Below are 72,089 nucleotides of genomic sequence, written 5' to 3'. Positions count from 1 at the left end.
GAAAACTTAAATGGTGAGTTGAAAGTTTTGTGCATGACATTTACTGAGTGATGAGTTCATACAATGACATGTTGGCTCTTGAGTCCCTTTGTCACTTCTGCCAATTCATATATATATATACATATTGTGTGTTTGTGTGTGTGTGTATATATATATATATATATATGTGTGTGTGTATGTGTATATATATATGTATGTGTATGTGTATATATATATATGTATGTGTATATATATATGTGTGTGTGTGTATATACACATGTATGTATATACATGTATATGTGTGTGTATATTAATATACACATGTATACACCCATAATCATGCACACAATTTCTTTTTTAGGAAGATATTTTGTGTTTTTATTTTTACTGCAATATTTGGATTCTTTTTTTTTTTTTTTCATAGAATTTAGTTTAGTTAAAAGGTAAAATAAAGAATTAGCTACTTCACAGACAATCAATATTAATTTATAATCCTTGCTAGTTTCATGATTTTTACAAAATATACATTGAAGCATTTTTAATACACCACTTCTAGTTCTCATGTTTTACATTGGTTTTAAAGTCAGCCACCATAAGTTAATAATTTAGCTTTTATGAAAACAGTCTTCAGACCTTTGACTATTAAGAAAAAAAAATATCTTGTGTAATATTTTCCTAAGTTTCTATTTCTTTTTCTAATGCTTGTTTGAAATACACTAAAAAGGCTGTGTTTGAATCGGTCATTTCAGTACGTACTGATGCTAGTTTTAGTTAACTTACTTCAGATTTCTACTGTTATCACATACCTATCAACTAGCTCTTTGCTGTTTGTATAATTTCTCGAGAAACTATTTTCTGGGTTCTTTAACAACAACAGTGGTTTACTGTTTACACGTTTCCACTGATTTCACAGCTCTCTGCTAAAACTCAGTAAGTATAATTAACTCTTCTAATAATAGACAAGTGTTTATTTTTGGAATGTTCTAATGATATTCCCAGCCAAGGCACTATCTACTATAAGACTTTTATTATCTACAATTACACATTATTGTGACTGTCAGAGTGCAACTTGTTATACGGATGCAGCATACGAGAAGGCTGTTGTCTGACGTCTTACTCTTACCATCATGGACAAAGATACTTGCTATGGAGTGGACTTGAGGAGGAGACAGGCAAGAATAGATATTCCAGCCGGGAGGAACACTTTGTTCATAGCACACTTGTTCTTTTCACTCCAAATCAAAAACACAACAGTGTTAGTCTTTGTATGAATTATTTATCATCACAGATGTACTTTTGTCAGACAAATACTTCTTTTATTATTTAGAAGAAACATCCACTGAATGTTAGTATTATCTAAAAACAAACTCTAGTTAAAGTATTTTCACAAATTCTTATACTTATCTAAATATTGTAATTGATTTCAGTTTTTTTCTTTTTTTTTTTTTTCTTTTTTGCTATGTGTCTATTCATTTTGTGGGGGAAGATTAGTCATAAGCAGTTTTTTTTTATTACTGAAAAACAAAATTTTTTCCATATTAAATTTTTATAACTTATTAACTTTGTCACCCAACATTAGTGTCACAATAGTTTCCCCTTTATCTTACATATTTCTCCAACTGTGTTGAGGTCTTGCAAGCAGTACCTATACATGCATTTATAAAGGCAGTGTAACAGCAAACATGCCATACTTCAGCAGTTAAAACCTTAATATTTGAAATCCCAGTGGCATGAACACTGTAGTGCAAAAGGAAATCTGGTGAACCTGAGTCTGTCTGCAAGCCAAGTCTGTGATACTGATTCCTGGCTAAAGCCATTTCATTTCACATAGTCTGGTAATGCTTTTGAGAAAGGCATCAAATTCACACACTCTCATTGCTCTCTCTTTCTCTGAATTTTTTGTCTTTTGTGCCTAATTAAGAAATCTCTACATTTGAACTTCCATATACAAGTTGTATTTAAACACATCTTTACTTCATACACACACACACACATATGACACGATCAGTGTTTGACAACTAACTATATTGTCCTATTCTTTGCTCTGACTAGTGATTATTTAACTAATTAACTACTAATTATGGAGGGACAACGATTTGTAATATTCTTATCAAAAGTAAATACACTAAGACCTTTTTATCTTTTTTTATTTTTTTATTATTTTTTTTTAATAAACTATTTCACAGTGGGAAATTGCTTCGGATGCAATATCTCTTCTCTTCCCCACCCCCACCCTCATTTATTTTTAATTTTTTAAATTTCCTTTTTTTTTTTTTTTTTTCTATCTCTTACTAACAATGGGAAATGTACTTCTGGTAAAGAGATTCCTAACTTTTGCATCTCCATTGGTTTGTATGGAACTAGACAGCTAGTTTATTGAATTTTTTGTTTTAATTATCTATTATGTTTTGCTCGGTCTTGTTTCATCAAATCTATACAAGATCAACTAATTAATCGCCAGAAGACTTGAGGGTATTGTATAGTTTTTTGTTGTTTTTCTTTAACAATTGAAATGCTTGTTATTATGTGCTGATTTCTTTTGTTTATTTTTATTTAAAAAGATTGGGATGATTGAAAAAAAAAACTGTAAAATCAAAAAGAACTTTGTTAAACTTAAAAAAAAAAATAAAAGAAAGATTCCTCTGTAGTTGTTTGATAAAATGTTTGACTAAACGGTTTTGTCAGACATTTTTCATTGCTCAACCTTTTTGCTTCTACACTTCTCTTTTTTTTTTTTTTTCCAAAAGACGTTTGTTGTTTTATCTAATTAAAAAAGAAATCTATTTTATATGAATTTTTATTTATTTATATATGTCTTTTCTCTTAAAACTGTGTGAACGACTTCTATTTATTCTTACCTTGTATTTTGAGAGTTCACCTAGACACCACCACATCACATTTTGATCTCTTTCCAGCTTCATCTTGGTCACTCCTATCCTCTCTTTTAAATTGTAAATAACCATGTAGCTTCCCTACAGCAAGAGAACCTGTTATCTTTGAGCTCCTTCTATCATACAGCAACCCTTCATCTCTTAGCACGAAGCCAACTTCTCAGGTTTCATAGTCTTCCATGGCAACCTCACTAGTGTTGGAGGCATGATAAAAAGCACTCGCAATATACAGTAAAATGGTTGGCATTAGGAAGGGTATCCAGTCATAGAAACCATGCTGAAACAGACAGTGGAGTGAGCAACTGATGCTGGACTGGTTGGTGACAGGTTGTATGATTGCTGGTGAGGTGAATTTCCAATGTTTGGTTGAGTAGGAGTGTGACACATGAAGCAAGGAAGCCACAAGCATGAGTACAGGTGAAGCCAACTGCCTATGCCCATCTCAGAGGTAGCAGCATATATTCTTTTCTATGCTAGGCACAAGACCCAAAATTAAGGTGGGGGGGGGGGGAGCAGTCGATTAGATCGACCTCAGTAAGCAACTGGTACTTAATTTATCAATCCCAAAAGGATGAAAGGTAAAGTCGACCTCAGCGGAATTTGAACTCAGAACGTAAAGGCAAACGAAATACTGCTAACCATTTTGGTCTGGCGTGCTAATGTTTCTTATTTCTTTATTGCCCACAAGGGGCTAAACATAGAGGGGACAAACAAGTACAGACAAAGGGATTAAGTTGATTACATCGACCCCAGTGCGTAACTGCTACTTGATTTATCAACCCCGAAAGGATGAAAGGCAAAATCGACCTCGGCGGAATTTGAACTCAGAATGTAACAGCAGACAAATACCACTAAGCATTTCACCTGGCGTGCTAATGTTTCTGCCAGCTCACCACCTTAGGTAGCAGCATATATTGAACAGACCTTGGAGACCTGCAGTCCTTGAGGCTATCGCATCCTGTCAAACTATCCGACCTATGCCAGCATAGAATGTGGACATTAAATGATGATGAAACTTTACTATATACTTCCTTTCTATCATGAATGGCAATCTATAGGGTCTATTTCTAGGATGGCATGGAAGAAGCCAAGTTATTCAATTATCAGTTTGTAATATATATATATATATATATATAATGTCTGGCAAAGAGATACTGATACAATAAGTAAGTACTGGGGTTGATTTGTTTGTGTAAACTTTTCGAGGTGGTGCTCCAGCATGGCTGCAATCCATTGACTGAAACAAGTAAAAAATAAAAGTTAACTCTATATCATCATTGTCATTGTTTAACATCTACGTTCTATGCTAGCATGAGTTGGATGGTTTGATTACGGACTGGCAAACCAGGAGACTGCATCAGGTTCCAGTGTGATCTGGCAAGGTTTCTACAGCTGGATGCACTTCCTAACCACTCTGAGAGTGTAGTGGGTGCTTTTTATGTGCCACTGGCATGGGGACCAGTCAGGCGACACTTGCATCGACCATGCTCAAATGGTGCTTTTTACATGCCACTGGCACAGGAGCCAATCAGGCAGTACTGGCATCGACCACACTCAACTGGTACTCTTTACGTGCTGCTAGCACGGAGGCCAGTCAGGTAGCACTGAGCTCAGTATTTAGCAAGTTGTCTAGAATAAGTTCCAGATCATCTTGGAATCTTACCTGTGAAAGATAAGGCTGGTCTACTCTACTAGGAACCATTTATCCCTCATTCACTTAATGACATGAAACTGGAGCTAACTGGCATTTGCCCTTTGGAACTTTGGACATGTTTCTAATTCTTCTAATATGGTATTCTTTAATTTGAAAATTCTGCTTCCAAATTAAAATGTTCAAGCATCTGCTTGTTATTGTTACCTTAGTCGTCATTTTTAACATCTACTTTTCCATGGTCCTATAAGTTGAACTGAATTTGTTAAGGTGGATTTTTCTGCAGCAGGTTGATACTCTTCTTGTTGCCAACCCTCACCTGTTTCCAATTAAGGTAACATTTCTCCATGACCTGGCATGTTTTCACTGAAGATTGGAAGCCACAGACACCACCTACATAATGGTGATATTTATTTTACAAATATTATGCAAAGTCAAGGCAAGGAGACAGTAACACATACACACACAATGGGCTTCTTGGCTTCTTTCAGTTTCTGTCTACCAAATCCAATCACAATGCTTTGGTTGGCCTTGGGCTGTAGTATAAATTTATCCCCAGGGTGCCATGTGGTGAAACTGAACTCAAGACCATGTAGTTTGAAAGCAAACTTCTTATCACAGACATGCTTGTGCCTATTGTCATTGTATTTACATAAAATCGAGGCCCAGGACTCTGCTAGATCTCCCAAGTAATTTAGCTACTTATAATTTAGATGAAGAGATTATAACCAACTTCATTATATGTTTGTTTTTAATCTATACCAGTGGTTCCCAGCCTGGGGTCTGTGGACCCCTTCGGGTCTGTGAAGCATATTAAAAGGGATCCGTGGGAAAACTAATTTAAATAAAAGGGTTAGGAACCACTGATCTATACCAATGATACTTGATACCATTTTTTGCTTGTGGACCCCCTTTGATCCTTATTTTACTTGGATGGACCCTCGTAGCCATTGAATGCTTCAAAAAATCCTATAATGATATTTTTATAATTAAATATTATTAGGAATTGTATAAAAAAGTAAAATATTTTGTGTATTTTAATTATAACCAATTTATTGCACATAAATTTTAACGATATTTGATATAGACACTGTTTGAGAACCACTGAAGTATACCATTCAAAACTATACCAACAAGGGAGCTCAACATACTAGAAGTAGCAGCTAAATCTCCCTCAAGCCCTGCTGCTTCAAAAATATAAAAAGGAGACATTGTATAATGTGGTATTAGATGTGATGTGTCTGATAATTTTAAAAATAAAAATGGTGTGATGGTCATTGCTAGAATGCCTTTTGCTTGATTAGAGCTAAACTATGACTGAATAATAACTATCACAATGTCTTCCAGTTTATACCGGTTATTTTATCAAAGAACTCCAACATGGTAAGTTTATTGTTGTTGGCACTCCGTCGCTTACGACACCGAGGGTTCCAGTTGATCCGATCAACGGAACAGCCTGCTCGTGAAATTAACGTGCAAGTGGCTGAGCACTCCACAGACACGTGTACCCTTAACGTAGTTCTCGGGGATATTCAGCGTGATACAGAGTGACAAAGTTGGCCCTTTGAATTACAGGCACAACAGAAACAGGAAGTAAGAGTGAGAGAAAGTTGTGGTGGAAGAGTACAGCAGGGGTCACCACCATCCCCTGCCGGAGCCTCGTGGAGCTTTTAGGTGTTTTCTCTCAATAAACATTCACAATGCCCGATCTGGGAATCGAAACTGCGATCATATGACTGCAAGCCGCTGCCCTAACCACTGGGCCGTTGTGCCTCCATGGTAAGTTTATAAACAAAAATATTTGTGAATTTATTCTACCACTAACATTTTAATATTGATCTCCATCGTCAGTATCAGTGTTATTGCTGATTTCACTTCCACTTTTCCATGCTTGAATGGGTCAAATGGAATTCATTGAATGAAATTTCCCATGGTCAGATGGTCTTCCTGTCATCAACCCTCATTTCTTTCCAAGCAACCTAATAACCTCTAATCTATACAACAATGAAACGATTTCGACATATGTATTAGTCAAGCATACAACATTGCTTGTATAAGATAGCAAAGCTGTTGCTTTGTTTACAATCACTGAACAAATTGAGCTGAAAAGAAATCAATTATGCAAATATGTATGTGCACAAAAACACGCATGTTTTAACATGTGTGAGTGTAAGTATATGGACAGGCCTCTTCAGTTTCTGGCAAAGGTGAGCACTGTTCATTGAAAAGTCAACTTTGATAACTGTTATTTATTTCCAAATATAAAGGAAATTATTGATAAACCGTTAACATTCATTTTTATGGCAAAAAACAAAAATCAGTTTTTGCTCTAAAAACACTTTTAAAATGTGCCAAAACTATAAAATCTATTAACTTCAATTCAATTGAAGTTAACTCAGGTTGACTTGAGTTAATGGAAGTTAATTAGTTTGATAATGATTTCCAAAGTTAACTTAACAGAAATGTTAACTTTGTTAATTAACGGTTTGGTGCCCAGGTTTGATTTCTGTCTACCAACTTCACTCAATAATTTGTTGGTTACGACAATGCGTGTTCCAGTTGATCTGATCAACAGAACAGCCTTTGGGGTGGAAATCCTTGAATCATATACAGTGCGTAATCTTGGGATTGATGAGAAGCGATGCCTCGTTTCACATGCATGTCACCAAGATGGTGGCAGCATGCAGCCAGATAGATTACTCTTTTACTTGTTTCAGTCATTAGACTGTGGCCATGCTGGAGCACCGCCTTTAGTCGAGCAAATCGACCCAAGGACTTATTCTTTGTAAGCCTAGTACTTATTCTATCGGTCTCTTTTGCTGAACCGCTAAGTTACGGGGACGTAAACACACCACCATCGGTTGTCAAGTGATGTTGGTGGGGGGGGACAAACATACACACACATACATATATATATGTATATATATAGATATATATACATATATACGATGGGCTTCTTTCAGTTTCTGTCTACCAAATCCACTCACAAGGCTTTGGTCAGCCCGAGGCTATAGTAGAAGACACTTGCCCAAGGTGCCATGCAGTGGGACTGAACCCAGAACCATGTGGTTTGTAAGCAAGCTACTTACCACACAGCCACTCCCACGCCTATGAGAACTTTCAGAACAAGGGACCAGGAAACTATGCTGGTCCTATGGAGGACATATGTTCTCAGCTGTCTGGGCTACTGCTCTCAACTATGGTCGTGCTACACTGTAGGATTAATAGCAGAACTTGAGGTAGTTCAGTGATACTATATGAGGAAGATTGCATCAATGGAACAGTTGAGCTACTGGGAGTGACTGAAAGAGCTATGACTCTACTCCCCAGAGTGAAGATAGGAGAGGTATGCAGGGATATATGTGTGGAAGATGCTGGAGGGGCTGGCACCAAACTCTGGAGTTGAGAGTTATACCAGACCTTGAAATGAATGTCACTGCACTGTTCCAAAAGTCCCAGCTGTATCATCTAGAGTGAGGACCATGTACTGCAATAGCTTGGCATTCAAGGGTCCACAGCTATTTAACTCCTTGCCAAAGCATCTGAGGGATCTCTATGGAGCGGGAGTAGATGTTTTTGAGAAACAACTTGAACTCTTACTATCCAAGATCCCAGGTGAACCAATATCAGGGCAGCAATGTCAAACTCTCTCCTTCACCAAAAGCCAAAGCCATATATATGTATGTATGTATATATATATAAATGTATATGTATATATATATGTGTGTGTATAATTATATATTTATGTATATATGTGTATATATATTATATATGTATGTGTATACATATATGTGTGTGTGTGTATATATATATATATATATATATATATATATATGTATGTATGTATGTATGTATATGTGCTTGAGGAAAGATGTGCTTTTTCACTCTCCTGAAACAACCAAGAGGGATTCCCAAAATCGATGAAAAAGTCTGCTAAAACTGATAAAAAACGTAGTACTTGTTATTTCATAATGGTCTACTATAATATATCAGTAAAAAAGTAATATATTACACTAAAAGTTTAATATAGTATATTAAAATCAGCGACGCAAGCTCCCTCTGTCTCGCTATCACTCCACCCCCTTTCTCTTTTTTCATATCACCCTCTTTCTTTCCTTGTCCCCCACCACCTCTGTGTTTCGTCTCTACCTCCCTCTATCTCTCACTTCCTCTCCTCCCCTCTGGTAAAAAAAAAAAAACACATGGTGATAAGTCGTACTTTCATTTGCAGCCACATGTAAGAAGAAAAAATTGTTTTTGAAAGTAAACTTCTTCGTACAAGAACAAGGACTGGAATTTTAGCTCTTGCAAATAGGTATCCTACTCATTTTGTTTATTTTCTTTTATCTTTGGTAATACCAGATGAAAATTTGAGTTAAGACTTATCGTTTATTTACGTCCTGAGAATTTATGGTGAAACTTTTTCTCTCTTACTATAATTTTTCATTCAACTTTTCTTAAAGTGATCTCTTCGTTCTACACTCTGTTTGAAATATAGAACTCGTAATGAAACCCCTTTCTTTTCACTATCGTTTTATTTTTCACTTTATCTCTTTCACAGTACCTACCTAGATTTATGAATTTTGTTTTCGCTTTCCTACATATCTTTGTTACCTGCTCCCCCTCTCTCTTTCATACATACCTCTTCCTCTCTCCTCTCCCCTTCCCTCACATTCCTCCCTTTCCTGCTTCTCTCTCCTTCCCTTTACCTCTCTTTACACCTACCTCCCTCCCTATCTCTTCCATATCTTCCTCTTTTTCTCATCTCTCTCCTTCCCTTCTTTTGTCTCTTTCAACATCTACCTCTCCTCCTGCCTCCTCACCCTCTCCCTCATATACTTCTCATTTTTCCCCCCTCTTCTCACTCCTTCTCTCCCTTTCCCTCACATCCTTCATTCTTTCCTGTCCTTCCCTCACTCTGTCTCCCTTTCTCTTCCCTTCCTCTCCCTCACTCTGTCTATTTCTTTCCCCCTCTTCTACCTCCCTCTGTCTCGCTATCATCTCACACCCCTTTCTCTTTTTTCATATCACCCCCTCTCTTCCCCTGTCCTCCCCCCCGTGTTTATTCTCTACTTCCCTCTATCTCTCGTTTCCTCTCCTCCCCTCTGGTAAAAAAAAAACGAAGATGGAACCAAAGTGGGAGAGCAAAGAATTGAATCTTCTGTTGTGAGCATGGGTAATTGCTAGTGGTGATCCACCAAACAACATCATTGCTGCACTAAAAAACAATGGCTTCTGTAGAACCATTGATCAGATAGAGCGGAAGAAAGATGAATTCATCTGACCCTATATGTTTATCAGATCACACATTGACACTCTTGCAGTTATAATGGAAAACTATTGTGGCAAGGCTGATAAGAATTGAGAAAAGGAAACAAAACCGAGAAGTCTCTTTGATCCAGTGGTTCCTCAAAAGAATAGAACCCCCACTCCTGTGAACAACCAGGCTGAAAAGGATAGGGGAGCCAAGGGAGCAGCAAGCAGAAGCCCCTCTGTGCCAGTGGTCCGACAAAGGAATGGAGCCCTCACCTCATTGGACAACCAGAGGAATGAAATTCTACATTCCTCTCTCCTTTGACACTCTTGCAACCTTACCTACTCACCTTATTCAATCTTCTGTACCACTTGTATTCACCTCCCTGTAATTTGAGGCTATACCTTGACACATATTCACCACTCTCTTCTCCAACTGAGCCATTTATCTCCCCTATGCAAAACATCTGCTCTTATCCCTCTATCATACTTGAACCACCTCCTTTAATACTACAGCCCTCAGTTGAGGAGTCTTGTCTTGCATGTTACTTAGGTACCTCACTAGCACTGTTGCCACATAAAAAGTGCCCAGTTCACTCTGTGATTGGTTTTAGGAAAGGTATCCAGTCATAGAAACCATGCCAAAGCAGACTTTGGAACTTCATGCAACCCTCTGGTTCACCAGCTCCTGTTGAACCACCCAATCCATACAAGCATAGAGAACAGATGTTAATTGATGAGAATGTCTAACATGTCCATCGAGAAGATAAGCCTTATTCTAAAGCACCTTTATATGCCTTCTTACAAAACTGTTAAAAGATTTCTGCAGTATTTTTTAGGTCTAATTTGTCAGCACAGACTCACTGCTTCATGGTAATTTTGTTGGTCTTTGTCCTTAGTTGTTTGTTAAACTGGATATTTCTTATCAAGGTGTCTCAGTGATAATTGATCTGTGTCTATAGTATGACTGCTAATTGATCTGTGTCTCATACTGCTAATTGATCTGTGTCTATAGTATGACTGAGTAAAGACATTGTCAGCTATGTCACTTTGTCTCTTAAACCTTCACTTTGCAGGAACCCAAAACAGTAGGTTCCAAGCTTGTGAACTGAGTTAACTCAGTTTTGATACAGGGTTATTTTCTGGAATTTTCCACATTTCATATGATACAGGATGTATGTTTTATTTCTACTGGCTAATTCAGTATCTACACATTAGTATGCAAAAAATTTAACCAGCACAGTGACTGTTTAACTGGACATTTTAGAGTGATTTATAATTCGGGCGTGTCATGCAAGCTGCCGTGTGATTTGATGTCACATTGTATAGTCATGCACTAACTAGTTGCATGGTTTTCTACCTGATAAGTAGGATAATTGATTTACTAGCATACGTGTTATAAAATGTTTGTGTCCAAATTATATCTCACAGATGTATCAAGTATCACATTTTATAGAAATTGATAGCATTTTCCTTTTTATGTTAACTGCTTCAGGAATTTTATTAATAAACAACTAAAATAGATACAAGTTAGGTTTATTACTATCAAAATTCAATTTATCGACTGAGGAAAATAACCATGTGTTTGAAATCAATAGGTTAAGTCTAAATACAGGATTCATTGTACTTTCCCAGTTATCATGTTAAACAATAACTAAAACCAGTCAGGGAAAATACATGTGTGTGTGTGTGTTAAACAATAACTAAACTCACTCAGGGAATATATATACATAGCATAAAGGTGTCAGATCATGTTTATACGTGGTTGTAGATATTTAAGAAAGAAAAATATGTAAAAACGCACAGAAAGTTTATATAATAAAATGTATGCTCATATTGAGATCATAATGAAACAAAGAGTTGTATTACAAAGTAATAAACTGGTAGTACCGGTTTCAGGCCTTATGCTTATCAAACTTCCAAGGTCTTAGAATGGCTGAAATCTAAGACCTTGGAAGCTTGATAAGCGTAAGACGTGAAACTGGTGCTACCAGTTTATTATGTTATAATACAACCTTTTGTTTCAGTATGATCTCAATATTAGCATAAATTTTATCATACAAACTTCCTGTGTGTTTTACATATTTTCTTTCTTAAATATATATGTGTGTGTGTGATCAGTATTATCACTTAACTTACGTTTTCCATGCTGGCATGGGTTGGATAGTTTGAATTGAGGTCTAGAAAGCCAGTGGCTGCACCAGGCTCCAATCTGATATGGCAATGTTTCTACAGCTGGATGCCTTTCCTAACACCAACCACTCCGAGAGTGTAGTGGGTGCTTTTTACGTGCCGCCAGTCAGACAAGCCTGGTATTGATCATGTTCAGATGGTGCTTTTGATGTGCCACCAGCATGGGAACCAGTCAGGCAGCCCTGGCATCGATTACTCAGAGAAAATACATGTACACACACACACACACACACACACACACACACACACACACACACACACACACACATGAGGGGCAGGGCTGAAAAGTTTATAGCTGACTATGAAGGGGGTGATGCTAGAGAGGATATCTTGCATGCATCATTTCAACTTTTCTTATTAATAACTGCATTGTCTCTTTCTAAGTAAACTGACGTCTAACTGTTCAAAGAAGACTTCAGAACTAACAACTATCAACTTCTCTTAGAAATGTACAAAATTTTCATTATGGTATTATGAAGTATTTGCAGAAAAAAGGGTTTAGCTCCCAATGACATTCATGCTGACATGATTGCTAGATTAGGGAATGATGATCCAGTTTTATCAACAGTGCAAAAGTTGGCAGCTGAATTTAGGAGAGTCTTTAAGATGGCCCAAAGTCTAGATGTCCTGAAACTGCATGCACTGAAGAAAGCATCGATTGTGTTCACCACATGCTGATGGATGATGGGTGATTGATTATAAGTGAAATAGCCAATACTATCAGCATATCCCATGAGAGAGTTGAGAATATTCTGCACAATGAACTTGGCATGACAAAAGTTTCTGCTCAGCCAGTGCCACATCTGACACTGGATCGAAAGCACACCAGGCTGATCGCATCAAGAAAATCTAACATTGTTTGAGGCAGATCCAGGTGATTTCTTTGAACATTTCCTAACCCATGATGTGTGTTGGATTGATCACTTTGAGTCAAAGACAAAGAGACAATCCTCACCTGCTCCAAAGAAAGTCAAGATCATTTCATCAGCAGGGAAGGTGATGGCCTCAGTTTTGTGGAATGCAAAAGGAATTATGTTTATTCAAAAGGGGCACATCATCAATAGAGTACTATACCAAGTTGGTGAGGCAAGTACGAAAGACTGTCAAGATCAAATGCCCAAGGAAACTGGTGAAATCTCCAGCACACAAGCCCTTTGTTTCAGTGACTGTTGTGCATGTCTGCCTTTGACCTAGTCATCTTCAGCTTTCATCTATATTGGAGTCAATAAAATAAGGACTAGTAACATACTGGGGTCAGTTCAATCAACCATACTCTCTCCCTTGACAAATATTAACCTAGTGCACTGTCAAAATTAATGTTGTTCATTGTGGGTGGCCAGCAGAGTAAATCCTTGGAATTAAGTGGATAATCATATTTAGTTTATCCCTCTCAGCTCTCACTTCAAATCTTATCAGAGCCAACTTTACTTCTCATCCCCCTCAGGTTGATAAGTTATATACTGAAATTGAACCTCAAATATTATTTAAGCTTTAAATCAACTTTTATGTCTTTCACAATGTAATGTGAGGAAGGGTGAGAAGAAAGGTATTTCTTGTCTGATATATTGTATATGCTCTAGTGTGGTGAAAGCAGGTTTGATTCTGGGACTGGGTGACATGAGCAATTCCTTCAATTTAGCACTTCATTTCACACTACCTTAGTTTATTCAGCTGAAAATGTGTACCATAGAGTGTTGGTGCTGCTCTTTTTCCCATCAGCTGTCACATCTTAAATGTTCCACTAAGAAGATATTTATGTGTGCTTGTAAATACAGACACAGCATCTGGCAAAAGCATGATTCCTACTAATAGGTCAAATCTGCTTGTGAATGAAGGCAATGTTTTTATTTTGTATCATTTAATAACAAGCCATTTTCCTATCGATCTCTATCTGATAGCTGTGTAGCATAGAGGAAAGTATATAATGTTCAGTGTAAAGCATAGGAAAAAAGTTCAAACTCAGTTAATTTTAAGTATTATCATAATTATATATATGTAAAGGTTTTTATTTATGTTTAAATTTGTATGTATTATCACATCAGCATTACTATGGGTATGCAGGAAAAATTTAAAATAGAAAACCCTACTGAAGGCTGTTACAACATACCATTAAGTTTCATCTAAAGAGGGGTAAATTGTGATTTCAAACAAAGATGCTGTGAATAAATGGAGAGTTTAAGTTTCACCTGCAAACTTGACTATAACTTGCTTCTGATCAAGTTGTATCTTTTGCCTAAATCTACTGGGGTTGCCCAGTACCTAAATCAGGTACAGACATTCAAAGAGTCCATTAAGTGTGCATTATGTCACACTTGAGTGAATACACTTATCTCTAAATACAACAGCTCGCTTCCCAACCACATGGTTCTGAGTTCAGTCCCACTGCATTGCATCTTGGGCAAGTATCTTCTGCTATAGCCTGGGACTGACCAAAGCCTTCTGAGTGAATTTGGTCGACAGAAACTGAAAGAAGCTTGACATGAGTATATATATATATATATATATATATATATATATATATATATATATATATATATATATATATATATATATATATATATATATATCATGGAACAAAATAGAGGACAATAAAACATCTGGACAGATAGAAAATACAAAGACGGACAGGAAAAACAACAATTAGAGGAACAGGTCATTTGTGGCCTTCTTTCGTCAGTCAAGTTACCAGATGTCCTTACAGTTTTGGGCAGTTACACTTGAGACTGTTTGATCTGGTTGCTCCCCCAAAAAGTTTAAGCCAACAGCATTAGATTTTTTGTAAGAAAGCTATCGAATGTGTACAACAAAGACAAAAAACGGAGAACATGGTACACAATTACAAATACAAACAACAAGAGGACGAATCAAATTGAGCTGATGTGTATAAAGTGAACATAGGAGGTGGACATAAGAGGTGTTGGCGGTCGGCTTTGCCTTTCATCCTTTCGGTGTCGACTAAATAAGTACCAGTTACGCACTGGAGTCAATGTAATCGACTTAATCCGTTTGTCTGTCCTTGTTTGTCCCCTCTATGTTTATCCCTCTGTGGGCAATAAAGAAATAAATATACTGCCTACATTAAGGCGGTGAGCTGGCAGAATCGTTAGCACGCTGGCCAGCGAAAATTTTTCCCACGAGAGTTCCGGACTCCAGTAATGAACTCATTTACATACAGCCAATCAGAGCTAACCTTGACCTTGTTGTCAAGTTAACAAACACTCTACCAAGTGAACTCGAGACGAAGAATGTTTTGGTAAGTTGACCGATCGCCAAGTTATGCATGAAGGAGACAAGTAATTAGATAGATTTGCATCTATACCTATTATCGGATTTTGTTAGGACCACATATGGTGAAGATGTGGATGGGGGAGAATGTGGATAGAGAGTGATGTGCAAGAAACCTTCTCCCCTTACGGTTTTACAATGTAAACAATAACACAAAAAATTACGTAGAGGCAGCTATGGTAAGAACAAGATCAAAAAGCATTTTTAAATGAGAAAAGTAGCATGGTCATTCCTTACCCAAGTGACCTTATCTTATCGCCCATCACTTGTTATGCGCTCATAAATTAGTTTGATAGTTGAGCTCTGATTGGCTGTATGCAAATGAGTTCATAACTGGGGTTCGGAACTTTCTGTCTGCCGCGGTCGGAGTGCGAGTTGGACGAAACGACCACCCGATCGATGGCTGCTACTCATACGTAGTAGTCTGGACCTCCTTGGGGTGTGAGGGCCACCTAGACCGCGAGAGTTCCGCCGGGTCCGACCCGCGAGTTTGCGGGTCGGTCCTCGTCGCGGTACCGACCGCGGCTCGTATCGAAGCTCGTATCGTGGCCGACACTTCGGCCTTTAGATCGCACCGGCGGGACTCCGCCGCCTATGCATCCGCTTTCTCTTTGCTCGCTCTCAATCGCTGGCCGGCTTCGTTTGTCGCCGCCGCGACTCGCTCGACCTGCTTCTCGTCCGTCGAGCGTGTCAGCCGCTTGTCCCAGCGTCTCCTAGCGTGCGTAACACACGGACACACACACTCGCGATCGGTATCGCCGCCGAGACGACGGCCTTTCGATAGCAGGTGCGGTTCGCAAGCGGAGCTCCGCCGCTGATGCGTCTTCCGCCGCTTTGATCGGCTCCCAATCACTCCTAGTCGCTCGCTAGCTTCCTTCTTGCTGCCACGACGCACCTGCGCTTCGCCGGCGAAACTCCGCCGCCCGATCGTCTCTCTGCCGCCTAGTCGTCGCTCTGAATTCGGCCGCTTCCGATCGATGCACGTACCGTTCGTTTCTCGCCAGGACGGACGTACGTACTCGCGGACCGAACGGAAGCACGTATCGTTCGTTTCTCGCCAGGACGTACGTACGTACACGCGAAACGAACGGACGCACGTACGATTCGTCTCTCGCCAGGTCAGACGTATGTCTACGCGAAACGAACGGACGCACGTAGCGTTCGTTTCTCGCCAGTACGGTCGTACGTACATGCGAAATAAATGGACGCACGTACCGTTCGTTTCTCGCCAGGACTGACGTACGTACGTACACGTGAAACGGACGGACGTACGTACCGATAGGTTCTCGCAAGGACGGACTATTCCACGCGGAACGAACGGTCGCACGTACCGTTCGTTTCTCGCCAGGACGGACGTACGTATACGCGAAACGAACGGACGCACGTAACGTTCGTTTCTCGCCAGTACGGTCGTACGTCCACTCGAAACGAACGAACGCACGTACCGTTCGTTTCTGGCCAGGACGGACGTACGTACGTACACGCGAAACGAACGGACGCATGTACCGTTCGTTTCTCGCCAGGAAGAACGTACGTCCAAACGAAACGAAGAGACGCACGTACCTTATGTTTCTCGCCAGGACAGACGTACGTACACACTAAACGAATGGACGCACGTACCGTTCGTTTCTCGCCAGGACGGACGAACGTCCACGCGAAACGAACGATCGCACGTACCGTTCGTTTCTCTTGAGGACGGACGTCCGTACACGCGAAACGAAATGACGAATGTACCGTTCGTTTCTCGCCAGGACTGATGCACGTACACATGAAAAGAACGGACGCACGTACCGTTTGTTTCCCGCCAACACGGACGTACGTCCACGCGAAACGAAAGGACGCACGTACCGTTCGTTTCTCGCCAGGACGGACGTACGTACACGCGAAACGAACGGACGCACGTACCGTTCGTTTCTCGCCAGGACTGATGCACGTACACATGAAAAGAACGGACGCACGTACCTTTCGTTTCTCGCCAAGACAGAGGTACGTACACGCGAAATAAATAGAAGCAAGTACCGTACGTCTCTTGCCAGGACGGACGTACGTACAGGCGAGACGAACGGACGCACGGACCGTTCGTTTCTCGCCTGGACGGACCTACGTACACGCGAAACGAACAGACGTACGTACCGTTCGTTTCTTACTAGTACGGACGTATGTACACGCGAAACGAACGGACGCACGTACCGTTCTTTTCTCGCCAGGACGGACGTAAATCCACGCGAAACGAAAGACCGCACGTACCCTTCGGACGTACGTACAGGCGAAACGAACGGCCGCACGTACCGTTCGTTTCTCGTCAGCACGGATGTACGTCCACTCGAAAAGAACGGACGTACGTGCTGTTCGTTTCACGCCAGGACGGACGTACGTACGTACAAGCGAAACAAACGGACGCACATACCGTTCGTTTCTCGCCAGGACAGAAATACGTACACATGAAAGTAATGGACATACGTACACGCGAAACTAACGGACGCACGTACCGTTCATTTCTAGCCAGCACGGAGGTACGTGCACGCGAAACGAACGGACGCACGTACCGATCGTTTCTCGCCAGGACGGACGTACGTACAAGCAAAACGAACGGAAGCACGTACCGTTCATTTCTCGCCAGGCCGGACGTACGTACACATGAAACGGACGGACGCACGTACCGATCGTTTCTCGCCAGGACGGACGTACGTACAAGCAAAACGAACGGAAGCACGTACCGTTCAATTCTCGCCAGGACGGACGGACGTGTACGCGAAACGAACGGACGCACATACCGCATGTTTCTCGCCAGGACACACGTATGTACACACTAAACGAACGCACGCACGTACCGTTCGTTTTTTGCCAGGACGGACGTACGTAAACGCGAAGCGAACGGCCGCACGTACCGTTCATTTCTCGCCAGGACGGACGTACGTCCACGCGAGACGAACGATCGCACGTACCGTTCGTTTCTCTCGAGGACGGACGTACGTACCCACGAAACAAACGGACGCACGTACCGTTCGTTTCTTGCCAGGACGGACGTACGTCCACGCGAAACGAGCGGACGCACGTATGGATCGCTTATAGCCAGGACGGACATACGTCCACGCGAAACGAGCGGACGCACATACTTTTCGTTGCTCGCCAGGACGGACGTACGTCCACGCTAAACGAACGGAAGCACGTACACGCGAAGCGAACGGCCGCACGTACCGTTCGTTTCTCGCCAGGACTGATGCACGTACACATGAAAAGAACGGACGCACGTACCGTTTGTTTCCCGCCAACACGGACGTACGTCCACGCGAAACGAAAGGACGCACGTACCGTTCGTTTCTCGCCAGGACGGACGTACGTACACGCGAAACGAACGGACGCAGGTGCCATTCGTTTCTCGCCAGGACTGATGCACGTACACATGAAAAGAACGGACGCACGTACCTTTCGTTTCTCGCCAAGACGGAGGTACGTACACGCGAAATAAATAGAAGCACGTACCGTACGTTTCTCGCCAGGACGGACGTACGTACACATGAAACGGACGGACGCACGTACCGATCGTTTCTCGCCTGGACGGACGTACGTACAAGCGAAACGAACGGAAGCACGTACCGTTCATTTCTCGCCAGGACGGACGTACTTACACGCGAAACGAACGGACGCACGTACGTTTCGTTTCTCGCCTGGACGGACGGACGTGTACGCGAAACGAAAGGACACACGTACCGTTCATTTCTCGCCAGGACGGACGTACGTACACGCGAAACGAACGGACGCAGGAACCATTCGTTTCTCGCCATGACTGATGCACGTACACATGAAAAGAACGGACGCACGTACCTTTCCTTTCTCGCCAGGACGGAGGTACGTAGACGCGAAATAAATAGAAGCACGTACCGTACGTTTCTCGCCAGGACGGACGTACGTACACATGAAACGGACGGACGCACGTACCGTTCATTTCTCGCCAGGACGGACGTACGTACAAGCGAAACGAACGGACGCACGTACGTTTCGTTTCTCGCCTGGACGGACGGACGTGTACGCGAAACGAACGGACGCACGTACCGCATGTTTCTCACCATGACAGACGTACGTACACACTAAACGAACGGACGCACGTACCGTTCGTATTTCGCCAGGACGGACGGACGGACGTAAACGCGAAGCGAACGGCCGCACGTACCGTTCGTTTCTCGCCAGGACGGACGTACGTCCACGCGAAACGAAGGGACGCACGTACCGTTCGTTTCTCGCCAGGACGGGCGTACGTACACGCGAAACGAACGGACGCATGTACCGTTCATTTCTCACCAGGACGGACGTACGTACACGCGAAACGAACGGACGCACGTACGTTTCGTTTCTCGCCTGGACGGACGGACGTGTACGCGAAACGAACGGACGCACGTACCGCATGTTTCTCGCCAGGACGGACGTACGTACACACTAAACGAACGATCGCACGTACCGTTCGTTTCTCTCGAGGACGGACGTACGTACACGCGAAACGAACGGACGCACGTACCGTTCGTTTCTCGCCAGTAAAGAAGTACGTACACGAGAAACGAACGGACGCACGTACCTTCCGATTTCGCAAGGACGGACGTACGTCCAAGCGAAACGAAAGGACTCACGTACCGTTCATTTCTCGCCAGGTCGGTCATACGTACACGCGAAACTAACGAGTGGAAGTACGTACGTTCTGGCAAGAAACGAACAGTACGTGCGTCCCTTCGTTTCGCGTGTTAGTACGCCCGTCCTGTCGAGAAACAAACGAACGTTCGTCCAGGCGAGAACCGATCGCGAAGTGCGTCCTTTCGTTTCGCGTGGACGTACGTCCGTCCTGGCGAGAAACGAACGGTTCGTGCGTCCGTTCGTTTCGCGTGTACATCCATCCTTCCTGGCGAGAACTGATCGGTACATGCGTCCATTCGTTTCGCGTGTACGTACGTCCGTCCTAGCGGGAAACAAACGGTACGTGCGTGCGTTCGTTTCGCGTATACGTACGTCCGCCCTGGCGAGAAACGAACGGTATGTGCGTCCGTTCGTTTCGCGTATACGTACGTCCGTTCAGGCGAGAATCGAACGGTACGTGCTTCCGTTTCGCGTTTATGCGTCCGTTCATTTCGCGTGCACGTACATCCCTTCTGGCGAGAAACGAATGGTACGTGCGTAAGTGCGTTTAGCGTGTACGTACGTCAATACTGGTGAGAAACAAACGGTACGTGCGTCTGTTCGTGTAGCGTCTACGTACGTCCGTGCTGGCGAGAAACGAACGGACTCACGTACCGGTCGTTTCTCGCCAGGACGGACGTACGTACACGCGAAACGAACGATCGCACGTACCGTTCGTTTCTCGCCATGACTGACGTACGTCCACTCGAAACGAAAGGACGCACGTACCGTTCGTTTCTCGCCAGGACGGACGTACGTACACGCCAAACGATCGGACGAACGTACCATTTGTTTCTCATCAGTATTGACGTACGTACACGCTAAACGCACTTACGCATTCGTTTCTCGCCAGAAGGGACGTACGTACACGCGAAACAAACGGACGCACGTACCGACCGTTTCACGCCAGGACGGACGTACATACACATGAAACCACCGGACGCACGTGCTGTTCGTTTCTCGCCAGGACGGACGTACGTACACGCGAAACGAACGATACGTGCGTCTGTTCGTGTAGCGGACGTACGTAGACGCTACACGAACGGACGCACGTACCGTTTGTTTCTCACCAGTATTGACGTACGTACACGCTAAACGCACTTACGCACGTACCGTTCGATTCTCGCCAGGACGGACGAACGTATACGCGATACGAACGCACGCACGTACCGTTTGTTTCCTGCTCGGACGGACGTACGTACACGCGAAACGAACGGACGCACGTACCGATCAGTTCTCGCCAGGAAGGATGGACGTACACGCGAAACGAACGGACGCACGTACCGTTCGTTTCTCGCCAGTAAAGAAGTACGTACACAAGAAACGAACGGACGCACGTACCTTCCGATTTCCCAAGGACGGACGTACGTCCACGCGAAACGAAAGGACGCAGGTACCGTTCATTTCTTGCTAGGTCGGTCATACGTACACGCGAAACTAACGAACGCACGTACCGTTCGTTACTCGCCAGGACGGTCGTACGTACACACGAAACGATCGGACGCACTTACCGTTCGTTTCTCGCCAGCACGGACGTACGTAGACGCTACACGAACGGACGCACGTACCGTTTGTTTCTCACCAGTATTGACGTACGTACACGCTAAACGCACTTACGCACGTACCGTTCAATTCTCGCCAGGACGGACGAACATATACGCGAAACGAACGAACGCACGTATCGTTTGTTTCCCGCTCGGACGGACGTACGTACACGCGAAACGAACGGACGCACGTACCGATCAGTTCTCGCCAGGAAGGATGGACGTACACGCGAAACGAACGGACGCACGAACCGTTCGTTTCTCGCCAGGACGGATGTACGTACACGCGAAACGAACTGACGCACATACCGTTCGTTTCTCGCCAGTAAGGAAGTACGTACACGAGAAACGAACGGACGCACGTACCTTCCGATTTCGCAAGGACGGACGTACGTCCACGCGAAACGAAAGGACGCACGTACCGTTTATTTCTCGCCAGGTCGGTCATACGTACACGCGAAACTAACGATCGCACGTACCGTTCGTTACTCGCCAGGACGTACGTACATACATGCGAAATGAACGGAAGCACGTACCGTTCATTTCTCGCCAGGAAGGACGTACGTACACGCGAAACGAACGAACGCGCGTACCATTCGTTTCTCGCCAGGACGGACGTACGTCGACGCGAAACAAACGGACGCACGTCGCGATCGGCTCTCGCCTGGACGAACGTACGTCTACGCGGAACAAACGGACGCACGTACCGTTTGTTTCTCGCCAGGACGGGCGTACTAACACGCGAAACGAACGGACGCACGTACTGTTCGTTTCTCGCCAGAACGTACGTAATTCCACTCGAAACGAACGGACTCACGTACCGTTCGTTTCTCGCCAGGACGGTCGTACGTACACGCGAAACGATCGGAGGCACTTACCGTTCGTTTCTCGCCAGCACGGACGTACGTAGACGCTACACTAACAGACGCACGTACCGTTTGTTTCTCACCAGTATTGACGTACGTACACGCTAAACGCACTTACGCACGTACCATTCGTTTCTCGCCAGAAGGGATGTACGTACACGCGAAATGAACGGATGCATATTCAGTTCGTATCTCGCCAGGACGTACGTACATACACGCGAAACGAACGGAAGCACGTACCGTTCGATGCTCTCCTGAACGGACGTATGTACACGCGAAACGAACGGACGCACATACCGTTCGTTTCTCGCCAGGACGGACGTACGTTCACGCGAAACGAACGGACGCTCAAACCGTTCATTTTCGCCAGGACGGTCGTATGTTCACGCGAAACGATCGGACCCACATCCCGTTCCTTTTCGCCAGGACGGACGTACGTTCACTCGAAACGAAGCCACGCACTTACTGTTCGTTTTCGCCAGGACGGACCTACATTCACGGGAAACGAACGGACGCACGTACCGTTCGTTTTCGCCAAGACGGACGTACGAACACGAGAAACGAACGGACGCACGTACCGTTTGTTTTCGCCAGGACGGATGTACGTTTACGCGAAACGAACAGACGCACGTACCTTTCGTTTTCGCCAGGACGGACGTACGTTCACGCGAAACGAACGGACGCACGTACCGTTTGTTTTCGCCAGGACGGACGTACGTTTACGCGAAAAGAACAGACGCACGTACCTTTCGTTTTCGCCAGGACGGACGTACATTCACGTGAAACGAACGGACGCACCTACCGTTCGTTTTCGCCTGGAGGTTCTTGTTCTTCTTCTTGTTCCGATCCTCGTTAACGGATTAGATGTGTACTCATTCTGATCGTGGGGCCTCGACAGAATCCCGCGCCGTTATTTTTCGTCACTATCTCCCCGTGCTGGGAGTGGGTAATTTGCTCGCCTGCTGCCTTCCTTGGATGTGGTAGCCGTTTCGCATGCTCCCTCTCCGGAATCGAACCCTGATTCCTCGTTACCCGTTGCCACCACGGTTGGCACTTACCGGGCCGTCGACACTAGCCCGTGCGATCGTACTGACAGTTATCCAAGTTCACCAAAATCGATGGGGCGTGAAGCCTCCGCACGCCTCGACACGCGGCTGCTGCTGCGACGGCCCGTACGCGACAGTCTCAGTCTAATATCTGCGTCGTGTAGCAAGAGACCGAACGGTCGAACGGAGCGTGAGCACGAACGGAACGGCGGCTGCCGGCGTGCGGGCGAGCGATCGGCGACAGTAAGGGCGGGGCGCCCACTGCAAGGTGGGCGGTTGTTCGGCGGTTGTTCCGTGTAGAGTCGATTGCGCGGCGGGTTACGCGGGTCCGACCGTCGGAATAAAGGAGAGGCGAAACCATTCCTTCGACTCGGGGAACCCATCCGATCAACGACTACCCTACATAGTAGTCTGGACCCCCTTGGCTTGTGAGGGTCACCTAGAGCGTGACTATTCCCCCGCGTCCGACCCGCAAATTTGCGAGTCGGGCCCGGTTACGGTACCGGCCGCGTCGCTCATGCGACACGTATCGCTGCCGACACGTCGGCCTTTCCATCGCACCGGCGGTTCGCCGCCGGTCATAATGCTTAGTGGCATTTCGTCAGTCTTTACATTCTGCGTTCAAATTCCGCCGAGGTCGACTTTGCCTTTCATCCTTTCGGGGTCGTTAAATTAAACACCAGTTGCCTACTGGGGTCGATCTTATCGACTGAACCCCTCCCCAAAAATTTCGGGCCTTGTGCCTAGAGCAGAAAAGAATATACTGCCTACATATACATCCAGTAATTGCGTAGCCTCCAGACACTTCATCATCTAGCCATTGAGGGTGCCTCCACCTCTGAAAATTTCAAGTAACCACCATCAACTAAACACAATTCATGCGTCTTATAAACCTGGCCCTAAAATTACCAATGGACATTGTACAGTAATTAGATTCATTCATAATTATTTCCCTTTTGGACATTGTATAGTAATTAGGTTCATTCATAATTATTTCCCTTGTTTTACACTCCCAGAAAACGTATACTTTTGTTAAGTGCATTGAAACTGCAGTTTATTTTCTTATATTTTTTACTTGTTTCAGTTGTTGAAACAAGTAAAAGAAAGAATAAAAGAATAAGTAAATATTATTAGGGCTTACTATTTTACACATTTCAGTCATTTGGTTGTGGCCTTGCTGGAGCATCGCCTTTAGTGTAAGAAATCGAGCCCAGGACTTATTCTTTGTAGGCCTAGTACTTATTCTATTGGTCTCTTTTGCTGAACCACTAAGTTTTGGGGACATAAACACACCAGCATCGGTTGTCAAGCAATGGTGGGGGGGGGGGACAAACACAGACACACATACATAAATATATTCACGACGGGTTTCTTTCAGTTTCCATCTACCAGATTCACTCACAAGGTTTTGGTAAGCCCGAAGCTATAGTAGAAGACACTTGCCCAAGATGCCACACAATGGGACTGAACCCAGAACCATGTGATTGAAAAGCAAGTTTCTTACAGTCACGACTGCACCTATAAAAAAATGTCTAAATATTTTGTGTATTGTAGAAATATAACCAGTTTATCACACATATGGCTTCCAAGGGCCATTTGGATCCTGATTAAGAACCACTGACCCAGCATAAATCTGCCTGGGATTTTCTTGACATCATGTGATGGTTGTAACTGAGAATCACCTGTCATACAAGTGATGTTTGTTTCTAGTCTTCCATGAAATAAATGTCTGGCCATTGGCAAATATTGTTGTTGTTGGCACTCCATTGCTTACGACGTCGAGGGTTCCAGTCGATCCGATCAACGGAACAGCCTGCTCGTAAAATTAATGTGCAAGTGGTTGAGCACTCCACAGACACGTGTACCCTTAACGTAGTTCTTGGGGATATTCAGCATGACAAGGCTGACCCTTTGAATTACAGGCACAACAGAAACAGGAAGAGTGAGAGAAAGTTGTGGTGAAAGAGTACAGCAGGGTTTGCCACCATCCCCTGCCGGAGCCTCATGGAGCTTTAGGTGTTTTCACTCACAACACCCGGTCTGGGAATCGAAACCGCGAGTCCGCTGCCCTAACCACTGGACCATTGCGCCTACACTGGTAAATATTACCTTGCTAGGAAACAGGTGAAGGAAATAGTTTTGCTTGGAAACAGGTGAGGGAAATATTGTCTTGCTTAGAAACAGGTGAGAGAAATACTCTTTTCTACTTGAGGCATAAGGCCCAAAATTTTGGGGGAGGTGGCTAGTTGATTAGATTGACTCCAGTAAGCAACTATAGAAAATCTGCCTCAGCAAATTCAGTCTGACCCATGTGAGCATGAAAAGTGTATGTTAAACAATGATGCTGGTTGTCTCTTCTGCATTATCTCATACCTTTTGCATTTTTATCCACAGAAGTTTGCCAATAAACCTGGACAGGCAGGGCAAACAGGTGTTTCAGAAGTTTTCAAACTGCTGCTTTTCAGATTATTTGATCTGTTAGAAATAGTTGTTAAATTTCTAAATCCACATCCTACTCTATTTCAAAACGTGGAAGACACATTGGTTAAGGTAGTGAAGGATTATCTATATTTGCTAAGAGGGGATGGTCATAGTTAGAATAGCTTTGATGGTTCAAGGATGGTCTGGGACTAAAGAACAACTTCACAGTTTATTATTTGTAATATACAGAGAAACTGTCTTGACATGTGAATGTTTTAGAAACTTTGAGCAAGCAATCTTCAAGGAATATTTCAAAATTAAACTCATGTTAGACAAACAGAAACTACAGACTTGGATTGTGTATCTGCTTAAGAGTTCAATTTCTTTCTGTTGATGAGGATGGAGAAAATTGGTGTTAAAATGACTAATATCATAATCATGAAAATATTCATTTCTACTCTAGGCACAAGGCCCAAAATTTTAGGGAGGGGGCCAGTCGATTAGATCGACCCTAGTACGCAACTACTGGTACTTAATTTATTGACCCCGAAAGGATGAAAGGCAAAGTCAACCGCGGTGGAATTTGAACTCAGAATGTAAAGACAGATGAAATACTGCTAAGCATTTTACCTGGCATGCTAAAACTTCTGCCAGCTCGCCGCCTTAATACTTTTCTACTCTAGATACAAGGCCTAAAATTTTGGGGGGTGGGGGGGCCAGTCAATTAGATCGACCTCAGTATGCAACTGGTACTTAATTTATCGACCCCAAAAGGATGACAGGTAAAGTCGACCTTGGCAGAATTTGAACTCAGAAAGTAAAGACAGACAAAATTACTGCTAAGCATTTCTGCCAGCTCACAACCCTTACTAATACTGTATATTCTTGTCTGCTCTAGGCACAAGGCCCAAAATTTTGGGGGAGGGGGCCAGCTGATTAGATTGACCTCAGTATGCAACTGGTACTTAATTTATCGACCCTGAAAGGATGAAAAGCAAAGTCAACTTCGGCGGAATTTGAACTCAGAATGTAGCGGTGGATGAAATACTTGCTGGGCATTTCACCCAGCATGTTGCCTTATAATCATAAAAATATTACAAGTTAATTAAAGAGTATTATTAAAGAGTATTATTAAAGAGTATTATTAAATAAATTTTTCATTTCTTAGAACAAAAAAAAAAAAAATGCTAGAGAGCCCCACCACACATTTGTTGTTGTTCAGCCCCAGGTCAGTCTTGAAGCACAAACCTATGACCAAAGGTTAGTCCTTCCATGACCATCTCATCTTTTATTCATGCAGTATAGCTAGGATTACACTATCTAGTATGTTCATTTATTTAAAAAAGTTACAGTGCGATGAGGGAGGTCTGACTTCCCTTTCTAACAACTGGAGTGACTATGGAGAAGCTCCCTCATTGACTTCAATGTTTGTTCTCAATATAAAGGTGGTAAGCTGGCAGAATCATTAGCACACTGAGCAAAATGCTTAGCGGTATTTCATCTGCCAGTACGTTCTGAGTTCAAATTCAGCCAAAGTCGACTTTGCCTTTCATCCTTTCGGGGTCGATTAAATAAGTACCAGTTATGCACTGAGGTTGATGTAACTGACTTAATCCCCTTGTTTGTCCACTTTATGTTTAGCCCCCTGTGGGCAGTAAAGAAATAAATATAAAATCAGTTTTAATTCCATAAGCATGGCTGTGTAGTTAAGTTAGCTGTCCAAGTACATGGCACATGTCTTCTACAGCTCTGGGCTGACTTAAGCCTTGTAAGAGGATTTGGGGGGGAAGAAACTGGGAGAAGTCCATATATATATGCGTATGGACGAGGACAGCTGTGTAAAGAAGTTCCAATCTCTAACTGTGGAGGGAACCTGTGGTAGAGGTAGACTCAGGAGGACATGGGATGAGATGGTGAAGCATAATCTTTGAACTTTGAGCCTCACAGAGGCAATGACTAGTGACCAAGACCTTTGGCGATGTGCTGTGCTTGAGAGGACCCATCAAGCCAAGTGCTGGTGGCCATAAAACCTTTTGAGTGTTGGGCCTCACAGAGGTGAAGTGGCTGAGTTCTTTTCAAACATTGAGGCAAGGACTGAGACTTTTGGCATGTGTTGTGCTTCAGAAGACCCATCAAGCTGAGCAAAATCAGTCATAGCAGATACTTGTCACACGCAAATTGGCACCTGTGCTGGTGGCACATAAAAGCACCCCGGTGTCACACAAATGGCATCCATGCCAGTGGCACATAAAACAACCCATTACGCTCTCGGAGTGGTTGGCATTAGGAAGGGCATCTAGCCATAGAAAACCATACCAAATCAGACTGAGAGTCTGGTGCAGTGTGCCAGCCCGGTCAAACCGTCCAACCCATGCCAGCATGGACAACGGACGTTAAATGATGATGATGATGATGATATATCATCATCATCATTTAATATCCATTTCCCATGCAGGCATGGGTTGCAGAAGACTGCACCAAACTTCACTGTCTGTTTTGGCAGAGTTTTTACAGTTGGATACTCTTCCTAACACCACCAACCAGCATACATGGATGTCTCCTTATCTTGACACTGTACAGTAATTGTAAACAAGTATCACTGTCATTCAAGCTGTGTCTTCCATTTAGAATATTCTAAATGGAAGACACAGCAATAGGAAGGGTGTCCAACCTACAGAATATCTGCCTCAAAGAGTTTTGTCAGACCAGGGTGGAGAAAAAGAAAATCTTTACATATGAAGGCAGTTTCAAAATTGTTTTAATTTCCAATAATATTCTATCAATTTGTAAAATTCTAATCTTTGAAACAATGATTATGTACAACTCATACAAGAATCATCACTCTGAGAGTAAGACTTTTTAAGTGCGAGTCTAATCATGGTCTATTATAATCAGCTTGTAGATGACGGTGGTGGTGGTGGTGATGGTGGTGGTGATGACAGCGACGCTGTTGTTGATGATGAAGATGATGAATTTGACGATGGAGATGGTGGCTGTGTTGAAGAAGAAGCCTCACTCTTCAGAACTGAACTGATTAAACTATCTTGAGGTTGAAGGAAGAGACTGGTTTGCTTATCATCTTGCCACAATACTTTCTGACTATGTTGTCTAATAGCGTTATCTACGATACTATCAATCATTTGTTCTGTCAGCACACCATCATCAGAAGCATAGGCTGTGGCCTGAAAAACAAAAAGGAAACATAGTTTTAATAACACAGCAAAACTTACTAATTATCAAGAAATTCTAAGTAGAACATTTTATCAAAAAGCATTTTTTCTCAGACAAGGAAGGAGCAACACAAATGTCACACAGCTAAACTAAATATCTTATCTTATTTACTTTAGGTACGAGCAAAGCTGTGTTTTTAATAAGTTTGTTTTCCAACCATGTGGTTTTAAGTTCAGTCCCACTCATGGCACCTTGGGTAAGTGTCTTCTAATATAGCCTTGGACTAACGAAAGCTTTGTGAGTGGATTTAAATGACAGAAACTGAAAGAGGCCAGTCTGTGTCTCCCCCACCGTCTCTCTCACATGCACGCACACACATATAACACAGACACGGATTTTTGGTAAGAAGTTTGCTTTTCAAACATATGATTTTGGGTTCAGTCCAAGCGTTTTCTAATATAGTTGCGGGTGAACTGAAGTCTTGTGCTGGGATTTAGTTGACTGTTGGTTGTGTATAAATGTGTGTTTTACTGTCTCTCTGCCTTGATGTCATAGGATAGTTGTAAGCAAGTCTCAGTCTCATACAAGCAGTGTTTCTAATCTTCCGGGACATGTCTGATTATGGGGAGATATTACCTATCATATGACATCAAGGCAGAGAGACAGTAAAACACACACTTATACACACAACAGGCTTCTTTCAGTTTCAGTCAACTAATTCCCAGCGCAAGACTTTAGTTCACCCACGACTATATTAGAAAACACTTTGCCCAAAGAGCCATGTAGTAGGACTGAACCCCAAATCATATGGTTGAAAAGCAAACTTCTTACCAAACATCCATGTCTGTGTTATATGCATGTGTGTGCATGTGAGAGAGAGAGAGAGAAAGGGAGAGACACAGACAGGCCTCTTTCTGTTTTTATCTTTTAAATCCACTCACTGTTTCTTTAGCTTGGAAACAGATGGGGTTAGTGACAGGATGGGCCACTGGCCATAAAATAATCTGCCCCAACTGACAAATCATACACAGCACTTGTCAATGTTGAAAAATACTGAATGCTTTGTGGCATTTTGTCTAGCTTGCTAACAAATCTGCCAGCTTGTCATCTTAATAATAATAATAATAATAATAATCCTATACTTGAAAAAAAAAGGTATAAATTAGTGACAAGAACAATGCCCTCAGTAATGTCCTCATTCAGCCTATGTCTGCACAGAAAGTGAATGTTAAACAAACAAATAAAAGAATAAAAGCTGCAATGAAAATTTTCTCAAACTAACCTGCCAGGCAACACCTAATTTAGCTATTTCTCTTCCGGAAAGACCTTCAGTACGTGCTGCAATTTCTGAACATTTTACTCCATAATCAAACTGTGCTATCTTTAAACGTCTGCAACAAAAGAAACAAAAAAAAAAAATCGATTGAATAAAATGACAATTTCTTATGTAAGCAGAAGGCCAGATATTTGGAGACAAGGGTTACTTGATTAACTTTTCAGTATTGTGATTACCCTGTCAAATGTTATGCTGAACTGTAGCGGGAAACTGTGGAAGAAGTAGAAGCAGGAGGACATGGGATGAAGTGGTGAAGCATGATCTTCGAATGTTGGGCCTCATGGAAGTGATGACAAGTGACTGCGACCTCTGGCGATATGCTGTGCATGAGAAGACTGGTCAGGCCAAGTGAAATCGTAGTTGTAGCTGTGCCAGTGCCATGTAAATGGCACCTGTGCATTGTAGTCGTGGTCATTGCCAGTGTCATGTAAAAGCACCCATTACACTCCTGGAGTGGTTAGTGTTAAGAAAGGCATTCAGCTTTAGAAACCATGCCAAATCAGACTGGAACCTGGTGCAGCTCTCCAGCTCATATCAAACTGCCTAACCCATGCCAGCATGAAGAGTGGACGCTAAATAATGATGGTGATCTTATTATTTATTTTTCAGAATGACATTGTAGAGTATGTATGAAAAGCCAGATCTGGCCAGTTTGAACATAAAACTGATAGAATATTTTAAACCAGATATGGCTGGTTTAAATCAACTCCAGTGCTCGACTGGTACTTTGTCAACCTTGTAAAGCAGGAAAGCAAAACTGATCTGCTGGAATTAGCATCCAAATCCTTCCCAATCTACATTCGACTATCTTAAGAAAGAAAACACACATTGAATGATATAGTCCAAGATGTGCATCAGTGTGCCTCCTTGTTTTGACATGGCACACTAACTGTAAACAAATGTTACTGTGAAGCAGAATCATTCATCTGCAACCCTCCATGAAAACAGTTCTGGCTATTGTTCTGTTTGAGTTCATCTGCTTAGAAATAGGTGAGGCTTGGTGATAGAAAGAGCACCTGGCCATACTAAATCTGCCTCAACAAATTTCATCTCACCCATCCTAGCATGGAAAAGATGTTAAAACAATGAAGTTAATATGCAAAACTGATCAATGCTTGGTGAATTGTTTCCAACACAACTCCTTATGATCCATTCAAGTCAGTCACACCACCAACTTTCTGTCTTCGGATTACTCTCTTCTTAGTAACCATGGGAACAAAGATTTATTTATAAATTAGGGATATCTTATCCCCATGGAATTAACAACTGTTTATACTTTACACCTTCCCCCACTACTTAGCACTCCTACTGATATGCACCCCCACCTCCAACTCTACAGTTTCTATCTTTCTAGCTTCCACTCCCCTCCACCCAGAAACCACAGGCCTACATCTCCACTTCCTTCTTCCATTACTTCTATGACTGTACAACAGCACACACAATTCTTCTTTCTTCTCTTTCTCAATAAATGTTCTGACTTTTAACGATCTGAATTATTCTTTTCCTTACATCAACTACATATATTTTTGAATAACCACAACTTTTCTAAACAAATTTGTGAATTTTTATTCTGGTAACAAAAACCTGGAGTCTTAGGGCTGAAGAACTCTTTGAATACACTTTCAGCATCGGTTTGATTTTTGAACTCCTTCTCTTACAGAAAACCATCAAGGTGCTTGAAAAAGTGGTAGCTGGTAGGAGAAAAGTCTGGGGAATAAGCTGGATGGGGAAGAACTTCATAGCCAAGATCCCTCAACTTCCGGAGCATCATTAGTGAAATGTGTGGTCAAACATTGTCATGAACAATGACTGGCTCTCTTGTTGACCAGTCTGGGATGGAGGAGTAGCAGTTTTTCATTCATTTTGGCAATTTCATGGCAATATATTTCTGCAGTAATGGTTTTTCAGAATTTTAAGAAGTTATAGTGGATGAGTCCAGCAGTACACTACCAAACAGTCACCATAACCTTCTTTTTGAAGAATTTGGGTTTAGGGAAGGTTTTCGGTGCTTCATTTTGATCCAACCACTGCGAAAAACGTTTTTTATTATTGTACAGAACCCACTTTTCATCGCAAGTTACAACACAGTTGACAAATGGATTGGTCTGGTTATGGAGAAGAAGTGATGAGCAAATTTCATATCTGTGCATTTTCTGATTTTCATTCAAATCGTGTGGTACCCATTTGTCAAGTTTTTTTTATTTTCTGGTCGCATGAAATGACCGCAGGCAGTTTTCTGGCTAACTTGAAGTTCTTTTGCCAGTTCTCGAGTGGTTTTACATGGATTTTTCTCAATGATGGTCTTTAATTAACTGTCGTCGATGACAGATGGGCGTCCACTATGCTCACAATCTTCAAGGCTCAGGTCTCCACTGCAAAATTGTTTAAACCCTCTTTGAGCTGACCACTCACTGGTCATTTCCTTACCAAATGTTTCGTTGATATCACAAGCAGTTTCAACTGCTTTATGTCCTTTTTTGAAGTTGAATAGCAAAATTGCTCAAATACTGCGCTTTGACAGTTCCATTTCAGATGATTGTAACAACAGTGAAAACACTATGAATGTTAATTTTTCGATGCATTTGGGGGAAGTCTATGTCTGTATTAGCAGACAATTGCAAAAAAAAAAATTCAAACCTCTGCAAAAATCAGGTACAAATTCTTCATGGTTCAAAATGTTGCATACTTTTTACTCAACCTGATATATAATGGTGATGATGGTGATTGATGATGAAGGCAGTGCTAAATTAATGGCAGGTCAATGATCAAGGCTGCCAAATGTAACAGGAAAAAGGGTGCATGTTGCCACCTGGTGTTGTCAAACCGGATGTTACATATTTCCTTTGCACTATGCCAGATACAATTTTTAAGTGTCAGTGAAATAGAGCATTAAGTCTTTGACATATGCACATTCATTTGTGTTTGTGTGAGTATATTATATGCTTAACCATGTTTATGTGAGTTGGACAGACACACAATACAGTTAGCCTATTCACTGCTTCAATCCTATAACATATTTCCCCTAACACCCAAAGTGCTGATTTTCAAACAGCATTTAAAATCTAACCCCATTACATATCAAATCCAATGTCAAAATCTCTCTTCCACACATCTCTCAATACTTTTCTCAGATCTAGTGTCAGTCTTTCTCCTAAGTACACTCTATCATCATCATCATCGTTTAACGTCCGCTTTCCATGCTAGCATGGGTTGGACGATTTGACTGAGGACTGGTGAAACCAGATGGCAACACCAGGCTCCAATCTGATTTGGCAGAGTTTCTACAGCTGGATGCCCTTCCTAACGCCAACCACTCAGAGAGTGTAGTGGGTGCTTTTACGTGTCACCTGCACAAAGGCCAGTCAGGCGGTACTGGCAACGGCCACACTCAAAATAGTGTATTTTAGGTGCCACCTGCACAAGAGCCAGTCCAGGGGCACTGGCAACGATCTCGCTCGAAAATCCTACGAAGGCCAGTCAGGTGGTACTGGCAACGGCCACGCTCAAAATGGTTCAAACAAATTATATTCAACTCATCATTCATCTCCAGTCTCTCTAAATTCTGAGCCACACACCCACACACAAATACATACCTCTTGCCTTCTGTGGCTGGTTTCAACACAAACTCATCAAAGTATTGTCTAACCATACGTTCCCTCTCGGACAATGTGGGTAAGACAAATTCTACCATTTCGTCAAGACGATCATTAATGGCCCAATCAAATTGTTCGGGTTGATTACTGGATAAGACTAACATAAACCTGAAAAATAAAAACACGAAAATATTAAAATAATTGAAAATAAAAATAGACTCATCTAGAAATGCCTCAAAATCATAATAGCATGAAAGTTAAGAAACTGAGAAACGGTGACTGTGAGTTGTATAAACCTCTGAATGATTCAACAGTTCAGTTCTGCCTCACTACCCATATTTTTTCCTGCAGACACAGGTCAGGCATCACTCTCATCAATGTCACCAGACAAGGAGGACCACCAAGGTCAGAACACTGAATCTCTTTCCTTTACTATTTTAGTGGTTGTGGTTACCAAAGTGTTTTATCAGGAGTAAATAATCAATATTGCCACTGATTCTGTCACATGCCCTTTGTATCTACTTTCATTTAAATACTATAGGTAAATAAAAATCGAATTTATACTTTATTAAATACTAAGACATAAAATTTTATTCTGGAAATTACAAAGAAAAATGACTTCTCTCTCTTTCTATCTTATGTGTGTGTGTGTGTGTGTGCAATATGGATGTTGATATTTCACTTGTCACTGAGTGAAATGTTGATAATGTTTATGTTATGATCTGTGATTTCAAACACCTGTGGAATCTTAAAATCTTTTACCTGTTAAACAAGTGGGCTATGGCAACAGGAAAAGCATCTGATTGTAAGATCCTGCCCAAGCTATGCTAGCAAAGAAAAATGGATGTTTGAACATATTCCCATGAGGGATATAGGATGCATGCAGTAGCAAATTAAATGAAACAAGTATCACTTATTATTAGTTTAATGGTGATCAAGTTTTGTTATTTTAGTATGAACAATAAACCTGTACACATCTGCTATCTGCTCTTGGGAAAGATGCCTAAGGTAGTGGTTCAATGCACGTGTCTGTAAATAAGTACCACACAGGGGTATAGGCATTGCTGTAGGCAACAAGAGATGGTACTGTATTGTTGGTAAAGATATTCTACTGTATTGTTGGTAAAGATATTCTTAGCTTGTATGGATGAATTCAAAACACAATCAAGAACTATTCTAGTTTGTTCTCCGTCAAATCAGGGTAAATGGCTTTTGGTGATGCCTCACAAGAAAATTGAATATCAATTTATGATGTAAAAATAAAAAAAAAACCAACTTACTTGTTTGATTGCTCTCCAGTTCGGTACAAAAAGGCATTTAGTGTTGCTCTGAGATCCTCACTAATTTGTTCCTAGATTTAATAAAAAATTCAGATAATTAGAACAGTGAACAAGACAAAGAAGTTTTTATGCTCAATGTTCAATCTAAGGATTAGAATTAAAAAATGGTAGTTAAAAAGATAGTCACTAGAATGTGAGGGAGATTACTGTTAGTCTGCATTAACAAGAGATAATTCAGTAACAAGTATGCACACATACTCGCCAAGAAATATTCTCATAATGTATCCATTTCATGTACTAACTGCTGCAAAACTGGGATTCCTCATTTGCTGATTAAGGCTCATAAGCATCCTTACAATCTGTTAGCAGGCCAGGAGATAAATCTCTATTTCCTAAATTGGCTGGTCTAGGGAAGATAAGCCATCCTCACCAACGTGGAACGTTTATCCTCTGATAACCTTTTGACCAACTGACCATAATAACTTTCTATCTCTGAAAGATGAAGAGTTAAATTTGTTTTTGTATAGAGTCTGATGAGATGTCCACAAAGCTAAACCATTGGTGACTCTATTATCAGAATTTAACTTTAGTGCTTTAATATATGTATAATTCAATTTTACCAGTTGAACTCAGAAAAATAAGTTCAACCATTAAAATTGAATTATTTCACATTCTCTTGATGTTTCTAAATCCTTACAACGTAAACAATATATGTGTGTGTATCAAAACAGTTTGACTCAAATTCATTGGTACTCTTAAGTTTCAAGTGTGACGCTAGTCTTCAGCCATTTCAAAATGGCTGAAGACTAGCATCACACTTGAAACTTAAATGTATCAATGAATTTGAATCGAACTGTTTTGAGCCATACTTGTAACACCCAATAAATTTGTTGAGTTCCCTTCTTTTGTTTGTCCACTCACTTGTGTATATACATACATATATATATTTAAGTGGAGTTTGTTTTGTATGCCGTAAAGAATGTTCTTATATAAGAAAAATAAGAAATGATGACTGAAAAATTAGATTCTCCTGTTATGCCACAAACATATCTAATACATATTTTACACAATTTCTCAAAGAGTTCCAGTAGAATTCAGGGAGACAAATGAGAGTCTTTGTTGACAAGAATCAAGTCATAAAATATGTAGTGAAGATGGAATTATTTTTATATGCTATGGGAAGAGGACATTAAATATTTCACAAAGAGCTCTTTCTTCTGTAGTTTTCCCTTACCCTTAAATACATCAAGATTTGTAAATATTTAGTCTCAGGCTGGTTTTGAGATAAAGCAAGTCTAATCAAAAGTTTTCCAATAATAACCATCCCTTCTTTTATTAGGACACATGTTTCACTGGATGTGCAATGTCAGTGTAAGCATCTCGTGAGAAAAGCTGGGCATAAGAGACATCAGATGTGATGTGCAAGAGAGACAACTGTGCTGGCGTGATCATGTGATGCATATAGACAAGGACAGTTGTGTAAAGAAGTGCTGATCTCTAACTGTGAAGGGAAACTGTAGTAGAGGTAGACCCAGGAAGATGACATGGAACAAGGTGGTGAAGCATGATCTTCAAACTTTGGGTCTCACAGAGGCAATGACTAGTGATCAAGGCCTTTGGCGATATGCTGTGCTTGAAAAGACCCATCAGGCAAAGTGAAATTGTGGCCGTGGCCGATGCTGGTGTCATGTAACTGGCACATGTGCCGGTAGCACGTAAAAAGCACCTTTTGAGTGTTGGGCCCATGGAGGCAAAGTGGCTGATGCTGGTGGCTCATGAAAAGCACCTTTTGAGTGTTGGGCCACACAGAGACAATGACAAATGAGCAAGATATTTGGCATTATGCCATGCTTGAGAGGAAGACCCATTAAGTTAAGTAAAATTGCAGCCATGGCAGATACTGGTGTCACACAAATGGCACCCATGCTGGTGGCACGTAAAAGCACCCATTAAACTCTCAGAGTGGCTGGTGTTAGGAAGGGTACCCAGCAGTAGAAATCATGCAAAATCAGACTGGAGTCAGGTGCAGCCTTCCAGCTTGCCAGCCCTGGTCAAACCATCCAACCCATACCAGCATGGATGATGGACATTAAATGATGATATATCATTTATTTGTTTCAGTCACTGTGGTCAAACAATACTTATTCTACTGGTCTTCTAGAATAAGTAGACCAAGAGTGAGATGGTTGTCTAATATTCATAGTCTCAGTTAGTCATGCTTGGGGGTCCAGCTGGAAAGTGTAATGAAAGTTGCTTCTAATAGGTAGCCACGAGGAGGTGCCTGAGGACTACCCCGCCGCCCCGACCCTCCCAGGAACAGTTGGTGGAAAAGATGGAGGGATGGGTGGAAGGAAGAGGAGAAGAACATGATGTAGTGACACCATTAATGACTAGAGTTTCATTAGGAATTAAATATCTATTGGTCAACAACAGTTACCATTGTCATTTCATGTTCATTTTCCCAAATATTTTTCAAATCAGGAAAGACATAATGAATAATGTAGATCTACATATAGTAAGCCTGAAAAATAAAAATAAATGGGCTGGCTATGTCTGGAACAACTCTGATCATAGATCTTCACTATCAAAGTTGTTTACATTGACAGGCAAAAATCTGATATCAGCTAGAGTATGTAACATGCAGAATTATGCATGTCTCACATGTTTCAAATCTTATGTGGGTTAGTTGGTGTCTAACTTAACCTTCATTCTTATTATTAACTTTGGATTAAGACATTTGATTCTTACCCGATTTCTTTTTTTCAGAAATGCATCAGATTCATCAACGAATAACAGTAACCTACAAATAAACAGTAAAGGAATAAACTGGAGTTTAAAAGTCTTCAGCAATTGAGGACATATTTTAGCTGATAAAATCAAGAGAGAGTATATATATATATTATACAAATTACACACACACACACACACACAGATATATATGTACGATGAGTTTCTTTCTGTTTCCATCTACCAAATCCACTCACAAGGCTTTGGTCGGTCTGAGGCTATAGTAGAAAACATTTGCCTAAGGTTCCATACAGTGGGACTGAACCTGGAACCAAGTGGTTGGGAAGCAAACTTCTTACCACACAGTTACACCTGTGCCAATACATATGAATTTTTTTTCTTGCATCCTAGGACTCAAGGAGCTGATTACCCAGTTATCATGGCTTATGAATAACCAAGACTACAATATTTCCTTTGAAAGGGATGCAAGTTCATTGTAGGGTTCAAGGCCAACAATTTTGAGGGAAGGGGACAAGTTGATTGCATCAATTCCAGTGCTTGACTCATCATCATCATCATTTAACATGTTTCCCATGCTGGCATGGGTTGGACGGTTTGACTGAGGTCTGGAGAGCCAGCAGCTGCACCAAGCTCTAATCTGATCTGGCAATGTTTCTACAGCTGGATGACTGGCATTTTATTTTATTGATCCAAAAGTGAAGGAAGGCAAAGTTGACTGTAGCAGGATTTGAACTCAGAACATAAAAAGCTGGAAGAAATGCTACTAAACATTTTATCCTTAGTGTTAATGTTTCTGTCAGCTTGCCACTTTATATGTGTGTGTGCATATTCATGTACATATTTGGCTCAATTAAGGACCCCGTAACTTACCCTGGGTTGCAGTTAATGTCAATTTGAAAAGCTTATTTTATGAGGAAGGCATTTGCTATGGTAATCAACTTGTGTTGATCCCAGTCATTAAATTGTTGGATAGAATGTCTCACAAAATTTGTTCTGACTCTACTATCTGGGTTCAAATTCTACCAAGGTCAACCTTTTAGGGTCAATTTGGCAAATTGGCAGAACTGTAAGAATATTGAACCAGATGCCTAGCTGTATAAGTTTTGTCTCATTGTGTTCCAAGTTCAAATCCTACCATGGTTTACTTGGGTAGCAGACTTCATCCATCGACCAGTTTAACACTACCCCTCACCCCTGGCACCAGTGCAGTCCCCTTTGCTGCACACACTCAAACCAAGTCTCTGGTTTGAGGCTGCCTTGCTCCTTCCCTATCAACTAATCTTGGAGGTTCTGTATTGGGTCATGGCCATACTACCCTCCCTCTTGTCTAAATGATGAAAAATAAAAAAAGTTTTCTTCAGCCAGAAAGTATTTAACATAAAAATTGTAGTCCTAAGTATTACAGAAACTGTACCTTTTCAGACGTTTTAAAAAACATTTTTGTACACAATAATTGTCAGTGTTGAAAAATATCAAATGGTTTAGATAATATCAGGAAAGATTTTTTTTTAAAGGTGTTACAGTTTTGCGAACCTGTCAGTCATATCCTTGACTGAAGTTGTTGTCCATTCACTTAGACTACTGAAACCACTGGACAAATCATAAATGTCATAATTTCCAACTACTTCTGTCCTAAAAGTTCTACATTTCATACCCACAGGAAGTAGTTAATGGGAAATAAATCCAGGGTTTATGTATAAGAAAATTTTCAGGAGGATGTTAAGAATGACTAACCATAATTATTGAGGTTGTTAATAGGTTAATAAAAAGCCAACAGGGTTAAAAGAAAAAGGAAATTCCTATGACTTATTAAATCACAATTGTTTTTCTTAATTCATTATTATATATTAACATATTAACATGTCTGACATTACTATTGCTATTATTATTATTATGGTTAAGGTGGTGAGCTGGCAGAATTGTTAGCACACCAGGCAAAATGCTTAGTGGCACTTTATCTGTCTGCACATTCTGAGTTCAAATTCTGCCGGGGCCCACTTTACCTTTCATCCTTTCAGGGGTCAATAAATTAAGTACCAGTGAAACACGGGTCAATGTAATCAACTAGTCCCCTCCTCAGCAAAATTTCAGGCCTTGTGCCTTTTACTAGAAAGGAATATAATTATTATTATGGTGGTGAGCTGGCAGAATCATTAGCATGCTGGGCAAAATGCTTAGTAGCATTTCGTCTGTTTTTATGTTCTGAGTTCAAATTCTGCTGAGGTGAACTTTGCCTTTCATCCTGTTAAAGTTGATAAATTAAGTACCAGTGAAACATTGAGGTTGATGTAATCAACTAGTCCTCTCCGCCAACATCTCGGGCTTTGTACCTTTATTAAAAAGGATTATTATTATGGTGGTGAGCTGGGCAAAATGTTTAGGGGCCTTTCACTCATCTTTACATTCTGAACTCAAATTCTGTTGGGGTCAACTTTCCCTTTCACCCTTTCGGGGTCAATAAAATAAGTACCAGTTGAACACTGGGGTCGATGTAATCAAAATTTGAAACTGTTATAATAAAAGTTAAAAAGACAAATATTTAGATAGTCCAAAAAATTACCCTCTTCTGCTGGTTTTAGCCCAGTCAAACACTTTATGCATAGCTGTGACACCTTCTCGACCCATAGGAGCCACATCACCTCCAGTCATGATGGCATAGTCCATTCCAGAATGTTCAGCAAGACTCTGAAATACAAAATGATACCTATTTTAAGACATTTGTCTTTAATAGTTCTAGATCCGTTTTCTCATGCTAGAATATACAGAATGAAGTGTTTGGAAAATGCAAATGCTGTCAAGATAATTGTTTTTACAAGTTTAAACGAAACTTTGATTCGTTGGCTTTTGACAACCAGGCACAAGCAGAGATATGTTGCAAATAAAACTTTACTTCAACCTAAGTAATGAATAAAGGTTCTAACTTTAATGGTAAATGTGCTTTATGCATGCATATCTCATCGTTTAACGTCCACCTTCCATGTTAGCATGGGTTGGACGATTTGACTGAGGACTGGCGAACCAGATGGCTACACCAGGCTCCAATCTGATTTGGCAGAGTTTCTACAACTGGATACTCTTCCTAATGCCAACACACACACACACACACACACAATCATTGTTCTTTAATGTCCATTTTCCATGATGGAATGGGTTGGATGCTTAGCGAAATGCTTAGCGGTATTTTGTCTACCGTTACGTTCTGAGTTCAAATTCTGCCGAGGTCGACTTTGCCTTTCATCCTTTTGGGGTCGATAAATTAAGTACCAGTTACGCACTGGAGTCGATGTAACCGACTTTATCCGTTTGTCCCCTCTATGTTTAGCCCCTTGTGGACAATAAAGAAATATAAAGTCAACAAGTTGAAGGATTGCATCAAGCTGCAATGTGTGTGTGTGGTGTAATATTTCTCATTGTCATTTAAACACGAACAACACTGTGACTAGTCATATCATCACAGAAGATTGTGAACAAACAACACTGCTTGTATGACAATTATGTTCATTTACAATTCGTGCACATCAGAACCAGGATATACAATCACATACACACACATTTGTAACATACATAAATACCCATCCACGTTTTGTAGCCTTACAAACTGCATGGAGACCTTACTAGTGTTGGTGGCATGAAGAAGCACCCAGTACATGCTGAAAAGTATTAGTATTAAGGAGATACAGCCATAGAGACCGTGCCAAAGCAGATATTGATGCACAGGACAGTTCTTGGATCTAATGGATCCTGTCAAACTGTCTAACCCATGTCAGCACAAAACATGGATTTCAAATAATGATGATGATGATATATGATTGCTCTCTTTCAGTTTCCATTTGTCAAATTCACTCACAAAGCTTTGGTCAATCTGAGGCTACATTAAAAAAACATTTGCCCAAAGGTGAGGTGAAGTGGAACTGAACATAAAACATTCTTTTTTACTCTAGGCACAAGGCCCGAAATTTTGGAGGAGTGGAAAGCAGTCAATTAGATCGACCCCAGTATGCAACTGGTACTTAATTTATCGACCCCAAAAGGATGAAAGGCAAAGTCGACCTTGGCGGAATTTGAACTAAGAATGTTAAGACAGATGAAATACCGCTATGCATTTCACCCGGCATGCTAACGTTTCTGCCAGCTCACCATAAAACATTGGAAGGAAACTTGTTAACCAAACAGCCAGGCTTACATTATTTTATTTTATTTTCCACTTCTCAAAAGAATTTAATCTCAAAATCTAAATGAATCAAGTTAAGCACTAAAATACTTAATCTGCTAATCTACCACTCAATATTAAGCTGTAATCTATAACCAATATTCTATAAGCTTTTCTAAGAATGAAAATTTAATATACATGAAGCATTATTCAAAACAAGAAAATCAAACAGAACAAAATGCTATTACCTTAGCAAACATTGTTTTTCCAGTTCCTGGAGGGCCATACATAAGCAAGTTCCGATAATAACCTTTATTCTTTTTTGTGTGCTTAGTGGCAATGGCAATGTCTCGCAGTCGTCTTTCTAAATCAGGCTGTTAAAGAATAATAAAAGGGTGATCATAATCATAATCTAACCATTTTGATACTGCCCCATCCCTGTTCTATGATACAATTTCCTGTTTTAAAGTGATTTTAAGTTAAAGCCTTCCATTAAAATCTCATAATTTATGCAGCAAAATAATGACAAGTTGTCTTAGTAAATTATCAGAAACAAAAGCTGTGTATTCCAACAGAAATAAGGTAACGAAACAGCAAAACAACACTTAACCCTTTAGTATTCACATTATTCTGTCTAAAGTATTGCTTATTCATTCTCATTGTTTTGAATTAATCATGTATTATTTTGCAGCTTTGAGAGTTTGATGAGGAAACTTAATTCTCAGAATGATATTGTAAGGTTGGTGTGAGAGGCCAAATCTGGCCAGTTTGAACATTAAAATATTAGGAATATTTTGGCCAGATATGGCTGGTTTAAATGCTAAAACCATGACATAGTAATAAAAAAAACTATCAAAAAATATATGTTGCATTAATAAAACACTAGTGAAAATTTGGGTTCTTTAACTGTTTAAAAATGGCCATCATTTAGCGAGGGTCGTTAATTTCCATGTTTTGGGGGAGATGAGGATATTGATGTTTGACCAAGTCACAAAATTCATTAATAAGCTCTATTAGTTTCTTCAGTCTGTGATTTTTATTACTATCATTTAGTGCCATTGGAGTCTCAGTCAAAACAACCTTGTCGGAGATAATAATTCATTGTAAAACTGAAATAGCTAAATGACTGAATCATTAGCTTATATGATTTTGAGCTTAAATCCACTGCAAGTGTTTGAGTATTTATACCTTTCTACAATGTATATTCACTTAGTATGATACATAGATGGTTGCTTCAATTTAATAGTGTTTCAGTTGCATTCACCAAGTTTTCTACAGTCTGGCAAGCATTCTGCAATATCAGTGAATGGATTATTCACTGCTTCATTCAAGCAATGTGACAAATGGATATATTATTGACAAGTTCCAAGAAGAGTGAAACATCTGATATTCCCATGAATCACTGCTGCAATGATATTCATTTTCTGTTGATAGAGTATTTTTAGCACAAGATTTTCTCTCACACAAAATCCACAGCAGCAAACCATTCTATGGTGTATATACATTTAGTATGATACACAGATTGTCATAAAATTTTATCATACATACATGTTTAGCTAGATATCAGGTCCAGGTAGCAGATTGTTTGGGACTGTTACATAAAAAAAAAGCTAGAGTCTTGTCTAGAGAAATATTTACTTCACATCATGTTAATATCACAAAAAGGCACACATAAAACAGAAAAGCAATGGCTCCTGTCTGCAACTTATATGCTTTGAAAATACCTACACTTTACATATAATATTTTCATGAGGAAATTCTCAGTCTTTGAGAAACAAAAGACAGAAGAAGACAAGTTGATTCACTTACATGTAATACAATACCTTTTAAGGAATCTTCTGCTTTGCTGGCAATACGCTTGTAAGTCTGGAAAAGAAAGGCAGGGAAATAAAGAAGTTTTCCTAACATTCAGTTACATGCTTTATATTCCTCAACATTTATAAATATTTTTCTAATAATTGAAAATTGAATGAATTAAATATCACTAATCTGAAATTCCTCAGATTAAAGATGAATGATTTTTAGTTGTTGGAGATGAAATCGTCCAAGAAACAAAAACAAATAAGAAAGGAATATAAAAAAACACAATAGAAAGATCGTTGCCAGTGCCCCTGGACTGGCTCTTGTGCGGGTGGCACATAAAATACACCACTACACTCTCGGAGTGGTTGGCGTTAGGAAGGGCATCCAGCTGTAGAAACTCTGCCAAATCAGATTGGAGCCTGGTGTAGCCATCTGGTTTCACCAGTCCTCAGTCAAATCGTCCAACCCATGCTAGCATGGAAAGCAGACGTTAAACGATGACGATGATGATGATGATGATATATATGGTTAATTAAAGGTCACTAACTGATAAGGATCCTTACCTTAACAGGATGTTTTATAGTTTCTGTTAATGAAAATCGAGATGTTTCTCGAATCAGTGACGGCTTCCCTAACCTAGCTTGTATGTAATTAGCTGCTACATTGGTACCATATTTTGCTGTGTATACTCCAACAGCCAACATTGTCAAACCAGCTACCTAGAAATAGAGATATGCATTCATTTAAAATTAATATTGTAATGAAGATATCAACAGATATAAAGAGTAGAATTCATTTTTAAGTATAAAAAAAAAAAAATGATAATCCTTGACTGAGTGGTGTATGTATTCTCAAACAAGTTATTTCATTTCACACTGCTTCAGTTTATTCAGCTCTGAATACCAGCTTAGTGGAGCTGATGTAGTTATCTCTCCCTCAAGCAATGTAACAAATGGGTATATCATTGACAAGTTCCAAGAAAGGTGAAACATCTGATATTCTCATGAGTCACTGCTGCAATGGCATTCATTTTGTGTTGATATAGCTGAAGCACCCACTACACTCTTGGAGTGGTTGGCATTAAGAAGAGCATCCAGCTGTAGAAACTCTGTCAAATCAGATTGGAGCCTGGTGTAGCCACCTGGTCCACCACACAGATATACATACACACGCGTGTGTGTGTGTGTGAACGCATGTGCATGCACATGTGTGTGTCCCCCTGACATTGCACAAGAGTTGCAAATGAGTGTCATCATCACACAAGCAGTCTTATTCGTTTCTGATTTTCTGTCAAAGCATTTTCAGCTTTGAGGAAATATCTTATTTTGGAAACTAGAATGGTTTGGATTTTTCAAGATGAGAGAAGTTAGACTAAATACTGCTCCCCAAGAAAACCCCTTACCAGTTTAATGGTGTTTGTCACTACTTAACCCTTTCATTACTATATTTCTAAGTAAAACATACCCCTTATGAGTTTCAATTAAATTCTAAAATCATCACGAATTTAGACTGGTTTCATTAAACAACTGTAACTATTTTATTTACTGACATATTAATGTGATTTTTAGAACACAATTGAAGAAAAAATTCTTAATCAATTCTAGTGCATAACTTTTGTCTTAAAGTGACTCTAATTACAGGTAAATACATGTAAACCACAAGCTATCTTTTTTCTCAATTTGATTACTTTCTGCGTAATGGTTGGTTTCCGTAGTGATCACTTCAAACAAGCTTTACAAGCATACATTTGCTTGATTTCTCCATATCATCTGTTGAAAAGCCCTCAAATTCAGTATCACTGCTTGATAGCATGAAACTGTTATCCATTTTAAAAGTTGAAGAAAAAAAAAAAAAAAAAAAAAAAGCCAAAGAAAAATGTGGAAAAAATTTTCTCCCAAAATTCACACAGCTCAGATATCACGTCAATGTCAGAAACTGTAACTTGACTATTTACAAAGTGAAATCATGTGTTTTCACAAATGTACTAATGAGATTTGTACTTAAATTCACATTTAAACATAAATGGGCTCACTCGACTGGCTTTGACCAGGTCGATCATTTGAGCCAAAAAAAATTTTCAGTTGGCTGCAGCTGGGTTGGTAACAAAAGGGTTAAAGCAGTGAATTATATATAAACTGCGGTACTTATTTGTAGCCAGATGAACTGGGTTACTTTGAAGTTAAGTGTTCTGATCATAAACAAAACTCTGTGGTGGTGACAGGATATAAACCAGTCAATCCTTGGTTAGTTGGCCACTTCTCTATCCATAGACTCAGCTCAGTGTATGCTTCTGTTTAAATACTGATATGTTGTGGTTGGTGATGGTGGTGGTATTAAGATAATCTGAAAATATTTCTTATGCAAGCCCTTAACTAATTGACTTTTTGTCTCGGTCACAAAAGAAAGAAACAAAACAAATACATTTGAGAAAGAAAATGTAAAAAAAAAAAAAATCTATTCCTTACTGTAGCAGAAACTCTGTCCCAGTCTTTAATAAAAGCCATGAAACCAGTTCCAAGAACATCACCAGCAGTTCTTTGTTGCAAAACAGAAAGAGAGAAATGTGTTACAAAATATTGCTTGTAGTAATAGAAACATACTAATAAAGAAAAAAGGTGCATCATTATTACCAAGATTTAACATCCACTTTTCCATGCTTGCATGGATCAGATGGGGTTTATTTGAGATGAGGTTGGGAACATTCCTGTTACCAACTCTCACTTGTTTCCAAGCAAGGTAATATTTCCCTGTGGTCAGACATATTCTTACAGAATATTGGAAATAAATGACATTGCCTGTATGACAGTGACACTTGTTTACAACTATCACACAATGCCAAGACAAGGAGGCACAAACACAAACACATACATAAACACACATAACAGGCTTCTTGCAAAAGTGGATGTGATGATGATGATGATGATGCTGACCATGTGTGAAATAATAATAAATACCAACTTACAAACACATAAACAGAAACTTACTCAATAGATTTCAGTATAGTTTCTCGATGCTCAGCTCCCTTCAACTTGATCTCTTTCTGAATGAGATCCCAGTTTTCTCGATCTACTTTGGCCTTTTCTTGGATCTTGGCCCTCAACCTCATCATTTTGTGTTTGTGAAGGACATCAGCTTCATGCTCAACAGTGGCTGAAGAAAATAGTTATAAAATGAACAGGAATTTTGAAATTTAAAATGGAAGAGTAAGAAAAAATGTACATAAAAGAAAATAATTGTGTGTACAGCTACAGGAATAATGATAGTTAAGTGAGTTGTACCTATGTACATATGTAATCAAGCAGAAACCCCTTTATACACGCAGGTTTGATACACACATTTGTATTTTTTATGCAGCTGTTTTTTTACACAAACACACATTCATTATTATTATTATTATTATTATTATTAAGGCGGCAAGGTGGCAGAATTGTTAGCATACCAGGTGAAATGCTTAGCGGTATTTCATTTGCTGCAATGTTTTGAGTTCAAATTCCGTCAAGGTCGACTTTGTCCTCCATCCTTTCAGGGTCGATTAAATAAGTACCAGTTACACACTGGGGTTGATGTAATTGACTTAACCCCTTCTCCCAAATTCGAGGCCTTGTGCTTCCAGTAGAAAGGATTATTATTATTACTAAGGCGGTGAGTTGGCAGAATTGTTAGCACACTGGGCGAAATACTTAGCAGCATTTTGTCTGTCTTTATGTTCTGAGTTCAAATTCCGCCAAAGTCTACTTTGCCTTTCATCCTTTCGAGGTTGATAAAATAAGTACTAGTTGCATACTGGGATTGATCTAATCAACTGACCCCCTATCACAAAATTTCAGGTTTTGTGCTTATAGCAGAAAGGATTATTATTATTAAGATGGTGAGCTGGCAGAATTGTTAGCATGCTGGGCAAGATGCTTAGCAGCATTTTATCCGTCCTTACATCCAAAGATCAAATTCTGCCAAGGTCAACTTTGTCTTTCCTACTTTTGGGGTCGATAAAATAAGCACCAGTTGAGCACTAAGTTTGATGTAATCAACATACCCCTGTCACAAAATTGCTGGCCCTGTGCCAAAATTTGAAACCATTATCACCTGCGCCTTAGTGAAGGCAGAGATATTGTTTTCAGTCATGTTTGTTTGTTTGTCTGTGGACAAGATATTTCAAGAACCACTGGATGGATTCGGATGAAACTTTCAGAGATGTTTGGCCTCATGACTGGCACGAACTGATAAGATTTTGGGATTGATCCAGTACTGGACAAGGATTCTGGATTATTTTTAGTGTTTTTTTACTTAATTTTTCAGAGCGGTTGGGTTCATTTTTAGTATTCTCATTTGTAAGAACAGTCAAGTTTATTTCAGATATTCTCATTTTAAAAATCACCTCTGGCTAATCGTTGAGAGGACGTTGGTGTTGCCCTGGCGGAGGTTTGCACTCTCTGAGTGCTCGTTATTCTTATTCTTATTAATGCCAGCATGGAAAGCAGTCATTAAATGTTGATGATGATCACATGAAATAAAATGTCTCTAAAAATTAACTCAATCACACTGTTGGTGTGAAGAAGGGCATCCAACTGAAAAACTATGCCAAAGCATACAGTGGAGTTGGGCACAGTCCTCTAGTTTACCAGTTTCTGTCAAACTGTTCAACCCATGTCAGCATAGAAGACAGACACTAAATGATAATGATGATGAAGAGGATAACACAACACAAACAATGTAACACACATGTGCAAAGTCCTTACACTGTAAAGACCAGCAAGACACTGAAAGGCAGGAATTATTTTGCTTTTATGACAATTTAATGTGTTTAGGAACAAAACCCTGGAATATGGGTACAACATGGTCACACATTAGTCATCACCATTATTGGCCTTGTTGCATGCTGGCATGGGTTGGATATCTTGACAGGATCTGATAGGTCTGACAACTGATTCATGCCCAATACCTGCTTTGGCATGGTTTCTATGGTGGATGCACTTCCTAATGCCAACAATTTTACCCAATGTGCACTTTGTGCTTTTTTCATAGCACCAGCACTACTGAGGTCACCATGCTGCCAGAAAGACTAAGACGCTGTTCAAGTGAGTGGGGCTACAGTAAAGAGGGAAGCATGCTATGAGATGAGGAAGTTAAAGTATGAGAAAAGGAATTTTTATGTGCCCCCAGCATGGGAGCCAGTCAGGGGACACTGGCCACAGCTACAATATTGGTTTTACTTAACTCAACAGGTCTTCTCAAGCATATCATATCACCCAACGCATCAGGGCATCACAGAGGCAATGACAGGAGACCGAGACCCTTGGAGACAAGCTGTGATTGAGAAGACCCGGCAACTAAAGCGAGATCATAGCCATGCATGTCTGGCCCAGTCTAAGAGTACTCCTAATATCATCATCACCATCATCGTTTAACGTGCGCTTTCCATGCTAGCATGGGTTGGACGATTTGACTGAGTACTGGTGAGCCAGATGGCTAGACCAGGCTCCAATCTGATTTGGCAGAGTTTCTACAGCTGGATGCCCTTCCTAACGCCAACCACTCTGAGAGTGTAGTGGGTGCTTTTACGTGCCACCGGCACGAAGGCCAGTCCAGCGGTACTGGCAATGAACTTGCTCGAATGTCTTTTCACGTGCCAGGAAGGCGACATTGTGTGTGTGTGTGTGTATATATATATATATATGTGTGTGTGCATTTACTGAATTATAAATTAAATTTCATGTATTAAATTAGTATCTTTATAATGAGTTGGAAATCATTTACTTTTTATATCAAATAATTTGTGTTTTTAGGTTTTGTCTTGGTCAGTACCACCTGAAAAACCTACCCAGAGGCTATGTCTCACCAACACACGGATACAATATTAGTTACCTTTCTTAAGTGCTTCCTGTCTGGCTGTAGACTCTTCTTGTTTTTTCAGATTTTCTTCATTCATTCTTGCCTGAGAATAGATTAGAAAAGAATGTTATAATATATACATACACATACACACACACACATATATATAAATATATATCATCATCATTTAACATCTATCTTCCATGCATGTATGGATAGGATGGTTGACAGGAGCTGGCCAGGTAGAAAAACTACCCCAGGCTAATGTGTCTGCTTTGACAGGGATTTTATGGCTGGATGCCCTTCCTGACACCAACCACTCTGCAGTGTGTGTGTGTGTCTGTCTTGATATTATGTGATGGTTGTAAGCAAGCAAAGAAACACAGAGCAGCTCAGCAGGAATATGGTAACAAAAGGGTTAAATGTTAAGGGATTAAAACAAAAAGCAATGGTGGATACCAGAGAATGTTTCCCTAGATCCTTTTCTAATGTTTCTAGGTTCAGCAACTCCCTGTTCTGAAGTCACATCCAACTGTTGTAGATTTTGCCATTCATTTCTTTTGGCTTGACACAATGAATCTCACTAATAGGACGTTAAATGTCATTAGAAAAATGTTGATTCCTAACTTAGGCACAAAGCCAGAAATGTTTAAACGAAGAGAAACGGGTTGTTTGAATAACGCCAACCACTCCGAGAATGTAGTGGATGATTTTTACGTGCCACCAGCATGGGAGACAGCCAGGCGAGCCTGGCACTGAACACGTTCGGATAGTGCTTTTTACATGCCACCGGTACAGGGACCAGTCAGTGGGTACTGGCATCAGCCATGCTTGAATGGTACTTTTTACATGCAACCAGCACAGGAACCAGTCAGGCGGCACTGGCATCAGCCACACTCGAATGGTGCTTTTTACATGCAACCAGCATGGGAGCAAGTCAGGCGGCACTGGCAATGGCAGATTTAAATGCTAAAGTTATTTTTATTACATTTGTGATTATTTTTTAAATTACTTGAAATAAAGAGGATGTATTTCAATGAAGTACAGAGTAACAAAAGGGTTAAAAGAGATTAACAGTTTACCTGCTGAGCTAGTTGTTCATCATAACGTTTACGAGCTAACTGGTCCTGGTATTGTGCTCTTTGCTGATACTGACGAGTTTCTTCAGCCATTGATTTTCTCTTTTCTTCTTGTATAACTCTCTGTTCTTCAATCTTCTGTTGGGCAACGTGAGCTTCATATTCCTGAGAAAAAAATCATTGAAATATGAAGAAAAAAAAAACAAAACCATTCAACTATGTGACATGAACAATAACATTTTTCTGAATTAGGTGATTATTAGATTCTAGCTGTTGTCAGAGATGTTTAACCTCAGGACAACTCTGATCAAACAAATCTATGATCAAATGTTTCCCAACCATGACCATCCAATCTCTTTCTAAATCAGAGACTACATTCTCTGATGTATTGTTTTTTATTATCATTTTTAAGTGAGTAGGGAGTAATGTGAGGGAAATTTGGCTATTATTTCTGGCAAGCTAGATCACTTAGAGGCTTCTTTGACTCAAATTAATTGTAACAGGTGATAATACATTCCCAACAAGCAACTTCAAGGGCAAAAAAAAAAAAAAGAGAAAAAGTAGCAAAAAATTTTTTTTAATTAAGAAAAAATTACATTGTGGATTACATAAATATACATTATTTATAGTGGATGGACAGGTGTCCTCACCGTGTTTGCTGTTACCATAACGTTTCAGCTGATGTACTCACCAGCCTTCATCAGGTGTCCTGATGAAATTTTGAACCCAACCCTTTATTTGACTAATGGGGTACTCTGTTCTCATTCCTAAGATATTCTTTTTTTGCTGATGTTATTTTTTTCTTTAGATATTATTTCACCAAGTCCTTGCCTGGGATTGAACTCAGAATCCAACAGTTAGTAGCCTAACCCTCAGATTCTGATTTTAATCCCAGGCAGGGACTTGGGAAATAAAATCAATAGAAAAAAATAACATCAGCCAAAAAGAATACCTTAAGAATGAGAACAGTGTACCCCATTTGTCAAATAAAGGGTTGGGTTTGAAATTCCATCAGAACACCTGATGAAGGCTGGAGAGTACATCAGCTGAAACGTTATGGTAACAGCAAACACGGTGAGGACATCTGTCAGTCCATTGTCAATAACATACATAATTCCTCATCTTAAAAATATAGAATAGTATTACATAAATATGTTTATCATATATCTTTTGCTTGTTTCAGACATTAGACTGTGGCCATGCTGGGGTACCACCTTGAAGAATTTTAGTCAACCCAAGTACTTATTCTATCAGTCTTATTTACCAAACTGCTAAATTACATGGATCTAAACAAACCAACACTAGTTGTCAAGCTGTGGTGTGGGACAAACACAAACACACACAATGGGTTTCTTTCAGTTTCTGTCTAGCAAATCCACTCACAAAGCTTTGGTTGACCCAGGGCTATAGTAGAAGCCACTTACCCAAGGTGATACATAGTGAAACTGAACCAGAGACCATGTGGTTGAGAAGGAAACTTCCTAAAAGAAATTATACTTTGTTTTGTTTGTTAATGAGTAAGTTAGAGGTGGCAGAAGCATCCGTCTAGAGATTTGGTTTGTATGTCTGTGTTGTGCCTTACTCGATACTAAACTGTCTCGCATCATCATGATGTACTTTATCATCTGATGTGACTGCCCACTTTTCACTGGGGGTGTCCTCCATAACACCTCCCCTTTTGAGATTTTTTGTTTTTCTTTAAGAAAATATTAATTTTTTTGGTTTTAATCTGAATGTCTCAGGTTGTACCGGTTCTACATTTTTACCAGTAACACAACACATAGGTGACCTGATAGAAATACCTCATAAAATCATCCAGCTGAAAAAAACATGCCAAATCAGACTGGAGTCTGGTGCAGCTCTCTAGCCCTGGTCAAACTGTCCAACCCAAGCCAGCATAGTCAACAGACATTAAATGATGATGATGATGATGATATATATATATATATATATATATATATATATACACGAGTGAGTGGACAAATGAAAGAAGGGAGCACTCAACACTTTTAGAAGGAGTTACATGTATCATTTAATAGTTTGATTTTGTTCTGTGCCACTTCAAGTTTTGCAGGCTCCTAATAGGAGCCCAACTCCTTCAGGCTATAGAATACCAAACAACTCCTGAAGGAGTTGGGTTCACATTAAGAGCCTGTGAAACTTGAAGAACTATTTTAAATAATATATGGGGTTGAATCTGAGACCACATATTTGGGAAGCAAGCTTCTAACCTCACAACCATGCTTGCACCCAGTATATACTGTCTATGTCTGTGTACTTGCTTCTCCAACACACACCAACATCGCCATTTAACATGACTCCTATGTTAGCATAAATTGGAAATCTGCATCAAGCTCCAATGTCCGTTTTCACATGGTTTTGAAGACTGGATGCCCATCCTAATGCCAACCACATTACAGAGGATGCTTGGTGATTTTTGTTTTTTGTGACACCAGCACTGGTGAAGTCACCAAGAAACATGCAGAGCAAGACAAGTCTGTTCAATGGAATGGGAGGGATTCCTTTTCTTGGTTGACCTGATCTGTGTTTTGTTTATAAATTAAAAGTAGACACAAAACAGTTGCTATACATTTGGTTTATGAAACTCAAAAGAGCCTCTAGTTGGTCACCAAAACTGTTAAAAATTGTAACCAGATTTCCCTCAAAACACACTTTACTATCTTTGAAAAATAAAAAAAGAAGACACATTGGGTAATGTAGTCCTAGATATACAAACAGATGTGATTGTCATAGTTGAAATGCCTTTTAAACATAAGTATGCTGGCTCAGCACTGACCTAGGGCTAGACAACATCAGAACACATTCAATCTTCTCTTATAATAACACTAACTAAAAACATACAGCTGTACCATACATTCACCTTCGCTACACAAATAAAGTAGCTTTCAGCTTTAGCACAAGAGTGATGTAACATAACTATTATAGAAGCAATGGGTATACCTTTATTTCTTTCTGGTACTTTGCTTGCAACGTTGCTTCTTGCATTTTAGTCAAATCCAAAGCTTCCCTTGAGAATTCTAGAAAAATAAAAATGGATACAGATATAAAAACCAAAAATTAATTATGTAATATGTCATTGGATGACAAAACGTGAAATACTTGAAGACAAAATGATACTAAATGGCTATAGACTGCTCATGTTATGGAGTAACTAAATGCTCCAACAACCTAAATACAATATTGAGTCTGTTATCAGGCTTTCAGAAATTTGGGAATGCTGTGCAGAACTGTGCAATACCTTGAATTGAGTAAACAGACCCTGTTTTTGAAGTTGGTTAATTTTGCATATGGAGTGTTAAAAATAGTTTTGTTCTTTACTTTTTCATGTGAATTGACATATTCTGCTGTTCTGTATAAATTTGTATATGTATCTGTTAAATAAAATCATGTTTTTCACTTTTATTCATTTAATTTTCATCCAATAAACATATTGTATAATATGATATATTACAAGAATTTCAATTGGATTAATATCAGACCCTGTTCTAGAAGTGTATTAATCTGAATCAGTTAAATACTAGTTAGCTTTTTACTTTTCATAGTTTATTTTATATTTTAAGTATATATTTAGACCGTTTCCAGAAAACTAGAAAATCCAGAATTCTGGTACACTTCAGGTCCCCAAGGTTGCCAGATAAATGGTCTGAGACAATAATGTCATGAGATCTAAACATAACATGGGGCACCGATTATGTAGACTCTTCTTTGCTCAATTTTACAAATGCATCTGTACATTTGTGTGGAGGCTGGAGAATCATCTTTTCAGAAAGACAAGCAGCTGCTCATATATACAAGTCTCTACTTGCCACACCATTGAAGTTAAAATAAAGGAATGGTTCTCAACCATTTTTTACCTACAGACCCCTTTGATTACTACCTTTATTCTGGTGGCCCCATAACTGTGTGAGGTTTAAAAACTAGTTTTGTAAATGAGTCTCTCAAAATGCCTATTCGTAACTTTACAAAAATCTTTATCACAGCTGTTGTTAAGCACTTGAATGTGAGGGATGTGCTTAAAATGTGGCGTGACCCTTTTATAATCCTAAATATAAATGTAACATCCATTCTATCAGAAACCCTACACTTGAAATGTCCCATCCATTTCGCTTTAGATTTTATTTCATCTTTAAGGAAAGTAAAGCTAAACGCATATCAGAAGAGTCTTAATCCAAGTTCCGAAAAGTCTGCTGTTCGCAGCAGAACATGGAAACACTGTGTAAAAGACGAATGCTATGATAGGTTATTACACTATTGAATCAAAATTCTAGTTGTTTAGAATCCGATAACTGTTCTCTTTTTAAGACAGTAGCATGTAATTTGAAGAAATGTTACTACAATCAATTCCGAAGTATTAATTGGGGGTACTTTTGTCTCTCTGCATCAACTGTTAGTATCTTGTAAATTATTAAAATAGCAATTAAAAAAAAATTCAATGTGAATAGAAGATCAGACATCTATATTTGATTCTAAAAAAATACTTAATGATTTGATAATATATTTACGTTATTAAGCTAAATCATATTTTCATAATAACATTCCTCAAATAATTAGAATTTATAAATTACTGTCCTAAAAACATAATTTACCAGCTGAATAGAACTACATTTTAAACAAGGACATCGAAATATATATATAATTCTATAATTAAATAAATAATACGATCGATCTTTTTCGAGAAACAGTTCAATAGTTTTGGTTTCAAAGTCCCAAATCACAAACATGTTTTCTAAACGACACATGATCCGGTGCCGGTTTAATACTTGTAGTTATGTAAGTTTCCACACAAAAGTCATTAATAAGTACTTAAATATTTCTCTATTTCTAAAAGAACCCCCCCCCCCCTAAAAAACTGTAATATATGTACATAAATTCTTTGTATTTGAAATTCAAATAATATATAGATATTAGTAATAAACGATTCCGAGAGAGAAAATTACATGAGACGTTCAACTTGTAGCCAAGGTCACAAAAAGAAAAAAACGACGAATTTGTAACATAATTCAAATAGTTGGCTTTCGATCTGGTATATTTCTAGTAATAAGTAACGTGCTATGTACCATTCAGAAATATTGAATATTTCATATATAATGAGATACTGAGTATATAATATGATTAGCATGTACTTATTGAAGGACACGAAAAGCTTTCTAGACTAAAGGGTCGAATGAAACTAGTTTGAGGGTCATCAGAATAACATTGTCTATGAATCAGATACATGTCAACTATATTTATTTTTCGTGTTATTTCGTTTTTACCTTTAATTCAAAATAACAAAAATTTGTTAATTAAATATAACCTTGTCCAATCACACACACATACCCATCACTCTTCATTATATATTTGTAATATTAATTGTTAATCAATAACATAAATGATGAAAGAAACAACAGAAAATATGATTGTAGTATTTCAAGAAAAGGCATAAATATTTTTCTTACTTGAAGATTCCAGGTCTTTGGCAGCTTTTGCTGCTCTTTCCAAAGCAGCTGAATCAAACCGGTAGGCTTCCATTTTTGAATTCAAAGAACTTGCAGAATCATCGTTACCTTTGCCACCAGAACCTCCTGAAGAAGGTGGCATTGGTAAAGGAAACTGTGGTGCTTCCGGAATGTGTTGATCTTTCTTTATTCCAAATAACCAAGACATTGTGACATTAATATCTCAACTTAACACACAAGTAAAATCGCCGGAGAAACCCCCTTCGTTCTATTACCAACGTGGTTTCTCACATGTGCTCTGATCGGCGACTAAATTGGGCGATCGTTTTATTGGAGTGAGCTCCCTTGAATTCACTCGCTTCCGAGCACGTATACACACACGCACACACACATATGCCCGCACACCCACGCACACACACACACACACTCAAACAGATATGCTCACACACATACACACACACACATATACAAAGATAACGCGATGCATATACATATGCGTACGAAAATACACCCAGACAAAGCTAGCGGACGTAAACACACCTACATAGACACATACGAATTAAACTATATATATTCGTATAAATTAACAACAGGGTCCTAATTTGTTTTTAAATATTGTTTCAGACGTCATTTATTATCCTTGTCCAAAGAACATAATTTACAAAAGTAAACAATAAAAAAAAATTGAAAAAAAAAAACAAATAACAAAAGCAGCACAAAACAAATACGATGGTGGGGGGGGGGGGGGGGCTGAATTGATTAATGGGGCAAAATGAGTAATTTCTGATTTCTTTTCATTTTCTCTCTACCTGTTTGAAACCATTACATTACAAGTATTGCATCATCATTTTGTAAGGTTGCATCATTTTTGGGAATAAAAATATAGCCAGCATAGTTGTCACCGGAGTTGAGAGTTTGAAACAATTAGGTGACAGGTATTTTTTTCAAGAAATTTTTCAACTTTGATCCAATTGTAATTGAGGTGGCTAATAAAATATTTTTGGTGTTTAACAATAAAAATTCTTTTCTCTGTTGAATTCCAAGTCTGTTTTTTCCCATACTAATGACTAATTTGGAAATTTTCAATTTTCAAAAAATGATGTCTAAATTGGGCCAAAAAAAGTAATGACTAATTTCAATAATTTCTTCTCTTTAAATAATAGGGAAGAAAGCCACTCCAGCAGCTCATAAAGAAGCTATAGAGAATATTTTATGTTGAGATTTTAGATTTAGTCGCATTTCGTTAATTTCATATCGTGTGTCATTTTTTCACGACTTTCTTTCATTTGTACCAGATATTTGAAATTTTCGTTACATTTCTGATCTTTCTGATGTCTAAGAATGAATTTTTTCAAATTTACTTTTTTTTATCTTACTCATTTTACCCCACCTAAATTTGTCTTTTGTATGTTCAAAGAGAACGGAGATAATTTTCTGAAATAACGTTCTGAATATGTTATAGAGTTTTTAATGCATTTTGAGAAGGTCGTCTGCTTACCTGATATAATTTTTGTAAGGTAGTGAACATTTGTAAAAAATATTTATTTCTCAGAGTCAAAAATGCAGTAAATATTACTCATTGTGTCCCAGTTACCAATAATGAAACTAGAACCATGCACACCCTCTCAATTATTTATCTGGTGGTATTCAACTCTAAAAGATTTTGAAACATTCACAAAACACTCGCGGGGTTACTGTGGGTGATTTGGAAGCGAGGCATTAAAACAACCAAGCACTTTCCTAAATATCATAGTGTGAAATAGGACATTCACGAAGTCAAAGAATTTCTCGTTACCGGTTCAGCAGTATCTCTCAAATGCCACAGGCTGAGAAATATAATTTACCGAAAGATTACAGTATTGCAGTTTCTGCTGTGCTGTCTATTACATTATTACATTTTGGCACATCTACACAAGTGTGCTCCCCATCACCGACTTGGTTTTCTCATAACTTCCAGTAAAATGGCTATTTTTCTAATGAAATTTTCTATTAATACGCTTCAGTTAGTGTAGATTCCGATGTTATCAGAATTATTTTTTGTGAAAAACGTTTTCCGGGGCTGAGGAGATGAGTTTCGGAAAAGTCACCCGAGGCGGCTTTGTTTCCTCATAACTTTCAGAAAAATGGGCATTTGTTAATGAAATTTTCGACAAATACCTTTCAGAGTGTGTAAATCAGAATTTAACCTGTTTACCAGGTCTACTCACAAGGCTTTGGTCGGCCCGAGACGATAGTAGAAGTCACTTGCCTAAAGTCGCACGCAGTGGGACTGAACTTCGAACCATGTAATTAGGAAGAAACTTCTTAATTTTATGATATTGGCTATGGAAACCGTACACAGAGGGGACAGCACAAGGTGGGGACAAAAAAACAAAACGAATTGAATATAATGAGAAAGGAAATGAAGCCGTTCGGTCCTACACACATATATACACGACGGGCTTCTTTCAGTTTCCGTCTACCAAATCCATTCACAAGGCTTTGGTCGGCTTGAGGCTATAGTAGAAGGCACATGCCCAAGGTGTCACGCCGTGGGACTGAACCCGGAACCAAGTGGCTGGGAAGCAAGCTTCTTACCCCACAGCCACACCTGCGCCTAATTGAAAAAAAGAAGGAAAATAGTAGGTTCGTACATACAAAAAATGGCACACATCACATTTGTGTAGGTATGCCTACATTTCTTTATTTTTCCCTCCTTCTCCTCACAAACACCAAATCTTCTAGTTAAAGCGTTTCATTGAACTTCGGCATATTGACTTTAAGATAGGCGCAAAACTAAAATCGTACAATTTGGCACTCAAGTCCTTGACTGAGACCTTACTTTCATCGACCTCACTGGGATTCAAAGCAACGTTGACCCAGATTTTAAAGAAAGATAAATAAGGGTATACGATAAAATACAACTATGAAATTCGACACTTCTTATCTCGTTCAACTCAATTTAAGCGAGGAGCACCTCACAGTGGTCACTCAACCTGCTAAAAATAGCAGCTAAATCCCTCAAATCACTCACTTCTTACTCACTTAGAAGAAGAAAGGAATCCACATTGGATAATAGAATCCGTTTTGAGGAGGATAAAAATAATTTGATTTAAAACAATTGGGGAGATCTTCATATTGAAACCACATCGATCTGGTTTGACTATTGGAACTGGATTTTCAGTTGGCAATAGCCACTGCTTCCTACGTTTATTGTTGACATAGGCTATTCATTTCTCTTCACCTATTACAAGTGAAACCATCCTTTAATTGAAACCACATTGAAAGGTTTCATCGATCAAATCGATCCTTAGTACTCATTTCTTTTTGAAAAACAACAACAATAAACAAAACAAAAAATACCGGTATTTTTATCAGCCTCGTTGACTAAACCACTAAGTTCAAGGACGCAAACAAACCAACACTGGTTGTCAAGCAATGGTGGAAGGAAAACACAAAATGATATGTATTGAGCGAGGGAAGTCGCTAATGAAAGCGTCAACACTTTAATAATTGGACAGAGTCATTAATCCAGTGGCTGTGAAATGTCTCCGGTGCAGTGACAGCAATACTCGTGTCCGCGCGTGAACATCTTCGTGTTCAAGGTTTTATTCAGATGCGTAACAAACGAACTCATACTGTGAGCACACAATGTTCAATAAAGTTATCTGCGACCGAAGAAAAAGGTTCTGAACATTTTGCCATGTTCCACGATGACAGTGAGAAAAAAAGGAGGAATTCAAACTACAAAAATTACTTTCAGACAAGCACTAGGCGTAGAATACCATAGCGAGTTGCTGGCAGGAAAGAATATCGAATAGGTGTGCTTGTCTCTCTCTCTCTCTCTCTGAAATTGACCTTGTAGTGGCTAAGAGAAGACGAAAATTCAATCGGAATCCCATAAATAATGCAGTTTTTTCAATTGCATAAACTAAAAGTCGGATGGGGACGGGATAAACTACCTGCATTAACTTGCTATAAAAGCAGGTAGTAATTTTGCCTTGTCCTTATTCTTAGTGCAAGTTTTGAAGAGTGCAGTTCGATTTTTTCAAAGCTATAGTGGAAGTGACAAAGAAGCAGATTCGGCATATTTTGTTTTATGAGTTTAATAAAAGCAACAACGCAAAGGAAAGTGCGTGGAAATACAGCAATTTTTGGTACCCCTAATACAAACAAACATACATACATACATACATACACCAAGTGTCGAAGTGCATCCCTTGACCAAGTTTGCATACATGAGGCTGATAACATCATAAGACTTGGAAGGCAGCTCCTTGAGCAACACTCTTTGTCTGATAACCTAGAACACATGCTCAAAGAAGTCGCATGACTCTACCGCAGCGTATCATCAGATGAACGGATGAGCCTATACGAACAGAAGATTATGCATGGATATGTTAGTAGAAAGCTCCGAGATGATAGTAACATCGATCACCAAAGCAGTTCATTATGGACCAGTAGCCGGAATACTACCTCCCACTTTGAAACGTATGCGTTTGCAATCCAGGAACAGGAAATATCAACCAAGTATCTGATGCACAAAAGGGATTGAGATGTAGGAAAAATCAATAAAATGTGACAACCGATGCAAACTTTGTGGAGTTCACACTGAAGATATCACCCACATCATAAGCAGTTGTCCGAAATTGTCATCACTGTATAATCTACCGATGAGACATGATGTTGTAGCTAGGACACCCTATAAGGAAATCCATCGGAAGGATAAAGCCGAGGACAAAGAAATAAGAACTCGCAATATTGTAGAAGCCATAGTCACTCATAATAAAAAGGAATACTAGTGGAATGTCCCAGTGAATACCTCAATAAAATGTAAGCACAACAGACCTGATATAATGATTTGAGATAGAGAAGAGAAATTGTGCACAGTTGTGGAAATTAGCTGCCCAGCAGATGGTAACATAAAGTTGAAGGTCAGTGAAAAAGAGAACACCTATGCTGAACTATTGAGAAATCTGCAGTTACTCTATCCAGATTACAAGTCCAGGTTTATACCTGTAAATATTTGGGCACTGGGATGTATAACACACTGCCTAAATACCAATCTTGAGAAATTAGGCTTTTCAAAGCCAGAAAAGAGAAAGCTGATTTGAAGACTACAGATTCAATCCATCACTGGAACTGTAAAAGATCTGTAAAACTTTTCAGAAGTTTACCATTTAAGTATATATGAATATGTTTAGATATGCAAGCATATGCATAAGAATACATACATAAAGCAAAACATACAAATCTGCACATATATATATATATATATATATATATATATATATATACATATGTAGTAACGCCTGCGCATGCGTAGTCTTACGCATGCGTAAAATTAAACAAGCAAGCGTTTCCCGCTCAATTCATACTCTTTCTCGCTGGCCAGCGATTGAGCATGGACGTATGTTTAAAGCTGTCCCTACATCTTTCGGTCTTATACTCGACAGCTCGTTATTCTCACCTCTAAAGATGTATAACTAAAGATTTGTATGTTTATCACCTAAATAAATGTTGTTTGAGTTGTTTAGTCTGGAGTTCAGCGTTCCGTCAATTTCTTCAATTTTATAGTAGAAAGTCAGGTATACAATCTAAAGATGTATAACCCACTTTCTACTAAAGTGGTGACCCCCGACGAAGAAAAAACGCAGCATGAACTACGGATTACCAACTTATAACTGGTGAACCTCGACTAAAGAACAAATACGGCCATGGAGACTGACTCATTACCAACATCTCCAAACATAGTCAACACGACTCAACAAGCGCGGTTTTTATTCTCGTCTCTGTTAGAGTGGATTTTTTCCACTCACGAAAAACAGACAGGATTTACGGCCTGCTTTTTATGTTTGTATATGTCGCATTTCACACTCTCACATTACACATACATCTTTTATGCCACACAATAACTCTTGTTGTTCATTTCGCACGGTCGTTCTTTCATCTTGGGTTAAGAAAATTTTTTCTTCGAGGTTTTCGCTAATGGTCGTGCAGAAATTGTGTCTGTCGATCGTTCTGTAAAAGCGTACCTATTCAAACACTCATCACCAAACAGCCTTTTCGCAACCAGCGTCGTGCGCCAACCAAGATTACCACCGTGACGACAACAATTACTACTATCAATTACAAGCATTCCCCCCGACGTCGCCAAGTTTCAACCGAATCATTACCACTGTCAACATCAATACCACCACACATACAGAACACAGCTATAGCAGTTCCTGCGCCGACGTTTTCATCAATGTACTCTATCTCGGTGTTTTGGGATTTTTCGCAGTCTATACTACAGACACTTTCACTTGTTCTGTGTTTTTTTTCTCACACACACACTTGTGCACTCATACATTTTCTTTCCTTTCAGGGAAAACAAACTCTCAGACTTTTACATCTCGTGATTCCAGTTTCCTGGACAGTTGTCATCACGGTTGTTTTGTCATTTCATTTATACATTGCATGTTCTGTGTTTTTTCTCACACACACACTTGTGCACTCATACATTTTCTTTCCTTTCAGGGAAAACAAACTCTCAGACTTTTACATCGCGTGATTCCAGTATTCCTGGACAGTTGTCATCACGGTTGTTTTGTCATTGTCATTTCATTTATACGTTGCATGCATGTATTTCACAAGTGTACATTTCATTTCTTTGAATTTTCTTTGTGTGTGTTTGTACCACATCTTGTGGGTGGTTTTTCAGTGGCCATCCTGCCTCAGGCGTTCTAACAGATTTTATTTATCGTGCGTTTCCGCTCTGGCGAGGGAGCTCTGTAGTAACACCTGCGCATGCGTAGTCTTACGCATGCGTAAAATTAAACAAGCAAGCGTTTCCCGCTCAATTCATTCTCTTTCACGCTGGCCAGCGATTGAGCAAGGACGTGTGTTTTAAAGCTGTCTCTACATCTTTCGGTCTTATACTCGACAGCTCGTTATTCTCACCTCTAAAGATGTATAACTAAAGATATGTATGTTTTACCAAGTAAATAAATGTTGTTTAAGTTGTTTAGTCTGGAGTTCAGCGTTCCGTCTATTTCTTTAATTTTATAGTAGAAAGTCAGGTATACAATCTAAAGATGTATAACCCACTTTCTACTAAACATACATACAAAAATACCCTGTTGTTGATGTTGGAATTCCAATGAAGGAGCCTTGGATCTAGGTTAGAAACCGGCTCTTTCTCTATTGGCAGGAAATCTTGAAATAAAACTGAATAATCACATACATACATACATGCATACATACATACATACATACATACATACATACATAGCTGCAATTCGATTTCGATTATGCTTTCGCTTGATTGTCCTCTTCAACATGAACAACACAGATGTGGCTTTTGTATCCTGCTAGAGACTTATACTCTTTCGTACAGGTATGGCAATGATGGGCACCTCTTGCAGTAGGTGTTACAATATTGTTTTGGTGAACCTTTATATGGTCTTGCACTCCGCTTCCTGGCGCGTATTCTTTTCCGAACTCATTTCAAGGAGAAATCTCATATGATGCACAGTTAACAAATACTCTGCGTGTATGTGCGATTTCTCTGAGTAATTTTTGGACCTGCTTTACCCAGACAGACACAATCACACTCGTTACATGTTAAACTGGGCCGCACACCCACATACTCAAGTAAGTTCACATCAAGACCCTTTTGAACAGCTTTAATGGGTTGATTATGTGTGATGCGACTTCGTTCGAATTCCCTCATCAATAATATCCGAATTCCTGAATGTCGACGACTGTGTTCTTGTTGCTTACTTCCAGAATGACATTCATCACTTCGTGGACTTCTCGACGGCATACAGTGCACTGGGTCTAACAATTAACCTGATAATTTACCAATCAGCACCAATCTTCTTCGAGTCAAACATTTATGTATATGAACAGAAATTGCAGGCTGTGGACAAACCCTTATATTTATGCAGTATTGTGAACACGACAAATACTCTTGATAATGAAATTGCTCACTGTATCAAAGAAAGTCAGTGATTTATTCAGAAAATTGAATAGACGTTTATGGTCTCAGCATGGAATTTCAATTGAGTCAAAGTTGAAGGTCTACAATATTTGTCTTCTTTGTTATGTGCATGTGAGGCCTAGGTTAGTTACCGGAGATATATGAATAGACAGGAATTTCTCTGCCGTATATAGGTATCCGATAGCAAATATATGTACGAGTAAGTGATATTGAAGTGCTCAAACTCAGTTACTCTACTAGTATAGATTTTCTATTATTTTCGCATCGATAACGATAGATTGGTCATGTGGTCTAGCTGAAAGGTGATCGGATCTCTAAGCAATTTCTGTATGGTGAGTTAATCCAGGGTAAAACACCAGCGCACAAACCGAAAGAAAGGTATAAGGACTGCGTCAAGAATATAATGGAGAAGGCCAAACTTTTGGGAAATAGATGAGGAAACCTCACTCTAGAATGTTCGGGGTAAAGGAAATTTATATACATCCATCTAGCCATACACATACATACATACATACATACATACATACATACATACATGATGATGGCCATCCACTCGTGACCGAGGAAGACCATTGCCGACCTTCAGGAACATTGTGTGCTCTAGGACTAACTTATATTTTGCATTTGCGGCTCCGTTGGTGGCTAATGAGCCCTGCTCTTGACAAGCAGACACGACTGCAAACATTGCAGACCAAGCTTTCCCCATTCACTATATGAGCCGTGCGCTTTCGTGCAGCTCGCTTAAGTTCTTCATGCTGGATACGTGCTCTCTCAAAAGTGTCGATCCCCTCCTTAACCTGCTTCTTCCATCCGTGGCGATGACAGGCATTGTTCTCCCAGTCAGTGTCCTGCATATCACAGGTCTTTAATACATACATACATACATACATACATACATACATACATACTCATACACACATACACACACATACATACATACATACTCATACACACATACGCATACATACATACATACATACATACATACATACGAACGTACATATATACCTACGTACATACAAATAGACATATACATACATAGACGCATACATACAGACTCAATACATACAAGCACATACATATTTATATATACATACGCATATGCATACATTGACATACATGCCTATACACGTATGTAAATATGTACATATGCACACACACACACACACATACACGCGCGCATTAAAATTTATAACTCAAATACTATTAAGGGGCAGAAGCATTATAAAAAAACTGAGGTTGTAATTGTAAGAGTTACTTCCCTTCGGGAAATTATCTCCCTTACATCGGTAGCGTAAAATAAATCCACATTTTTTTTCACACTCGAACTGTACTCCATCCTTTCACTTTTTTAATCGTACTCCCTGACACTGGCATAGATATCCAAGTTGAGCCCCTTGTGATATACTTAGAAATATTACAGTATTAACAAATGTCACAGAAATTTACTGAACGTGGAATGCTGTCTTCATTGGTGTGTGTGTACGTGTGTGTATGTGTATCCATGTGTGTGCGCGTGCTTGAGCGGGTGCGTGCTCATGTGTTTGTGAGTGTTAATGCTTGTTTTTTTATGTTATAATATTAGTTTGTATCATATGAAATGTTGTATTTGAAAGGTAACAATAAAATGTTTCAGAAGTGTTAGAGAACTGATTTATTTAATCAAAGTATGATCAATGTTCATTTATGACATTTATCCAACGTTTCTCTATGTCATATGTTCCATCTTAAAAAAAAAAAATTCATCTTTGCTGTGATAAACTGTCCGAATGCTTCAATTACCTCTTCTCTATTTAGAATGTTTTATTGCTTATGAAAAGTTCAAAATGCTTAAATAAGTGATGATCAGTAGGAGAGATATCAGAGGAATATGGAGGATGTTGCAAAATCTCATAATTCAGGCTTTGCAACTTTTGGACCATGGCTTGAGGAGCGTGAGGACGTGCATTGTAGTAGAGCAAAATTGGGCCATCTCTATTCACTAGCGTGGGTTACTTCTTTTTCAAATTCTCATGCGTACAATCAATTTCCTGGCAATACAATGTTGCTGTTCCCGCTTTTCCTTGTTGCCAAAATGAATAATAAATAACTCCCTTCGCAGACCGCCATACAGTGACCACTAACTTTTTAGGGTGCAATGGTGGGTTTGGCTAGTGTTTAGGTGACTCTCCTGCATCTAATCACTGTCCTGTTTTGTTGTTAAAAAGTATCCATTTCTCATCGCAAGTAATGATTTGATGCAAAAATAGTCTTTTTCCAGTCGAGAAAGCAATAAGGAGCATACTTCAAGGCGTCTGATTTTTTTGACTATCCGTTTTCTTGACTCACCCAATTTTTTTACAGGTGTCCAAAAACAGTTGTGCGAGGTGTTTGGAGTTCTGATGAAAGTTTTCGAACCTTTGTTCTCGGATTTTGTTCAACCAAAGCATTTAATCCATCATGCCAAATAACTGATTTTGGCCTACCCCTTGGTTTATTTTCAAGGCTATCATCTCCTGAACGAGAGCTTTGGAACCATCTTTGAACAGTTCTGATGTCGACAAAACCATTACCAAAGGCCCGCCTGATATTCCGTGACCCAGTTTGTACTAATACGAAAAAATCACTCAACATAGTTTGGTTGTTATCATTTTCACAAGGTCTGTGGGTACGAATTTAGTATACCAATATTGCTGGGAAAGAAAAAGAGTCAAGATTAAATGCAAGGTATACATAATTGAATTTTTTTAAATGACTGAAATAACAAGTAATTAAAAATGCGACATTTCATGTGAAACAACCCAGTAAAAGCTGTCTTACATTAAATTGAAAGATTTCCCAATAGCATGTATATGTGTGTATGTAAAAATTAAAATAAGGGTGCTGAATGATTTCAACACTAGTCTGCTAGAAATAGACCCCAAATGATCCACGAACCACTTAGATTATTACTCCAGTACACAAGGTTGTAAGCAATGAAAATAGACAGGGATGATTTATAAAATAATTATTAGATCAGAAACTACTGTTGCAAATATACAACTGTAATTTTTAAAAATATCTTTCATGCATATATATACATGCATATGTATATACAAACATGCATTTATCCATCCATTCATCCATTCATCCATCTATCCATACACACATATAAATACATGCATGTATGCATGCATGCATGCATCCATCCATCCATCCATACATGCATACATACATACAAGCATACATGCATGTATGCTTGTATGTATTGCTGGCCTTGTGCCAAAATTTGAAAGTAATACATACAACAACTTTCTTTTCAAGTCTTCTTTCGAACCCTTTTCATATTGCAGCTCTCGGCGGTTTTATTTGCATCAGGCATCAAGTTGGCATTTGGACTGGATTTGTAAAAATAATTTAGGATTCGTGCGGAATTCGAACTTGGGGCCTCTCTGGGCACCCGAAGCGAGAATCATACGCTAGGTTGTTTCTGATAAGACTATGGAAGAGATGCCTGAGGACTGTATCCCAGGAGTTGTGGGCGGAAAAGATGGCTAGATGGACGGTCGGACGGTCGGATGGATGTTTGTCTAGTACTTCTCGACTCGCGGGACCACTTTACTACATTCCTTTATCAGATGTGATATATTTTCACCTTTCTCTCCATTTATTATTCTATGTAATTATTATAAGCAAATTTAAAGTATTTGGTACTCGGTTTATCAAGTCTCACACTGTATGGCTCAGTACTGCATGACTCAGCACAGCAAGGCTCGGCACTATATGGTTCACCACTGCTTTGTTCAACAATGCATGGATCAGTACTAAGCGGATCAGCACTGCACTTATCAGCAGTGCATAACTCAACACTGCATTGCTCAACACTGCAAGGATCAGCACAGCAAGGCTCAACACTGCATAGATCAGCACTGCATGGCTCAATACTACATTGGTCAGCATTACATGGTTCAACACAGCAAAGTTCAGCACTGCATGGCTCAACACTGCATTGCTCAGCACTGCATGGATCAGCATTGCGTGGATCACTACTGCAAGGATCAGCATTATTTGGCTCATCAAAGCAAGGCTCAACACTGCATGTATCAGCACTTCTTGGATCAGCACTTCCGTTTCAGAATCCCTACTTGATTTTCACACATAACTCTGACTTCATAATATTATTGATTTTATTTAGAACTTTATTATTTAATCTCATTCGCAATCGGTGAACAATAGCATTGTTGGTTACAGTTTTCCAAAGGAACATAAGAAATATCATAAAGGAATTCCTCCAAAAAATACTAATATTTTGGTTTCTCGACGATGTTTACATCCTTCGCTGATAAACATTGAAAAAATTTATGCATCTTTTTCTTCCGCAAGAAAGGTACCTTCATCTCCATAGTAACCAATACCATGATAGCAACACTGCGTGTGCAGACACAGTTCTTCTTGCGTTCCAGCTTTATCATGTATTGCATGAGGTGACCGTTTCTGCCAATGATCGCATTATCATGCGTGTATCGGATAACACTATCCTCTTGGTATGGATCTTTGTCAAATATTTTAACTCTATTTTTAGCAGAGGTATGGGTCTGAAGTTACCTACAGCGTCCGCCTTTCGCAGATCCTTCCTCGGTAGCATCACCACTCCCCTTGGCTCTCAAGATTGGTTCCTTTTATTTGCTACAAATGTGTTGTTGGCACTCCGTCGCTTACGACGTCGATGGTTCCAGTTGATCCGATCAACGGAACAGCCTGCTCATGAAATTAACGTGCAAGTGGCTGAGCACGCCACAGACACGTGTACCCTTAACATAGTTCTCGGGGATATTCAGCGTGACACAGTGTGACAAGGCTGACCCTTTGAATTACAGGCACAACAGAAACAGGAAGTAAGAGTGAGAGAATGTTGTGGTGGAAGAGTACAGCAGAGTTCGCCACCATCCCCTGCCGGAGCCTCGTGGAGCTTTAGGTGATTTTGCTCAATAAACACTCACAACGCCCGGTCTGGGAATTGAAACCGCCATCCTATGACCGCGAGTCCGCTGCCCTAACCACTGGGCCATTGCGCCTCCACTGCTACAAATATACAGAATGGGCAAATTACAAAAATAGAAACAGTGTGGATGGGGTACCCAAAAGAAACAGGAATTTTTGCAATATTATTTTATTAGTATAGTTTTACATGTTTACACTTTTTTCGCCTTCAAAGTATTCTTCATTTGAAGCAATACATCGGTTCAGGTGCGTTTTCCACTATTCGAAGCAGTCCTGGAACTCTTGTGAAGTGATGCCTTTTAACGCCTCCGTAGTTTTTTTTTTTTTCTTCATCTCTTCCATATTTGCAAATTCTGTAGCACCAAATTTTGTCACCAGTGATTACCTTTGAAAAAAGGTCTGGATCAACTTCCAACTGTTCTTTCAGTTCACGACAGGCATTCAGTCGTAGCTGCCTTTGATCTTCCGTGAGCAAGCGAGGCATAAAATTTTGATGCAAGGCTTTTCATTCGCAATTCCTCACTCAAAATTCGTTGGCAGGAGCTCCAGGACACACCAGCCATATCAAGTTCGTCGATTTTCAAAGGTTAGTGACGAGGCGATTCTCACGATGGACTCGGCCAATAGGGGGATTCGTCTGGTTTCAAATTTTGGCATAAGACAAACAATTCCAGGGTAGAGGATTACGTCGATTGCAACGACCCCACTGCTTTACTGGTATTTATTTTATCGACCCTGAAAGGATGAAGTGCAAGGTCAACCTCAGCGTTTTTTGAACTCAGAATGTAAGGCTGAAAGAAATTCCGCTATGCATTTTGTTCGGCGCACAAATGATTTTGCCAGCTCGTTGCCTCCAATTATAATGGTTTCAAATTTTGAAACTACATAAAAAATTCTGAGGATCGGAACAAGTCAATAAAATCGACCCTAGTACTTGACGCTAAGCATTTTGTTCGACGCTCTGACGATTAAAGCAACTCGCCGTCTTACAACGGTTTCTAATTTAGACAGAAGGCCACTAATTCTGAGCTGGGGGGAATAAAATGCCAGAACATAGCCGGTACTTTATTTTACCGACCAAAGAGGGATGAAAGGCAAAATTGACATGAATGGGATTTGAACTCAGAACATGAAGATCCAAAAGAAATACCACAAAATATCTTCTACGGTGATTAACCGATTCTGCCAGCTAATAATCCTTTCTATTGTAGGTACAAGGCCTTGCGAGAGGGGACTAGACGATTATGTCATCCGACCCAGTTCGTAACTGGTACTAATCTTTTTCGACCTCGAAAGGTATGGAAGGAAAAGTTGACCTCGGCGGAATTTGAACTCAGAACATAAAGACGGATGAAATGCAGATAAGCATTTTGTTCGGCGTGCTAACGATTCTGACAGATCGCCGCCCTCTACCTGCTAATAATAATTAATTGATTCCATCATAAGGGCAAGGTCTGATATTTATGGAGAAGGGAGCAGTTTATTGAATTAACTCCAGTACTTTAATTTATTGAACCCAGAGGGATGAAAGGCAAAGTTGACCTCGTCGGGATTTGAACTCAGAACATAAAGAGCCGGAACGAATGCCGCAAAGCATTTCATCGCCTCTCTAATGATTCTGCCAATCCAATAAAAACAATAATAATAATGATGATGATGATGATGATGATGATGGTGGTGTTGATGGTGATGATGGTGATGATGGTGATGATGATGATGATGATGATCTAATACGTAAAAATACCACGACGACCCGGATGCTATTTAGCGATATGTCGAACGCCTGCTTGCTTCCTTTTTTCTAATTTTTTTTTTAATCTTCAGGGGCCATTGCTGTGGTATAATTATTAACTCTGCAGACACGCAAATTACTAATAACCATCTATCTCTGACAGCCGTTCAAATTATATATTTGTTTAATAAACAAGACATGAAGCGGGGCTTCTCAACCGTACCTTTTCGGCAACTCACTCAGATTTATTTATTTACTCAACTGCAAAACAAACAATTTAATGGCACTTTTTACCGGTGTGATTTTACTGATTTTCTTTCGGTTGAACGATAGGACTTACGGACAGACGGATCTGTGTTCCATTTTTTTTTTTGTTTTTTTTAATTTTTAATAGATGTTTTTGCTGTTGGTGTTATGATTGTAAACAATTTTTTGGAGGAGGAGTGTAGTTGGATAAATTTTATAACGTGGCGGACAACCACACGAAGAGATATTGGCTTGAATCCTTTCATTAGTATCACCTTAGTATTTTGTAGCTAAAAGGCCGACAAATATGGAGACCTGAAAATTGAGATAAACAAAATGTGGCAGCTGTGAGAGTCAAACATAAAAGTTGTCCCTGTTGTCATCGGAGCATTGGGTTCAATACCACCCAACTTGAAGAAACAGCTGGACACTTTAGAAATATCATACAATCTTGGTGTATTGCAAAAATCAGCTTTACTTGGAACTGCATGCATACTGCGCAAAGTACTGTTTGTTTGAGGTCCTTGTTGTGACTTGACAGACAGCACAAATCCCCGGCACACACAATGTCTTCAATTTACAACATTGTGATATTGGGTACTGAGCGACGTCTTCAAATAATAATCTAATAGGTGATAATACTAGGACAACCTAGATGTTATTTAGTGACCCGTTGAAGGATTGAACTTATGAACAGACGGATGCGTACTCGTTTTTCATTTTATTGTTGCTGTTATGATTGAAAAAAACAACTGTTTGGTAGAGGAGTGTAGTTGGATAAATTTTATAATGTGCCGAAAACTACACTAAAAGTTGCTGGTTTGAATCTTTTACTTGTGACAACCTAGTGTTTTCTATCTAAAACACTTAACTTTTAAATTGACCCGTTTTCTTAGCTGTAGACAGAGAGACATGGTAGGAACAATTGATTGTTTTAAGTAGTGGCAAAC

At 39.7% G+C, this 72,089-nt stretch overlaps 1 protein-coding gene across 1 annotated transcript; it reads right to left on the bottom strand.

Moving 5' to 3' along the window:
* Positions 1–28,532: 28,532 nt before the first annotated feature.
* Positions 28,533–56,550, bottom strand: LOC106878421 (ATPase family AAA domain-containing protein 3). The gene is made up of 15 exons (XM_014927663.3): positions 56,240–56,550; positions 53,742–53,818; positions 50,784–50,945; positions 49,735–49,804; positions 46,857–47,022; positions 46,338–46,407; positions 44,436–44,591; positions 43,879–43,935; positions 42,318–42,443; positions 40,480–40,604; positions 37,920–37,971; positions 35,172–35,242; positions 33,892–34,059; positions 30,245–30,353; positions 28,533–28,973 (listed from the first exon to the last, which is right to left on the bottom strand). Exons 1-15 carry the CDS (start codon positions 56,445–56,447, stop codon positions 28,683–28,685), a joined length of 1,908 nt encoding a protein of 635 aa, XP_014783149.2. The 5' UTR covers positions 56,448–56,550; the 3' UTR covers positions 28,533–28,682.
* Positions 56,551–72,089: the final 15,539 nt, after the last annotated feature.

Source organism: Octopus bimaculoides, chromosome 3 (genome assembly GCF_046866305.1).
Source record: "Octopus bimaculoides isolate indiv1 chromosome 3, ASM4686630v1, whole genome shotgun sequence".
Classification (NCBI taxonomy): Eukaryota; Metazoa; Mollusca; class Cephalopoda; order Octopoda; family Octopodidae; genus Octopus; species Octopus bimaculoides.
The sequence above is the reverse complement of the archived record's forward strand: the minus strand, read 5'-3'. Positions and strand labels throughout refer to the sequence as shown.

Coding starts and splice junctions, on each gene's coding strand:
- LOC106878421 (XM_014927663.3), bottom strand. CDS start 56,447: ATGTCTTGGTTATTTGGAATAAAGAAAGATCAACACATTCCGGAAGCA. Junction 49,805..50,783: donor ATGAACAACTAGCTCAGCAG/GTAAACTGTTAA, acceptor ATCTATTCTCAG/GCAAGAATGAATGAAGAAAA. Junction 47,023..49,734: donor ACAGGAAGCACTTAAGAAAG/GTAACTAATATT, acceptor TATTTTCTTCAG/CCACTGTTGAGCATGAAGCT.